General features: G+C 40.2%; 1 long non-coding RNA gene across 2 annotated transcripts; it reads right to left on the bottom strand.

Annotated features, from left to right (window-relative positions):
• Positions 1–34,304: 34,304 nt before the first annotated feature.
• On the bottom strand, positions 34,305–64,367 carry LOC123376656. 2 transcript variants are annotated; one of them, XR_006581870.1, is made up of 4 exons: positions 64,323–64,367; positions 45,313–45,426; positions 44,039–44,134; positions 34,305–34,570 (listed from the first exon to the last, which is right to left on the bottom strand). It is a non-coding gene; the product is annotated as an uncharacterized LOC123376656 (long non-coding RNA). The 2 variants fall into 2 exon arrangements; XR_006581869.1 differs by lacking the exon at positions 44,039–44,134.
• Between the last annotated feature and the right edge of the window lie 7,722 nt (positions 64,368–72,089).

Here is a 72,089-nt window from a genome sequence, read left to right as displayed (position 1 = left end):
TGTAATTGGAAAGACACCCACAAAATTCAAGAGTTAATGATAGAAATGGATAACTTTTGTTTCTTTTCAAGCATAGGTGGCATGTAATCTCAGCAACATGCTATAGTCAATCAGGACATGGTCTGCCCTAGTTGATTAGGCAATCTTGAGCCGAATTCATTTATTTCTAATCTTGAAACTTACTTAAAAAAACCAAACTTGCACTAATATAGAATATTTCATTTGAAGATCTTAATTCACTTCCCACAGATGAGGATTATCAGACCTATTAAATAGATGGAGAAACTGAAGACCAGTTAAGTGACTTGTTTAAGGACATGTTGAAAGTCAGTGGTAGAGCTAGAAAATAGAATCCAGATCTGCTGATTCAGAATTTCTGTTCTAAGCATTAGAACAAACGGTCTAGAAAAACAACCAGTGAAATCTATCTAGCTTTTTGATAGATATTTATTGCAACATTTTCATTAATAGTTCTGATGAGTAGCCCACTAACTGCTCAGCTGTAATACACTGATTTTTCCCCCTCTCCATCCTTTAACAGCCCAAAAGAAGCCTGATTGGTCCTTTTACTATTTATTTAGATTAATAAAAATTGTTAATCACTTAAAAGCACCACTAATAAACTGAAATCACAGCCTAAAGTATATCTGAAGTCTGCAGATGTGCATGACAGATTGCTCAGTTTTTAGTGGATTGTGATTACTTTTTTTTTAAAGGCTTATTGGTTATCATTGAATGGATTGAATATTTCACAGTGGCAGTAGAAATGTGAAATTGCTTTCCAATATAAATCTGATTTTTGAGCCTCTTCTTTTCTAAAATGCTCAAAGGAAACTTCCACTTAGAATTTCACCTGTATTTTCTATGGCCAACATACATGAGTTACATGAATTAGGCCTGTTTGAATCACTTTTATCTTGATATATGGGAACTGGGGAAAAATAGGTGACCATGTTTTAAAAAATCCTTCACGCCTCTTACACTATTTATCTTAAGCCTGTTCTCCTAGAATCTTCTAATGGACGTTATTGGAAAGGTCTTGGTGAGCTCTCATGTATGTGCCTAGAGTTGAGATGAGGAAAGGAGTATTTAAGAAACTATTCACAGGTAAATTAGGAATGTCAGGCTCTGTCAAACTGTAAGAGAATACCACACAACTGGTCAGAGCTAAGCTTTCTAAGAAACAAAACCAAAAATTTGAAAGCTCACTGTATGAGGTAACTAGAATGAGAGGAGATATGGAAGGACAAGCCCACTCCAACCTCTGCTTTAACTACATAGCTTACCAGATTCATAGAAGAGGGCTTCTCTGCTCTCTGAGATGTTTCACTTGTTTGTCTTATTTAGCTTTATTCTGGAAGATAATGTTACTAATTGGAAAGGTTTAACAGCTTCAGTTAATCTCTACGGGAAAATGCTGCTCCCTCCCCTCTCTCTTTTTATTTGTAGATTCCTTTATTTATTCTCTCAACTGTATTAAATGTTTCATAGTTAACCTGCTCCATTGGAATGTCACCTAGATGAGAAGGTGGTGTCCTCATATCGACAGGTGGCGGAGATGAGAGGATAGCAGGAACTCTTTCCATATTAGCAAGTTCTGCTGTTTTTTATAGGTTGAGATGAGTCTTTGCTTTTTCAAGCTCTCCTATTTTATTCATGTTCCCCAGGGTTTGGTTTGCAGTTTATCTTGCTTGTTTCAATTTAAGATTAGTAATGATATTTTGTTTAGAAACTTTTGAATAGGAATTTGCCTAGAATTGCCCCTGATACAGACAAATTATGTTTTTGTTTTTTAATTTCTGAAATACTGCCTGATGTCAAGAAGGTTAGATATCTGGTTTTAGTTTTATGGTTTACCTTATTACATATTGTTAAGTCTGTGTTCTAGATAACTGATTAAGTCAAAAATCTTAGAGCATTTTGTTGTAGGAGTTCAAATTGCATTGTCTACAGAGAAAGATAAAGGGGCTCTCCTTGAATGTTAAAGGGCTAAAATGTTTGGTTTTTTTCAAAACAAGGCTAATTTTAGGATAAGTGGGGAAAAATTACTCAACTTTTACTCACTATTTAACAAATAATCAAAGAGGATTATTAAAGCTAACTTTTATCTCTCTTCCTTGGGGAGTAAACAGAAATTTGAAGACAATTCATAACAACTTCTTTTTGTCAGGGACCACAGAAACAGCATGTCTTATTCCCAGTCATACAGGGTTGCACCAGATCCGGCTTTTTGTTGCAGTCATTCATACTTCACAGAAAAATGTGTATTTGATGCTTTTTCACCCAAGAAAAATATATAGGGAAGGCAGTCCTTTCCAATTCTTCATAAAGATTTCACATGCCACCAATTATACAAACATGAGTAGATGTGCAATTAAAATTTCTACGGCAAACAAATGATCCAGGTTTAGATCATGCATTGTAGTACTTAAATGAAAGAAACAAAATGGTTTGTGTGGTGTCTTTTCAAGGGTGGCAATACATTGCAAAATTACAAATATTTGAAGCCCATTTAAAACCAGTGCTAGATGGTGCACTTATTTTTGGATATTCCACTCATCTATCAATGTTTCATCCAAAGTTTAGCCATCCAAAGCCATAGACTGCAGAAGGTAAGGTGAAAGGATTTACCGAGTTGTTCTAGTACCACGTCTCTTCCAAATGTAAGATATATGTGCAGAATTAGAAAAAGTCCCTGATCCAACTTACAAAATAGACATTGACAGAACAAAGACTGGGGCACTTATGTTGCTACTGAAGCAGAGTTGATGTGTTTCAATGCCTTGAATGTGAATTTCATAACTTTTGAAAGGTTTGGCTCTGTATCAAATGCAAACTTCACTCTATTTACTGAGCTTCTAATGTTCGATTTTTATAATCCTAATGTTCTTGGTTTTTACTCTTATGTTACAGACAGTTAGCCTGGATTTAAGAATATATAATTTAGATTTTATAGTTAAGGAACTGTAATATTGGGAGACTGGGATACAATTCCCATCATTGCCATAGACTTCCTATGTGAGCTTGGGCAAGTAATTTAATCTATCTGTGCCCTGGTTTCCCATCTGTAAAATTAGAATAAGATTTGCTTTCTCTCCCTTTGTATCGTCAGTTTAGATTGTAAGTTCTACAGGGCAGTGACTCTCTTAGGCCTGGTCTACACTAGGACTTTAATTCGAATTTAGCAGCGTTAATTCGAATTAACCGCGCACCCGTCCACACCAGGAAGCCATTTAATTCGACATAGAGGGCTCTTTAGTTCGAATTCTGTACTCCTCCCCGACGAGGGGAGTAGCACTAAATTAGGTGTGGATGCAAATCGAACTTAGTAGCTCCGGGAGCTATCCCACACTGCACCACTCTGCTGATGCTCTGGACAGCAGTCCGAGCTTGGATGTTCTGACCAGCCACACAGGAAAAGCCCCGGGAAAATTTGAATTCCTTTTCCTGTCCGGACAGTTTGAATCTCATTTCGTGGTTGGACATAGGGGCGAGCTCAGCAGCACTGGCAGCAATGCAGAGCTCTCCAGCAGAGGAGTTTATGTAATCTCTGAATAGAAAGAGGGACCCAGCATAGACTGACCGGGAAGTCTTGGATCTGATTGGTATGTGGGGCGAGGAGTCTGTGCTTTCGGAGCTGCGCTCCAACAAACGGAATGCAAAGACCTACGAGAAGGTCTCCAAAGCCATGAGAGACAGAGGATACAGGCGGGATGCAACGCAGCGCCGCGTGAAAATCAAGGACCCCAGACAAGGCTACCAAAAAATCAAAGCGGCAAACGGACGCTATGGAGCCTGCCACCACTGCCCCACCAGTGACCGTGGACTCTGACGATGGGACAGTGTCGACGGCCAGTTCCTCGGCGATGCTCGCGGACGGGGAAGATGAGGAAGGGTTTGTGGAGGACAAGGCAGGCGACAGCACTTACAACGCTGGTTTCCCCGACAGCCAGGATCTCTTCATCACCCTCACGGAGATCCCCTACCAACCCTCCCGGGCCGTTAACCCGGACCCTGAATCAGGGGAAGGAGCAGTCGGTAAGTGCTTTAAACATGTAAACTTTTATTCTTAATATTACAGGAATCTGAAGTATGTGAAAAGGAGGTCTCTATATATATGGGGATAGAACAGAAATCCTCCTGGGAGATCTCCACGAAGCTCTCCTGGAGGGAATCGAAAAGCCTCCGCAGGAGGTTCCTGGGGAGTGCTGCCTTATTGGGTGCTCCATGGTAGCACACTTTTCCGCGCCAGGCTTTCATGAGGTACTCAGGGAGCATTGCCTCCCCGAGCACGGCTGCATAGGCCCCTGGTTTGTGCTGACTTTCACGCAGCATGCGCTCTCTATCTCCTTCAGTGACCATCCTCAGGGTGATCTCGCTCGGAGACTCCTGCATCTAATTAGGGGAATTACTGTAATATTACGCCTGGTCCAAAGTATTTTTAAAAAATCTCCAGACAGACAGCGTAGCAGAGACTCAGCACGCTGCTGCGTGACAAGCGTAACGGAAACCCAAAGAATCAAATGGACACTCATGGAGGGAGGGGGGACTGAGGACGCAAGGTATCCCACAGTTCCTGCAGTCTCTGAAAAGCATTTGCATTCTTGGCTGAGCTCCAAATGCTTCTAGGGTCAAACACAGTGTCCGCGGTGGGTCAGGGCATAGCTCGGCAATTTACGCACCCCTCCCCACCCCCAGAAGTGAAAGGGAAAACAATCCTCCCTTGACTCTTTTACATGTCACCCTATCTTTACTGAATGCTGCAGATAGATGCGATGCTGCAGCACTTAACACCAACATCCTTGCTCCCCCCCCCGCCATGGGTGGCTGACGGTACAATATGACTGATACCCATCGTCATCATCAGCCTATTGGCACATGGGGCAGTGCAAAAGGACTGGTAACCATGCCGACTAGCATCAGTGAGGTCGATCAAGGGCGCCTGCTCCTAACTTTTCCTGGTAGATGGTGCAGTATGGCTGGTAACCATCCTCATCATAGCAACAGGGGGCTGAGCTCCATCAGCCCCCACCCTTCATGTGTAAAGAAAAGATTCAATTGCCCCTGGACTAGCAGAGGGATGCTGGGCTCCTGTCCTCCACACTCCTTAATGTCCTGTCTGGACTAACATAGCAGCTGGAGGCTGCCTTCCACTCATTTCTCACTAAGAAGTCACTGTGTCTTATTCCTGCATTCTTTATTACTTCATCACACAAGTGGGGGGACAATGCTATGGTAGCCCAGGAAGGCTGGGGGAAGAATGGAATGAACAGGTGGTGTTGTTGCAGGAGCACCCCCTGTGAATAGCATACAGCTCATAATTTATGCAGGATCTGACACAGAGCAGCTGTGCTCTCTGGTTCTCTGATACAGTGGTTCTCTAGTACACTTGCCCATATTCTAGGCAGGACTGATTCTATTTTTAGATACCAAAAAGGAGGGATTGACTCAGGGAGTCATTCCCAATTTTGGCTTTTGCGCCCCTGGCTGATCTCAGCCAGGGGCACTTATGACAGCAGCAAATGGTGCAGTGCAAAAGGACTGGTAACCATGATAATCTTATTACCAATTTATGGTATGGTAGATGGTACAGTATGGCTGGTAACCATCTCTGCTGTCATGCAAAAGCATGCTGCTGTGTAGCGCTGCTGGACCGCCTCTGTCAGCGGCATCTAGTACACATACGGTGACAGGCACAAAAGGCAAAACAGGCTCCATGGTTGCCATGCTGTGGCGTCTGCCAGGGCAATCCAGGGAAAACGGGCTCGAAATGATTGTCTGCCGTTGCTTTCCCTGAGGAAGGGATGACTGTCGACATTTACCCAGAACCACCCGCGAAAATGGTTTTTGCCCCTTCAGGCACTGGGATCTCAACCCAGAATTCACAGAGACAGACTAGACTGTGTTCATTGTTCGCAAAAATGTATCTTTGCAAGGAATTCACTCCCTTTTTCCCATCACACAGCTTCGACTGTCTCCAGACCTGCCACAGCATCCCCCTCACAGAGGCTGGCAAAGATTAGGCGGCGAAAGAAAAAGACACGGGACGAGATGTTCGCTGAACTTATGGGGTGCTCCCGAGCTGAGGCGGACCAGCAGAGCCAGTGGAGGGAGACCCTCTCTCTGTACCAGCGCTCACACAGCGAACGGGAGGAGAGGTGGCGTGAGGAAGACAAGCAGGCGACTCAAACGCTGCTTGGACTAATGAGGGAGCAAACGGACACGCTCTGGCGCCTTGTGCATGTTCTGCAGGACTGCAGGCAGGAGCAGAGAGCCCCCCTGAACTGTATCTGCAACCACCCTCCCCCGCCACAAAGTCCTGTCCCCCCTCACCCAAAATAACCAGAAGGAGGGGCGCCAGGGGCCGTGAAAACTGTCACTGCACCCCAGCAGAGTGCTCAAGTACCCAAAAGCTCTCATACCCTAAATTTTGAGAAGTCCTTTCCTTCCCGCCTCACCCAAGCCCCCGTCCCAGTTTCATCCCCTGTCTAGTTGATAATAAAAAATACTTTTCTGTTAATTACTGTTTCCATCATGTTCTTTTAGAGGAGACTGTGTTTGAAGGGGGGGAAGGGGGTTGGTAATTGGACAGGACAATCACCTTTACCAGGGTGCAGACACGGGGGCAGGATCAGCAGCAGGTCACACACACAGTGCAGTCAGTAGGCACCCTGGTCGGTATGGGAGGTGGTTTGCAGGTTCTGTGTGGGTGGGGGGGTACGTGACTTTGTAGCGGGGGAGGGGGGTTACAGATCTCATGCAACGGTCCCTGTCCTGGACCACAGAGCCACGCAGCAGAGGAATCTGTATCCGTCCTCCCCCACCAAAAGGCCACATAGCCCCCGCACACAGAGTCCCAAAAAGGAGGGATGGCAGGCTCCGTTGAAACAACCAGTCCGGCACTGCAGACCGCTCTGGGAGCAGGAGCCTGTCATTCCTCGAGTTTAGAGGCGGTCTTTACATCACCGCACACCCTACCCAGCACAGTCCGCATCCCAGTTTCAACCCTTTAACGCAAAGTCATCAATAAAGAAACCTCTGTAAAGTTACAGTGGAACATGTATTTTATTTTTAAACGTGTGTTGGAAGTGGGGGAAGCGGGGTGGACGGGGTATGTAACTGCAGATGCTAGTCAACAGTATCTTGGTAAAGAAACAGGGGCAGGTTCAGCTTCTCTGTAAAGAAACTGAACAGTCACAGGTCACGCTGCCCGCTGCTCGCTGGTACTTGAAGAGTTCCTTGTCGCTGTGCAAGGCGCCTGCATAGGGCTTCACGAGCCAGGGCATTAGCGGGTAGGCTGGGTCCCCGACGATCACTATAGGCATCTGCACATCCCCAAGAGTTATTTTGTGGTCCGGGAAGAAACTAACTTCCTGCAGGCGTCTAAACAAACCAGAGTTCCTGAAAACACGCGCGTCATGAACTTTGCCTGGCCACCCGACGTTGATGTTGGTAAAACGTCCCCCATGGTCCACCAGTGCTCGCAGCACCACTGAAAAGTGCCCTATTTCTCAGCAGCTGACTGTGGAAGAGGTGGACGATAAGGTGTGAGGAGTTGACAATGGCCATAACTGCAGCGGGCTCCGTGCTCGCAGTGCTGTGGCGCCCGCGCTGTCACTGAGCAGAAAAGTGCACGAACAGATTGCCCGCAGGCACTTTCAGGGAGGGAGAGAGGGCGTGATTGACGGTTCAATGATGACAGTTACCCAAAACCACCCTCGACACATTTTTCCCCCAGCATGCATTGGGGGGAAATCCCAGAATTCCAATGGGCAGCGGGGAGTGCGGGAACTGTGGGATAGCTTCCCACAGTGCACCGCTTCAAAAGTCGACGCTGGCCCCATTACTGTGGACTCACACAGTCGAATTAGTGTATTTAGTGTGGATACACAACTTCGACTTCATAAGGTCGATTCCACAAATTCGAATTAAGTTGATTCGAAATAGTCTTGTAGTGTAGACATACCCTTACAGTATACATACAGTGTCTAGCAGAATGCAACCACGATCTGTGAGTGTCTTTGTGCTACCATGATACTACTGTCCCTAGTAGTTTGTCTTGGAATTTATATAATCAATGCATGTGTTACTTTTCTGCAGTGTCCTATGTCACTCAGATCGCCAGAAGCATACACTTACAATCTTACAAGCTTGATGCTGCATAAGTTCTTTCAAGACCCAGTCGGGGAGCTGATGAGTTCACTCTCTGCATTATAGTCAGGCTATCACTCTACTGAATAATATTTAGCACAAAGGCAATTTACTGGATGATCAGAGTAGCACATTCTACGCATGATGTAGCTTGCTCAATTCTCACCAGGACTCTAAATAGGATATTTTTATGTGACTTGGGTGAAGGAAGACAGTTCTATTGTTGATTGTTAGAAACACTAAACTATATTCATTATATCTTTTGTGGCATTATGAAGCAAAGTGGATTTTTAATTTATTTTTACAGTCAGTACATACAAAAAACTATGTTAAAAGAAAGTTATTTAAGTTGCAAAATCAAGCACACATTAGGAAAGTTAGGAAATGGCAGATTTACAGTTACCCATTAAACCTTAACTCCATCCCATTGTTTGCCCTTCTTTTGCCCCAAAAGAGGCAAAAGTCCAGTGGAAAAAACAATGTGATCATATAATTCTGACTATCATAAATATACATAAGGCAACTGTACTGAAATGCCTTACCTGTAAGGGGTTAATCAGTTCAATTAATCTAGTTGGCACCTGACCAGAAGGACAAAAGGGGAAAGAAGATACTTTCAAATCTGGGGCGGGGGAAAGGTTTTCTTTGTGCTCTTTGTTTGTTCCCTCTCTGGATGGAGAGAGACACCAGGCTGGAAAAATATCTCCTAAAAACATACCTGAAATGAGCATCTAAGATTTCAAAAACTGTAATAGCAAGGAAATGCTTTAGATTATCTTTTGTTTTAGCTTGTGAATTTTCCCTATGCTAAGAGTGAGTTTTATTCCTGTTTTTGTAACTTTGAAACTGAGCCTCGAGGGGAATTCTCTGTGTTTTAAATCACCCTGTAAAGTTATATTCGATCCTGATTTTAGAGAGGTGCTTCTTTTACTTTTTTCTTTATAATAAAGTTCTTCTTTTAAGATCCTGATTGATTTTAGTGTCCTAAAGATAAAAGGTCTGGTCTGTACTTATATTAAAGGCAATTGGTTGGTATATTATTCTCAAGCCTCCCCAGGAAAGGGGGTGAAGCAGCTGGGGGGAATTTTGGGGAAATGGGCACTCTAAGTGATCCTTTTCCTGAATTTTTATCTAAATCATCCAAGGGCAAGGAAAGAATTTGTGCCTTGGGGAAGTTTTTAACCTAAGCTGGTAGAAATAAGCTTAGGGGGTCTCCACATCTGTACCCCAGAGTTCAGAGTGGGGAGGGAATCCTGGCAATGATCATATAGTTTGACTTTTATAATTAATGCACAGTTCTAACCACTTTTTGGAACAAAGCTATAGCAAAAACCTAAGATTTGAAATCTTGCAAGGACGTAATCCTTCAGGTGTGTGTGTGTGGGGGGGGAGAGAATATCTCTGAACATGCTCAGAGGACATATTCTAGAAAGATTAAAATAAATGAAGCCCATTCCCCAAGCCCTATATTTATATAGCACAATCCTTTTATTATTTATACCAGCCTGGCCAGTGGCTTGGCAGACACAAGGCTACTGTTAGAGTTGGTAGAAAAAAATGTGAAACAGTTTTCCGTTGGAACTTAGTTTAATCTAAATGAAACATTTTGTGGGAATAATGTTTATCTTGATGATTTTTAATGGGAAAAAATCATACCCACTGGTTTTTTTTACTTGAATCATTTCAATGTCAAAATGTTTCAATGAACACTTCTATTGTAAAATACTAAATACAACATAGTCTATGTATAATATTTTAAGTTTATCAAAACAATGTTTTTACCTTAAAACAAAACAACTGGACATTAATGAAGCAAAATGTTTTCTTGGTCCTGAATCATATTTCTTTAAAATACTTTTTCATTTGAAATTTTAGTCTGATTCAGAATTGAAATAAATTTTGAAATGTCAGAATTCTCCCAGAATATAAATTTTGTTTTCTGACCAGCTCTAGCTGGTCACATACTACTTTCTAATGATTTTTTTTCTGGTTACACATGTAGTGTAGTATATTATTTCTATTCCAAAATGTGTACACTAATAAGATGTATGCAGTGTAGTTATAGCCATGTTGGTCCCAGGATATTAGAGAGACAAGGTGAGTGAGGTAATATCTTTTATTGAATCAACTTCTGAAGAAGTAACTAATTATCCTCTGAAGAAGACCTCTGCATGGCTCAAAAGCTTGTCTTTCTCACCAACAGAAGTTGATTCAATAAAAGATATTACCTCACCCATCTCATCTCTCTATGCTATAAGATTTAAGAGCTGTTTGGACCATCACAAAAATAAAGTTGCTGTTTCAGCATTAACTTTCCATTTCCTAACTTACAATGGCTTTAATGCTGTGCTTACGCTGATTTTTTTCAAAGTGCGGATAAATCTAAATATTCAGTAATGCGTTAAATTCATCCTTTTGCAGAGGTCCAACACAAAGCATGAGCACCATTCCAATCTTACTTAAGCCCACATAATAGGGCATAATCAGGGTTTAAGTATTGAACAGATATTGTACTGTATTGTATTGATATCTGGACAGGTGTGAACTTAACCCCTATATTAGTATGTTACTCATAGTTATTAAGTGGTTTAATCCTACACTTTAGAATAGGCAAGAATAATCAAGACTCTGAAATGTGAAGTTAGCTCTTGTTGTGTCTGGTCTCTTCCTGCTGAGGTTGTGCTCTTGAGTTGGCTCGGCTCAGATTCCTCACACACATACATAACAGGAAGTCTTAGAAGGGTCATGGCTTTGCAAGCTAGTACAGCCTCAGGCTTCACTTTATTGCAGACTAATCTACAGGGAGACCATTTCTCAGCCCTGTCAAAACATAGGCTTGCATCAGACAGTTATTGAGTCTGAATTTTTATTATTTTTACTGTTTGTTTTTCTTATGTGCTGGTTTACATGATCCTACGCAGTGGTCCTATGAAAAGAGGGTGAAGGGCATGGTACATAGACAGTATTAGGCTCTCAACAGTGATTGCAAAGGAATGAATTCCTGGGAGAGCCATACTGACTGACAGAGGTGAATTAAAAGTCAGAAGTATGTTTTAAACCAAATAAGATTTCTTTTGTGGCACTGGTATAGAGGTCTGTTCTTCTCTGCTGTGAAGGAATTGATATCATTAGTCATATTTTGTATGATTTTGAGTACTTTCTGCTGTCTGTGCTACATACTGTAGTGTTTTGGAGAGAAAATTGCCCCAACCAATAATAGTCTGCTCCTTTCTTATATGAAAATAATTTGCTGGAATTGGATACCATATTAAATGTATAGTTTGTTGGGGTTGAGAAAACTGATTAAGAAAGGAGAATCCTTTGTATTTGAGTAGAATAAAGCTACATTACTTTCTGCATATGGGTTATCTCCTTGTCCTTGAAATTATCTCAAGACAGAGGAGCCAAATCTTGTGCCCAAAAGAGAGCCAGTGGAATTCCTTTATAAATAAAGCTTATCTTTCCCACTTCACTGATGCTCTTTTGAACTACCTTCCACAAGTGTCTCTAGTCATTCATATCACAAGAGATTTCTCAGACTCTCTTGTAATGGAGGAGAGTAGTTGCACTGAGTATTTCTTTTACACTGCAATGATCTATCATGCGAATAAAACCAGTCATTCGGGTTTGCTGTAGCTTGCTATGCCAGGTGAGTCCCGATGCTTTCACTCTAGAGAAGTCCCTCTCACACAAGCATTACAGAGGCATAGAGATTAGTTAAATTCACAACCAGGTTTTACACTTTAGGCCATATTATGCTGACCCTTCTGAGTCTGCAGAGGTGGAAGTGAATATAAAGAACCTTTCTTATAAAAAGCCAGGTTCTCTGATTAATATTATTTACTTGACAAAGCATTATTTATTGTAATTTATCATGAACTGTGCAATAGGATAGGTCTGGTTTGTTGATTAAAGTTTTAGGTTTAGCTTTCACTACAGATTCACTAATATTGATGACTCTTCACTTTGTTCATTATTCATTATAATTAATAGTAGTTTAGTTGCTTGAGTTAACTCTATTTATAATGAAGCACTGCGTTTAATCCAGAAATTCTCCATTCTGCTTTATGAAGGAAACTCTGACATAAAAGGATTGACTTATCTGTCTCATTTGAGATATTTCCTGTGTTTTCACATAAATTCATAGTTCTTAAATTCATTCATAAAAGCTCAATTGTCATTTAACAGCAGTGAATTTGAGTTGATAATGAGCTTCTGATAAGGTAACTAATTAGCATGTTGCATTAATCAGAGTCTGGGTGGCAAGATGATGACATTGAGAAGAAAGAATAGAAAGGAGCGGATTTGAGAGTAGCAATAAGGACTAGAAGGGGGACTTAAGCATTACGGTGGTGAGCATTGAAGCACCTAATTTTCAGACACCCTGTGGCCTAGTGAAATTCATAACTCTGAGTTGTGCGCCCAGACTCCCCATACAATAGCTAAGGAGAATTAGGAACCTAAAGAAGGGATTCAAAGAAGCCAACACAGTGAGCTGGCAGTTGTCTAACCTGGCAAATAGGAAATGCTGAAGAGAGGAGTGCGGCCTAAGCCTGGCCTATTGAAAGAAGTTAGGCACCTAATTCCAATTGGGAGGAGGGCAAAACCCTCCACTTGGGATTCACAGCCATGAGTACTTTTCTGAAGCCAGGTGCCTAAGCCAGATCAGTCTTTTCTCATGAAAAACTGGTGATGTTCTGGTAGTGCTGTTCCTTTTACACCCATAGCTCAGTGGTTAGGGCACTGGATTCAAGTCCTTGCCCCAAATCAGGCAGCGTGGGGATTTTAAGTCATATCCAGGTGAGTGCCCAAACAACTTGCCTATTGGGGGCAAGGGGGGGGGTAGCAGCACCTGTCTTGTCTTTGTGTGGGTTAGGTGTGCTCTAAGCATGCCTACCAGATCATGACCCAAAGGCAGGGGAATGCCTAGTTTGTGAATCCTGCTGGGGCTTAGGCATGAGCTAGATGCCCCCAAGTTGCTTAGCCATGTTAGGACTTCAGTGGTTTTGTGCATGACCTGTGGCAGAAATATAGGTGTCTAGGGAATTTGACATCTACAGGGTTAGGCAGCAGCTGAAAGGTGGTTTTGTGAATGCCAGAGATACCTAAATGTTGCACTTAGGCACTTAAAGGAACCGCTAGGTGCTTTAGTTTCCCTTATGAAGCTACGGCTAGAATACTAAATGCAGTCAGTTCACCTGAACCTGATACTTAGTAACATTTATATTAGTTTGAGGAAAGCTATTTATGCAGTATTATTAAGAAGACATTTCTTTGATGCACAACAAATGATTGATTTTTTGAGGTCAGAATTCTATTAAAACATAACTGGAAAAAAATAAAGAAAATATAGACAGTCTACCACTAATTAAATACAGTATACATTAGTCTTGCATGGGATGATAACTAAAAAAATTCATGAGTTATTTGCAAACTATCAGTACATAAACCACAAAGTTTGAATAGTTTAAATAAGCACCTGAAAGTTTGGATTCGTAGCTGAACTACTTCATACACTTTATGGGATAGTACTTGTCCCACTGGTTTTAGCAGCTCAACTTGATGATGTCTACTCCTGCAACTTTCCCATTTTTTTTAACGGCTTCACATTTCTTTCTGTTTTTTAGGTCTGCAAAACTAGCCTCACAGAAACTATATCAAACATTTTGGTACATTTGATAGTGTGTGTCAACTTTGATAGTTAACAATAACTGATATACAGTGGACTCTAAATCTATTACATAATTAATTTTACAAGGGATCAAACTGGGAGGGGGGGCAGAGAAAGGAGTTGATACTCTTCCAAGCTGCACCCAAAACATGAGTTCTGCCCAGAGTAAACAAAATAAGATGATATTCACAATATGTCGATTGTGCAAATGTTCAAATTAGGATTGTGCATGCTCTTTGAGCTCTGCTAGGTTCCCTCAGCCTGACTTCTCCTCAGTGGGACTTGAATGTGGGCTTTATTGGACTCAGTATTGAGGAAGGAAAAAAAGGAAGTAGTACTATTCAAAACACTACTCACTTGTAGCATGTAAGTGTAAATGGGATGAGTAGAGTCAATTTATGAATTTGCCAGAGTGCCTGTTAGATTTTTAAGATGAAATCTGACTAGATTTGCCAAATTGATAAATGTTTCAATGGAATTTAATAAAGATAATCCCTTTTATTGAATACTAGATGACTAATTTTTAGTGCTACGTTCTTCTCAAGTCAATTTTTACCTTGGACAGTACTTATCAAAGCATCTTTAGAGATACAGGGAAAAGTACAGCATCACCATTCATTCCTGTCCATGGCTTGTTCCTCCAGTACGCCCAGCCTTGTTGTGTCTCTGTGAATTATGTCCCACCATCTAGTTGGTGGTCCGTCTCTAGATCTGACTGACTTTGGTTGTGTTTGCATTATTTTCTTTGGCATCCTATCATATCTTTGTGTCCTAGAATCTCTTGACCATTGTATCCTTTTTGATTCAGCCAATCCCATTCCCTGATTTCACATCCTACACTTCTTCTAAATTCTTCATTCCACTTCACACCTGCCATCTTTTGAAGAATTCTCGTCTCTGTTGCCTCTAGCTGTTGATGTCTGTTACACGCAATGCAGCTGCTTCCAGAGCATGGAGTAATGCTGTTAGTATACTGGTTTGATAAAATTATGGATTAATTAAAAAAAAACATGTTTGGTACCAAAGTGAAAAATTATCAATTTCTGATCAGCACTTGTAACTAAAGCACATCTCCTATTAACCTCATCCTTGATGGAGCCATCAGCATTGATCAAGCTTCCTAGATATACACAAGATTGAACTTGTTCTGTGACTTTGCTGCTAGGCAGTCAATTGGTATCTACTCTTGCTCCTACACCACCTTATATATTTATTCTAATGTTTTGATAGTACTTGTTCCACTGGTTTTAGCAGCTCAACTTGATGATGTCTACTCCTGCAACTTTCCCATTTATTTAACGGCTTCACATTCCTTTCTATTTTTTCTGATGGAGGTTCAATGCGAATATCCCTTCTGCCTTTCAAGCTGCCCTGTTCAGGTAGCATGTCTTAAATATTTGCATTTGGGTGAACTACAGTGTTCAGCACTTTGTCAACATGATCCTTCCATGCTTCCAGCACCTCTTCGGCATTTGTTTTCAGTTCACTAGTAGCCTTTCTTACTGCTTGCATTGTTGGCCTGATCATGTTTCCCTAAAATTTAACCCTTTTGTACATCATTTCCATATCTTGTTTTTTTCTTGATGTCTTCTCTAGTTCTTGAGTGTCTTCTTTCCAGAACTTTTGCTTGTCCAATCCTTGTGATTTCTTCACTATTTTCTGCAACACCTTTACTTCTATTTTCCCAACAATCCTGGCCTTTTTACACTTTTCTGGTAATATTCTTGTTTTGTTGCTTGTCCAGCTTTTCCTTGTTTGATTACATCTTCCAATAACATCCTCCACTTTATTTTTTATCACTTTCTTTAATATTTTCCATCCAGTCTGTAGTAAGATTTCTTCATAATCACAAATTAATGGCCTGAAATGACCTCCAAGCATCATCTTGTATCCCTTCTTCATAAAGCTATCCTTTAACTTATCAAGATCAAATCTGGCTCCAGTTGTGCCCATCTTTTTTTTTTTCTTGGACTTCAATCTTTCCCATTAGTAATTCATGATCATTACCATACTTAGCATTTCTATGGATGCTAACATCCAAAAGTGACCTCCTATGCCTTTTATTGATGATTTGGTTAATCTGCTTTTTGGTTTGACCATATGATGACTTTCATGTCACCTTGTAGATATCTTTGTGAGGAAACCAAGTACCACCAATAATCAGACTGTACATCATATAGCAAGTTCTTAACCTTTCTTCATTATTGTTTGCCATTCCAATGCCATGTGGTCCACCACTATTCATTTGCTTACCACATCCGTGACAAACCTTTTCATTCATATCTCCCATTATCAAAATCATATCATGATCAGGAATCTCATCTACAGTGCTGTCCAGTTGTTGATAAAATTTGTTCTTCTCTTCCTCCTCTGTTGATGTGTCTGAGCAGATCACCGTTATACATAATTTATTGTAGGCAGTAGTAAATCTTGCTATGCCAATCCACTCAGATACCAGTTTCCAGCTATTCACTGAAGTAACTTTTTCACTGCTATAGCAACCCTATACCTATGCTTTGCTTGTCCACTTAAATGTCCAGAAAAAAGGAAAATAAAATTTCCAGCTGTGAACTTTTCTGTAACCAACCAATGTGTGTCCTGAATGGCAGCAAAGAAAACTTATAACTTCCATAACTCCTCCACTACTTGCTCAGTCTGGCCTGGAATGAACAGAGTTTTGACATTTCCGCTCACAATATGTGTAATATGTTTAGACAAAATCCATGACCACTTCCATTTGCTAGACTTGGCAGTCGTTTGCTGAAATCCGTATAAGTCAGTCTGACTTGCTGTACTGTTTCTATAACAAGTAAAAACAACAAGGAGTTGGGATTTTTTACCCACAAAAGTTTATGCCCAAATAAATCTGTTAGTCTTTAAGGTGCCACCGGACTTCTTGTTGTGTTTGTGGATACAGACTAACACGGCTACCCCACAATACTATAACAAGTAAGTTTAAGATGTAATGGCTTGTTAAGGTGGATTGGCCTATCTGACTCATAGGAATGCTAAATCATAGCTTGTTTGCCTGGTGGTTTGCATCAGTGGTTGCACCCTAGCCCTCTTGTCTTCCATGGCTAATGAGCTTGAGCTGCTTGTGTTTGATATCAGAGTTTTCCTTCTCCTAGACAGACTTACCTAAAGGAGCCCAAATGAGCCTTGTCTGCCTCCATTTGAAATCAGTTTCCCTTCTCCTAGAAATAGTTGGTTCACAGCTATTATGGAATAAGTGTAGGTACAACATTTCTGGGTTTCCACAAGACTGGTTACCCACATCTGCCACCCAGGGGACTCGCCTCTGTACTGTTGCATCCTAGCATGAGGTATCAAATCAGGACACTTAAAAAACACACTCTCTTTTTGCTGAATGAATTTGTTTTAACCAATCAGTTTTATTAAGTGTCCACTTTTATTATCAAATCAGAACATGTAATACAACTTGTTGATTGGTTAAGACTAATTCATTGTACCCCTGGTTCTTGGTGAATCAACAGTTTTTAAAAGGGTATATAGATTAATTTTGGATACCTGATGATCTAGGCATGTACTGAACACCATATATAGTTTTAGAAACAATTGACTTCAATTAGTTTTGGGGCCAAGCAGTTATACCCTTGAACAATAAAATAAATGAGCAAGATCTTTTATTCCATCCACTTAATATTAATCAGTTATCAGTTATTTAGTATTTCTTATACATTTATCCCATTTCAAGTAATTCTCCAAGAAGTAATGTTGCTCTTTGTCTGAAGGTACCTGCTGTTTCTAGTATTTGATTTGAAAAGGACTAGTTTAAAGTACCAGACTCAATTGCTTAAACATTATTTCTTTAGTGTTCCTGTAGGCCAGTTTACTTGGACTTACAAAGAAAAAACATACATACAACATTACTTAGTACAATCTCAACATGTAGTTCTTTGTGGTCTCACTAGAAAGAGCTCAGATTCAACAAGGTAACTTTCAATTATTTATACTAAACAAAAACAAAAAGCAATACAATGTCTGAAGTGAAGTCTTGCCACTTCCTCTTAGCCTTGATAATCTTGTTGGAGGGGATAGGCTGTCTTCATGGCTGATCCAAACTCTGAAGACCACACAGTGACCTCCATGTTTGTGTCCTATTTCACGGATCCTTGGAGGGTGGCTGTCCTATTATTTCTATTAGATGCTTGCCAACCAGCTCTTCGAATCCCGCTCCCCAGTTTCCCTGCTACTTCCATCAATATCCAGTAGATGACATCAGTGTATAACAAACTTCTTTGATCATTCTCTTGTCGGAAGCTTCTTATGTTTTATTCATTTCAATTGTATCGCTATATTAACTCAGAATATTAATTGAACTTCCTTTTAAGCAATTTCTTTTAATATTTCAAAGCTATGCACACGTCAGATGCTTATCTTTCAATATTCCTTTTCTTTTTATGCCATTCAATAAAAAAACCAAAATACTTTATAGTTCTTCCAACTATAGTGTACATGGACCACACATTTGTTGTTTGTATTCAGTACCTTTCATTTAACATCCTTCTGGGCTTACAATAGAAGAAGAAACATACCAAAGGAACAAGATGGATTATCCATATATAGGGTAATTGACTGCTTGGGTGGGTAAACTCATGTTAGTTTTGCTTAACCTAGCATGCTAAAAATAGCAGGCTGGTTGCGATGGCACAGGTGGCAGCTCAGGCTAGCCATCTGAGTACATAGTTAGATCTTGGATGGGGTTCTACTCAGGCAGTTAGCCTGAGCTGCTGTGGCCACATTGCTATTTTTTAGCACACTAGCTTGAGCAGAGCTAGCACATGTACATCTGCTCAAGATGGGAATTACACTTCCCAGTTATAGTGTAGACAAAGTCATAGAGAGACTCTCTGATTCAGAAGGCAGACAAATTTGAATTTTTAGTTTGGGGTGAAAACATGTGGCTTGAACTCCTGTGAGGTATTGGGAAGTATGACTATTTAACCTGGAATTTCTTAGAGATCAAACAGAAAGCTAATTCAGATGAAAGCCACAATTTCCCTACCCAACTCTGGGACTTAATTAAAGGACACAAGGGGTTCATCCTACATAGAAAAACAGGATTTTACCTTTGTTTGTCGATCTTTGGGGGCTTTTTAGGTAACTAGAGATAGGACTTCTATCTGTATGCTTCAGTTTTGTAACAGTAGTTTAAGATACTGTTTTAACATCCCAGTTTCTATTACTGGGGGAACAGTGATTCCTATTTCAGTTTATCGGGATCCTTAGTCAAGGTGTCTCACACATTATAATTGGAATGTTGATCTCCCATTTTCTCTAGTTTCTAAGAAGAAAGAGAGTTTGGAATAGCCACAGAGGTGATCAGTCGTGACTTTGGATGTCACTGAGAAGGGATCAGACTGATAGCTTTTCTATCTAAGGGTGAGAAAAAACTATATTTATTAACCATCTATTCAAGGCATATTTGACATCTCTACATCTCACAAACACTAAAACGAGACATCATTCCCAGGTCTAGTCTACATTTAAAATGTGCGTTTTGTATAGCTATATCAGTATAGTTATACCAGCAAACCCTCCTAGCATAGATACAGTCTATACTGGCAGCGAAGTCCTTTTTGCCAGTATAGCTTATACCAGTTCCCTGAGCAAAATAAGGTATACTGGCACAAGTACACTTTTGCTGGTATAACTACATTTCTTCTAGGGCTTTGACAGGCATAGTTATATAGGACGAAAAATAAATGCCACCCCTAATCAACAAAGCTATGGCAGCAAAACTTTTAAGTATAGACCAGGTCACCATAAATTGTGCACATCTGCGACCCTCCTCCTTTCTTCCACGAGGAATGAAATAATTAACAATGTTGACACTTAAATTATCACCAAATTACACCCATTTTAAGACCACTAAAAGAGTCAGGAGAAAGTGTGATGTGGCCACTTTGCACAGGTGGAAATGACTACATGGAGTTCAAGGTGGTGGAAAATTGGGTATCAAATTTCTAATTTGAGTCTAGCACCCTCCATGAATTGATGTCAACATGATTTTGTTGATACCTCATCCATCATTCTCTAGGATTGTGGGACAGCCTCCTAGTAGAAAAAACCTTTCTCTGACCATAGCCCAGTTGGTCCCCCAGCAACTCATAAGCAGTTCCTGTGGAACTGAGATCAGTGGTGCATTGGAGCATGCATTCCCAAGCACTCGTCTTGAATCCTGGCCCCATACCATGCATGACCCATGCAGGACCTTAAGGTGGAAATGGATAGACTGTGCCACATAATTTCTCGAATTAGTTTTGCATTATAACTTTACATGATTTCTAGTTTTTCTACAGTATAAATTGCCACATTTTATTAAGGAAAAGCATATAACTGTTATAAGACCAGTTGCCCATTAGTCCACAGAGTGGAGTTCTTTTGTTTTTAAGGTACCGGTAAGTTTTTCAGTTATATGATACTTACACTAAGGCTTAACAGATCATTTTAAATTCTTTATTACAATGACTGGTAATTCATAATGATTGTCAATTCTTTTAAGCACATTGTTTCCTTGTTTTTAATGCAAAATTAGCATACGTTTTAGAATATGTACCAACCAAATTGGTTTTGCAAATGTTATAATGGCCCACATCAAGACCATATTTATTTGCTGGATTTACCTAAGTGGCATGTAATAGCTTTTCTTTAATAATCTTGATTTGTATTGCTATTTAATAATTTTTAGCCACCCTATTTACAAAATGAGGCACCAAAGTAAGTTTGTGATCATATATTAATAATGCAGCAACCCTCCAAAGATAACAAGTTAACCAAATCACGTATTAAAATGTATTAATACTGAAAATATGATTATGTTGTCCCTTGGTAAAGTTAGTTAATGTCATGCATTTCTTATTTTGAAAAAAATAGTGAAGGCTTGTACTAATTTTGAGTTGCTGTAAAGAACTCTGATTAGATGCATGAATCTAACTCAGCAAATACCCTTTCCTTTACCAGAGAAAGGAACTTCATACTATATTTCTCACTTCATTTTATCCCTTTTTTTTTTGCATATTCATATCCAGAGTGGGGAGGGGATGGAAGAACGGAGGGATAAATGGGAGACAGGAAGAAATGGGAGGAGGGGAGATTAAGAAGAACACACCTTTAGTTTTTGAAACCAAAATGTTTTAGGGTTTTGGTTTGTCATCAAAGACAAAGAGGTGTTGCCAGAAACTTTGGGAAAACTTTTTTTTTCAATATACCCCAGGGAAAACAATAGGTATTTTTCTACTGTCTTTAACTGTTCTCCATCTGCTCTCTCTGCTCCTCCAACCTGAGATTCTGGTAGCCCAGCAAGGAGACATGGGAGAGCCAACCAGCCAGACTTGAGCTGCCTTTCCACCTAAGTCATCACAAGAAGGAGAGATGTGAAGAATCTGTTCAGTAAAGAATGGCTTAAGCAGGATCAGCACTAGCCGTGTGGGGTGCTGAGGGAAGCCCAGATTCAAGCAAAAGGAGCAGCCAAAGAGGTTCCAAAGGGTCGAGGAAGAATAGACGAGGTCCTTAGGTGAACCCTATCCCCATCTCACTTGACTAGTTATGACCACTGCTCACTGTGTGAAATCATAATAGTTATTTCTTGGGGCTGTGGTTGTATGTCTAACAGATGTTTGAAACATAAGCTGAAAAACACAACATTTTCACTAATACCCCTGTAAAATTCCAGGAAGTAAACATGGGCATTCAGGAACACGTGCATGGTACCTCATTGATGCACTGTAACTTTTTTTTTTTTTTTTTTACAGAGTATTATGTTTTAAACTTCAGACTAAGCCTTGGATTATGTTGGTTGATTTTGAGTGGACACAATAGTCTTCAAGTTACTCTTCCCACACTGGAGGAGTATAACTCTTATAATTGGAGTTGTAGTACAAGTACATACATTTACATATTACAAAGTCACTTTCTGTGAATAATTTATAATATTTGAAGTTTTAATAAGCATTCTTGCCAGTTACCTTAAAGAAAATGAACACACAACTAGCATAATCACAGATAAAGTGCATTTAATTCAAGTGAATATTCAATGAAAATATTCACCCAGCTCCTCTTGTCATCAGAGATGTGTTCAGACAAGGAACACCTTTTAGTTTAAATCTCTTTGATTTTTTCCTCACAACTTTTGCTGAGTTGCAGTCACACTGTATTACTTATGCCTTTACGCAGGAAAAGGGAAACATTTTCTTTCTGTTCTTTTGAAAATTAAGAGAATGCTGCAGAAGTTCAGAGAGAAACAAAAGATCCCCTCCAGAACTTGTTCATACAAACCACAAGAAAAATGTTAAACTTATCTTTAACTTATCATTAAAGGACAAATGGGGAAAAGTTTCAAAAGCAACTAGGAATGTAAGTCACATAGATGCATTTGAAACTTTTACCCAACATCTCCAGGGAGAGGTAAAATATTGGGCTTGCACCACTTCTCCTCAGGAATGTTCTCTGAACTTCTTATACAGAAAACAGATTGGCAAAAGTAATAATTCCCTACTGTGCATCACTCAGTCAGTCCTCCTTCCCCAGACAATTAAGAGAGAGAGGAAAAACAAGTAAACAAAAGTTCCTGAGCAGACAGACCATCCTGTTGCAAGTAAATCATTACCATTTCTGATGAGAGTATGCATGACCGGTTACTATTCTCCTTGGGCCCAAATCAGCTCATGTTTAGTTCAATAGGAGATGGATATATGGTTCCTTATCAACTTCTGGTCATGTCTCTTGTATTTGCTGGTTGGCACTGCTTTCTTCTTCCAGCTTAATTATTTGATAAAAAAATTTGAGAATTACATGAAACATATGACATGTTGTACTTCTGTGCATCTCTGTTCAGTTTATTTGGGGCCAGTCCAGGCTTATTGCCTCCTGCAAGATGATTAGTGTCCTCAGCTTCCAATGATTCTCTATGGAAGTTGAAGGTATTCAAGATCTTGTAGGAGAAAATCAGCATATTGCAAGATCCAGCCTCTTAAGCTTTTGTATGATCTTGAAGTTCTCTGCTGGAACATTCAGAGTCTATATTAGGCATCCATTAGGTTCTATTTCAGGAAACAGTGATTCTAAAGTCATCCATGATTTTCCAGTTTCCCGCATAATTTTCTTCACCCACCCTTACTCTTGTTAAAGAAAGAAAAATGTCATATAATTTATTTTATCCCTTTCACAGAATTGCCATTAAACATGACTCTGACACCCACACTTCACAATTATGTCAATATTTTCTCTTTAATTAGGTTGCTATTTTATTCCCTTTTCCCTAAGTTACTATAATTTGCAATATTTTTTCTTCTAACAAAAATTAATATGACACTTCAAAAATGGTCTAGTCAAAGATATCCAGATCTCAAGTAGGCCCCATTAACTACTTCTGAGTATGACAATATTTTTCAAAGCCATATTTGCCTTGCCAATCATATGGCTTTACTTTAAGTTTCTCTTAAGAAACCCATATGAATATTCTGAAGTTTTCCTCTTGAAAGGAAAGGAATTGATATCTATTAAGAATATAGATGATTAATCTTGGAGACATCCAATGACAAGGGTCTAGTGGGCTGCAGATGAGAACACACAGATAGGATGTGCGTTCAAGACCCATGATTCTTTTCCTGGTATATTTTGTTCATGCAGTTCTATCTTGTCCACATTTAAAAACAAAACAAAAAAAAAGCCGCACAATAAATTGATGATGTATGTTCTAGATAAGAAGATCAGACCAAATCTTTCCACATTCTCTTGTTATGAGCAGTTTTTCATCTAATCCTAATGAGAGAGCGTAACCCAAGGAACATAAGCCTAGCTCATGAACTTTCATGAGGTTTCAAGTAGAGTTCTAAATCTGATGCTCGCTGTGTGGTTTTCGGAGTCATTTATTCTATCTGCTTCAATTTCTCCATCTATGAAATGGGGATGATATTTACCTTCCTAGAAGTTTTAAGGTTCAATTAACATTTGTAAAGCACTTTGACCATGAGAAATACTGTACAAGTGCTAAATATTATCATGCTTTTTCATAATTTCAGCAGCTGCAGTCATATTATTCATCTAATGGAACAGTGAATGTCTTCACTACTTTTTTTTTTTTAAACTCTACAAAATTATTTGGCACAGATGTTTCAGAAATTTTGACACACTGGGGACTTTCATGTTGCCCAGTGATGCTCAGATTTGCACCTCCAGCTGTAGGGTAGGTCAATCTATTACTATTCCAAACTAGGAAGATCAACTAGAATTACTGTTTTTTGCCAGACCTACTAAAGGATTTTCTGAAACTGCACAGTTTCAGAAATATTTACAGAAAACATGTGGTTCTTAAAAACACTACAAAAATATTATAAACTCCATGTTTCCTCTTTTATGAACAATTGGTCGGATCCTGAAAATGCACACCATTGAACACATACCCAGAGAAGCTCAAACAATTGATGTTAAATCTTATGGTTCAAAAAACCTAGAATTGATATTACCAAAGGAAATAAAACCTGTGAAACAAATTTTCCATCAAAAATATAGGTAGAGAAGTTAAGCCCTTTTATATGTATCTACATGAAAAACCAACATAGCATAACTGTGGTACTTACAAATAATTATATAATATATATTTTATCAGTCACAATGTAGCAGCTGAAATTTGGAAATTCCATTGAAAGCCAAATGTTAATCTTTCTTCTAGCATAATTAAAAAACATGCTTCAAACCTGAACCCCTGTAGCAGAACACTTTTCCCATTATGAAAGAATAATTTTGTGTGAGGAGCTATAGATGCATGTCAGCCCTAATAACTGTTTCATGACATAGATGCATGTTTCTCAAAGCTAAGCACTAGCTTAGTGTTGCTGTACTCTAAAAATGTGGCATCTTCTTATTCAAACGATCTGCTGTCTCTGTATTCATAGTTTATGCCCTACTTCCTTATTTAAGTAAGAAAAATAACTTTGCACTGTCTTTCTATTCCTATAACTTCACATTTCTAACCCAGTTAAGAGAGAGAGAGAGAGCTGGATTCGGCTCTCTTGTATACAGTCAACAAAATTGTTCAGTGGTTTATAACTTTTTACACCAAAAGTGCTGAGCTCGCTTAGAAAATGTGACCACTTTTTTTGATGGCTAAATGGAAGCTGACTGAGCATTTCTGAAAATCACCCTAGTAAGTTACCATAGGGAAAAACAATTTGCTTAAAACTTGCACCTCCACAAAGAAACATTTTTTCCTCTGGGTCAGGTGGGTCAGCGGTAGTAACATCTTCAGGCCTCTGTTACATAGCTAATCAGTTCCCGTTGAAGAATAAGTCCTGGTTTTCTTCTATTTTAGAACTGTGCAAAACTCAATGGGTTTGATTTTCAGTGTATGTAAAACCAACTTTCTCCAGATTTCACTTGTTTTTAGGTTGAAACCATAAACTAGCATCAAGTTTTAGTTGGTTTTCATTGAAAATCATACATTAGTCCAGATTTCTTGAAATTTGGCCCATTCTCACTTAATACTTAAATTTGTTCGGACTGCAACAGATCTCAGCAGTATATCCTTCATTCACTCGTTCTAATTCTACCTGTTTGCCATATGGTTATTCTTAACAATTCAAGGTTTATAAACAGCTCCTGGAGTCACATTGTGACTCAAACATTAGATTGTCTAATGTAAAAGCACAAATGTTATTCTCTCCCTATGGTAAAATTATTTGGCAGGTGCTGTAAATGCCATTTCATCTCCTCACTTTTATTATTTTCAACCTTTGTTCTGTCCCTAATATAAACCTCTCTTGGCTTTTATAAAATGTCACTTTGCCTTTTCAGCCAGTACTATAGGTCACGTCAGGCAGAGCCAAGTTGTAGTTATAGTAAAAGTTTGAACATATGACTGATTATAGGAAAAGTAACATAATAAACTGTCTCATCCTGTGTTGTGCTTACTTGTCTCAAAAGCACTGCAAAAAGTATTCCTGGGCTCATAATGCAAGACTAAGGAAAAATATTATATAGGAAAACATTATAAATCTTGTTAAGAAAAATGTATTTGATTAACTTATTACATGACAGTACTTCCTAGAGACCCCACCTTGCATCATGACCCTAAGCTGTAAGGGGTCTGCTAAGAGCACATACAAGGCAAAATGTGTGTCATGAAGAGCTTACCATCTAAATGGAGAGACACAAGAGCGTGAGGGGAAAGAGACCCAGACAGTAGAAGGAACTGACCCAACATCAAACAGTAGGTCAGTGGCAAAGCCAACAGTAGCTCCCAGTTCTTTTGATTTCCAGTCTAATGCCCTTACCACTAGACCATGTTCCTCATTAATAAAGTGCTCTAATATAGCAGTGTCCCTTCAGAGATTTCAAACCACTTTCCAAAGGAGATCAGCATTATCCCCATGTTTACATATGGGAAAACTGAGGCACAGACAGAGGAAGTGACTTGCCCAAGATCACCCCACAAGTCATTGACAAATCTGGGACTAGAATCCATAACCTATGAGTCTTAGGCTAGTGCTCTAGTCACTAGGCCGAAGAAATAAAGTACTGAAAAGCTAGCCTCACTCCACTATCAGTGAATAAAGAGAGGAACAACAATAATGCTGGTACTCCATTTTCTGACTACTTAGTTCATGCTAAGATTTAGGGTTTCAAGGAGATGTTTGTGTCTTGGAGATCATAATGAATTTTTCATGTGAAGGACATTAATATCTTGTGTGAAGTGTATTTCCTTGTCTCTTGGAGGTAGAAGGAAGTTCTTTGTGATGATGTTGGCTCTGCCACAGGCAGTGGGAAATGCTGTGTGGGCATCAGGCTATGGTATCTTAGCATAGTGCTCCCTCTGAGAGGTTTGCCTTAGGTGGGTATCGCATTTCCATAACCTTAACTGGCTTTATACAAAGATTTTCTTTTCAAAGACTGATATTATTTCATTTAAATTAGAGATTGGTTGGAATAATTAAAAATGATTAAACACATAATGAAAACTGACTAGTTCCACCTCTGACATTTTATTTGCGTTCTGCATTCGTAGCTCTAAGATATTGAAAATGTCCTCAAACAGAAACTGTATTCCCTTCTTCTCAATTCAAACTCTGTCCCTTTAAATAGTTATGGAAGGCATTCCCTACTCCCTCGTCTCTCTAGAAGGGTATGGCTTTCTCAGTAGACAAAACTTTCCTTTTCTTTGTTTACTCAAGATTAGGGTAACTTCATTTTTACTTTGCACAAATCAGGAAACCTGTCACCGAAGGGATGTAGCAAGTGCACTTAGCTTGGTATTGCTGGGATCAGGGAACTTTCCTGGCTGCTTATTCCTCTCTATCTTCAAACAAAGGCGCGTCACTCCCTCTCCTCCCCCTTGACTTTGTGAATTTAACTCAAGGGGAAGGTTGGATCAAGGATTTGGAGGGTACGTCTACACTGTGATAAAACAATAAAAGACCTGTGGCACAGCTATGGCTGGCCCAGGTCAGATGGCTCAGGTTGTGGGGCAATAAAATTGCAGTATAGCCATTCAGGCTTGGGCTGGCACCTGGGTTCTGACCGTGTATGGGATCTCAGAGCCTGAGTCAAACTGTGAGACTTGTGTGTGGGGGCGGGGGGGCGAAGGGTTATGGCACTGCAGACAAGGTCCAGTGGGAGGCCTTTTGGCCTCATCTACATTAGAAAATCAAATCCCAATATTCCATCAATTGCCAGCCACAGTACAGTTGTGGTAGCAACTGGGTGCATATCCATTAGAGTATATAGGGCTATGGTGCTCCTATCTGAGCAAATGGGGAAAATGCTAGAATCCCATCCAAACAAGGAATTTAACTGAACCACCTCTGGCAGGTGCTGTTACTAATGAATCTAGTATAAAATGTAGCTGCACCTCTTGGGGAGGGAGAGAAAGCAGTACTGCCAAACCCAACGATTCCAAAATCAGTAGGTGGTTCCCTCCAAAATAATGAGACTCACTTAAAAATAATGAGATTTTACGTTCTGAATTCTTTTTACTCATCCTCTGGGTTTTAAGCACGGGGGTCCATTCAGGTCACATTTTCAAGCTTTTGTCTGAAACCCTGGGGCTAGAATTTTTTTTTTTAAATATAAGATGAGATTCTCACATTCACATGACTCCAGGAACAGGGCTTTTAAAAAACAAAAACCCACAGCAAATATTGCAAGATGTGATTAAAATCCTGAGCTGATATAGTACTTATAAGTTAGAATATGTAGTTTACATTTATACTAACATACTTCTTGATATAAGGACTGGAAGGAACTCGGGGGCTCTATTTTCCTACTGCCTGTCTCTTTAAGATTTGGAGCAGTACTGAAGAGGTCAAAAGAACACAGTTTTGGTGAACATGGGTATGGTCACAGATGCTCTGGGAAGATGCTCCAGAAGTGGGACTTGTGCAAACTCTGCGGGATGGGGAGAGAGAGAGAGAGAGAAAACAAATATGGTTTTAATAAAATGCTCCAGTTAAAGAGAGCCTCTTGATCTGGGAGAGTAACAGAAATACAACAAGCCTGGAGAGAGGTGGTGGTTGAGCTCGACTGTTCTCAATTTCTTTCTCTGATTCTTGAGGTGGCCAGTGTATAGAAATTTAATAAAAATAACACAACTCATGGCTTTTTTATAGAATGAACAGAGGCATAGGCATTTAGGACAGGGTCATTTTTGATTAAGAGACATAAAGTGAGATTGAGAGACAGTTATTTTCTTTACAGAATAAAAAGCTGAGCTTCTTCCCTCCTGGAGCCTTGCATGTTCTCACTCTTCCCCTCTGACAGCTTGCATTGCTGTCCTCTAGCTTCCTTTTCACTGTCTCACTTTCCAAATTGCACCCATTTCAGGAGACTGTAACCTTTGCAGATCCATGAGCTGACACCAAGTTATTCTTCCAACCAGTGAACATTATTTTCTTTTTTCTTTTTAACAGTTAGTGCTTTGGTATTTTCCCCATTATTCTCCCACTGGAATAATAAGGATAACGAAATCTCATGCTTGGGGGAATAAAATGATTGCTGTTGGCATTAGGAAAAAATCCCCCACCCCTTTGTAGAGCACTGTACAGTCAGATAGGTGTGTTAATAGGGAAGAGAGGGTTCGAAATATCAGCTTCAGGCCACAAACACAATCCAGCAAACAATTCAGGCCACAAATATAATCAATAATCTGATTCAGGGAGGGAAATGTTATCTACCTGATCTGTCAAAAATATCCGATAGGCCCTTCAAGTTTGCTCCTGCTTTTCCAAATGTTGTTACTTAAAATAAATCTGGAATTGCTTCAACAGACTTTACAATGAGCTACAGGAATAGCTATCCCAGCACACTTTAAATGATTTCAAATAGTCTTTAGCAGCCTGCAGAAAGCACAGCCACAGGGCTCCAGTCATTCTCTTAGGCACATCTTCTGTTTTGCGTTCTGTCAAAAAGGGTAGTGAGTTCAGTGCATAGTGAGGTTTTTTGTTTGTTTGGTTCCCCCAATGGACAGATTTCTTGGCTAAGACAAGCCAAGATGGCAGGCACAGTTGGAAGAGTTAAGTATTAAAATGTTATCAAAAGGGCAGCAGAAGTGACTTGATTTGCTGAGTCCAGAGGATTAATGTGTCTTCAAACAAAAACTTGGGTGGTTTGCTTGGCTGATGCAGGACTCAGGACAAAGTTCCTCCCCTCCTCCCTCCAAAAAAAAAAAAGTCAACGGTGTCACAGTAAAAGAAGCAATTTGAAGGGCAATCATACAAAAACTCATGTAAATAAGGACTAGATAAATGGAGAAAGCATTACAGGGATTTGGTTAATTTACACCACCTGTCTGAAATTTCTTCACTGGAGCATGTGATATATTCTGATTATAGACTCTGGTGCCAGATCCTCAAATGGTGTAAAGTAACATAGCTCCACTGGCCCTCTTTATTTACCAAGGAGCTTCTAATGGGACTTTTTTTTGATAATTTATCTTACAATAAAGATTGTAGCTGTCCTGGGCAGGGTGGATATTTTCAAATCCTCTTTAAACACACATTGCAAAACAAAGGATTGGTTAATGGCATTATTTCACCTTGGAAATTTTACATGCAAGGAAACTTATCTCATGGACTTGGAAGCTGAATGAAGGAAATAAAGTCTATATGGGTATAACTACATCACTCAGGGGTGTGAAAAATCCCACCCCCCTGAGGGACATAATTATACCTACCTAACCACCAATGTTTTGCATAGCCAGTGATTGTTGGGGTGAGGAGGAGATCCTTCTCTGAAAGTAGGCACCCTGTTCCCTTCTCTTTCTGACCTGGAAACTGAACTTCTCAGTTGCTGCTGTTTACTTGAAGAGGGAAAGAAATAGGGAGAAGCTGAGGCTGCTACTCTTTCCTTCCTGCCATCAGGGAATGGGGACTGAGGGAACTAAACAGCCCCTGGGCTACGATGACCAAATGTCCTGTTTTTAAAGGGACAGTCTTGTATTTAAGCCCCCTGCAGGTGTCCTGAATTTTCTTAAAAACGGGCAAATTGTCCCATATTTTCTGTCTCCCCGCCATCAGTATGGGCAGGTCCTGCTGCTGGTTGGATCCCTGCTTGCCCGCCCCGTCCCGTTTCTGGCTGGCACTGGCTGCGCACTGCAAACTGAGGTGACTGGTGACTGGTGGTCAGGCGCCAGGCGGCGGCCAATTACTTGTCGCCTCTGCTGCCCACCCATTGGCCTTTTACATGCTCCCCCCCGTCCTATCCCTGCTTTTCCCCTTTACCCCCTCAAGCCCTGCTGCTCCTCCATATCCCCCTTGGCAGGGCACATCCCACTCCCAGTGCTGTGCGGAGAACCAGCCCCTGGTCGGCGTGCTCAGCTCACCAACAGCCTCGCCAGCTTCCTTCCCCCACTGCCTCTGGCTGGGCTGGTGACCTGGGAAAGCCCAAGACCCTGTGGCTCAGGGCACTGGCCAAGAGGAGCCAGTTCCTGCATATTCACAGTGCTGGCACGGGAAAGCCTCTCCATACCTCAGCTAAGCTCCTGATGGGAGGGGAAGCAATTTCCAGCCTGTTCACACCCCAACCCTGCAGGCTCCACAGAAGCCCACCCAGGGCAGGGGCTTAGCAATCTCTTCACCCAATCCCCCCCCAACTACCCTGGGTCCTGCCCTCAGCAGCATGGGTCTGCTCAGTCCCCCAGGCACCCTCCCTTGCTGAGTCATATCTCTGTCTGGATTCCTAGAAGTCCCTGCAGTCAGATTCCCTGGGCTTGGTGCACAATGCATCCTTAGGGCTTAATTCCTTCCTGCCCACGCTGTATTCAGAGGTGGCTGGGTTATGTTGGTGGCTAGCAGCAGCCTGGAGGTGTTAGCTTCCTTTCCACACTGTGTGGGCAGGAAGGGACAAGTTGTTTCCAGCTACACGCGGGCGGGGGAAGGGGGAGATGAGTTCTGCAAAGACATGGGCCAGGTCATCCCTCCTCCGCCCCCCCTAAGCTGGAAGCAGATCCCATCCCTACCCTTCCGCAAAGTGCCAAAAGGCTGCTGCTGGCCTCATTCTGAACCCTGGCAGAAATCAAGGGGGGGGGTACATGTAACCCTGCGTGCCCCCCCTTGGGGGGCCTCGGGAAGACTCAACGGCAGGTACCAGGAGAGGTGGGACCGTCCCTGGGGCTCAGCCCGGAGTGGAGGGCTGATAGCACTGGGCAGGGAGGGTCAGGTAGGTCAGTCACCACCACCCCATGTGAGAGAGGTGTATACAGGAGTATGTGTGTGTGTCACCTCTCCCCTTGTATGTGTGTGTGTGTGGAGGTCTTGGGAGGGGGTGTCACCCCTCCCCCTGTGACTCCTAAAGCCTTAAATATAAGAAAGTAAATAAAAAGAACCCAGCTACGCAGTATTTCTTTTTAACAGGGGCTCAGTCAACCTGATATTAATTTGAATGTTTGTCCCACATAGTTCTGATTGATTGCCATTGAACTCTCTTGAATACGAATAATTTTACCAGGTGTCCCATATCCAGCACAGGGAAATATGGTCACCCTACCCTGGGCACTATTGCTGGTAGGCTCTATTGCCTCTTTCTCCCTCCTTCTGCCACTGAATTGAACTGGAATTTTACCTCTCACATGTAAAGAAGCAGTATTGGCCTAAAATATATGATCTAGGGCCTCTTCCCTGTTTGACAATGAATTTAGAGGGGAAATAGGGTTGTGTTGTCTGGCTGGTTTATAATAGGGTTGTGTTGTCTGGCTGGCCTTGGCTGTCTTTTTGTACTGCTTGGTAGTGGAAAAGATTTAATCTTCTGGGGGGGCGTGTTTTGTTTTTCACTTGGGACCAATGTTCCCTGTAAGCTGTGTGCACACTTGGCCATGCAGTGATCTTGTAACTACCATATTCCTCACATGGCCGGGAGTGTGGCCTGCTCTGCTTGCCAGACCTCAATCTGTCAAAACTGTGGCACCTCCTACTGTTCCTGAGGACAAGGAAGTGGGATGGACCCAAGACTCACCAGCAGAGAGGCGGAAAGAGTGGGGTGAGGAAGGCAAGGACTCCTGGAAGGAGATAAGAGGGGGCTCCCTCAAGTAAGGGCTGAGGTAGGGGGCTGGCCATAACCTGGTTTCTGCATCTTGGAGATGACAACCCAAAGGGCAAAAGCCCTTGATTCCAATCTTTTGAAGAGTTTCTAGGAGAATACTAATTTGAATAACAATGCTAATATGTTAAACACCTCTCGCCTCTGCAGATATTGATTTTAATGGGAATTCCAGGAATAAATCCCTCTACCACCTTTCGAAAATCTGGGGACAAGTGAGGACTGAGTAAGATGATGATGTCTTTTCTTTTGATTCATTTTCAGAATTCCCATTATAGTTTATGGGAGTTACACAGTTGGTAAATGAGATTCTGGCAAGATAGCAGTTGGATACTTAAGAATTTTAGAAAAGTATCTCTTTTTTATTAGATTGTTCAAAATTGACATTGCATGAAACTATATTCTTTATTCAGCAATTAATTTTTAGTTATTGATCCAATTACTGGGATAAGTGTAGATTTGTGTGCTTTTGTGTTAGGTTGAAAAGAGAAAAATCTACTAAATTATTTTAGTGAGTTATGATTGCTTAAGAGATGATAAACACTAGAGGATGATCATTCTCTGCCAATATATAAATTAGATTGACCTTAATAAAAAATCACTATTCCCTGTTCTACAAATAATGGAAGGGTGGGGAAAAAACAGTATATCATATATATTGTGATAGTTCCAAGTCTTATTAGAAATGAAATGCTGGCATAATATGAAATAAATGGCTATAAAAAAGTTAAATGCACCCCAAGATGATAAAATGTGTCAAACCATATAGGCTGTTCATCGACAGCTTTTCTACTTTAATCAGATGTCTCAAACTTTCAGCTGGTGAAACTAGTTGAGGTGAATATGCCTCTAATACTTACAACCCAGAGAGAATAATCTCCTTACTTCAAACTATTATGGTACTATATAAAATCAGAAGACAATAACAATCTATTCAATCATAATAAAAGGAAAATATCTGGTGATTAGCTATTTCAGAAATCTTTGTGGGTCTGATTCTCACTTACATATATTACTTTACACTGTTCTGGCACTAAAAAGGGACCAGATGTAAATTTAACTTGCACCCGCTGTAAGACCACTTTTCCCTGCCAAAGCAGTGCTTAGGCAATTCAAAATGGCTTAATTGTAAATAAGAATCAGGCCTGGTATCCTCTGTAAACAAGAAATTAGTTAACATTTTCCTATTATGCAATTATACAATAATAAAGTACCAGTATGGACAAAATAAAGAAACCAGAGACAAATTACAAACACCCTGTTAGGTTATCTCTTGGTTTGTAAGTAGGCTTATATAGTGCATACTAAGTTTAGACAGTAGTTCTGAATGTTCAGATGTGCTAGATTCTCACTATAGTGCCTGGCTCCTCTTGTCTAGATAATTTTCTGAACATCACTATAAATACAATTGACAGGAGCATGATCAGAAAGAAAACCATGCAACCCCCTCCCTCTCCACCCCATACACATACTTTTTAGGTTTCAGGCTTCAGATTCAGCAAAGTTAAATGAGGCAAATGTGGGTTGAGGGCAGTGTTTCTATGTGCAGCCTGTAGTATTAGATACATGAATATAATATATATTCTAATTTTGTGTCAGTATTAACATATAAATATACATTATTGATATATTCACTAATAATATACTATGCTCTGAGGATTATTTAGGCAAAAAGAATCAAGGACTAAAAGGAAAAATTAATTCTTTAGAACTATCATTGACTTACTGGAAAATTCTCTTTATTGCAACAAATCCTATTAAATTCTTGTGTGCCTCCGACATCATACACACCTGAAATCGATGGGACTACCCATGTGAAAGAGTTTGCAGAATCAGGCCCTACTGATTCCATTAAAATAGTTTCAATAAAGTAAATGATAGGCAGTCAATGGGACTACACACATATGTGTTTGCAGGACTGGGCCCATTGCTTGTTATTCCAACTGAAATGAATAGAACCCAGGCCTCCATTATATTTCTTCTGGGTGCCTCCATTATAGTTGATACGTTACTGATCATAAAATGCTAGACAGCTCAAGAATATATACAAATTGAAGCTGATACAGTCAACTGTTTTTCATCCACTTCAGGTTTCAAATAACATTCTGTGTATCTCCTGTGGTGTGTTTCCCATCACAAATATGTAACCATTTACTGTTAAATATCACTGCAGAGAAGCTGGGATTTGAATGCTGTATCACCCTGAAAATGTAAAAAGCATGTGGGTCTTTTTAAACCTTGAAGATAATAGATTTCCCCCTACCTCTTCCCCCGCACCCCGAAATCTCTCATTTATTCAGTTGATGTTCTGAGGGCATTTTCCATTTCCAGTAACTTTTCAATACACTGGGAACAAAAGTTTCAAAAATGGTATTGGAAGATCATTATCTTCTGATTCCCCTAAAAGCCTGTTTAAATTATGTTTTCTGATATCTGCTTTCCTGAAATTCTAAGTCCATTCTGATCCAAATGGTTTAATTTGTCATCTGGGTAATTACTTCCTAGGTTTACTTCTGCGCCTCTCACTTGTAAAATGACTACTTATATGTGTAGTTCATCTAAACAGTTTGGAAAATTGGGGGAGGGGGTCATTTTATTTAGCGTTTTGTATTACTTTTCTTCTACTGTGATTAATTAGTCCACATTTGAAATGTTGAAATGTATTTGTAAATGTTCTGTTTATCTGCATACCACAGCTAGACAAATAGTTGAAAATGTTGCTTCACTGCCCAAGGAGCAGTGTTTGTTAAAAGGGATCCAAACCAGAGAAAAGACCATTAATTGAAAGGTCATCTTTTTTAGAAGGTTATGCTCATGAAGATATGGACTGAGCCACACTCTGTAGTATTATGTATATATAAAAATGGTGGCAGATCCTCAGCTACTGTGAATTGGCTTCAGTGAGCTCAGGTCCTACCCCCATATGTGTGTGTGTGTGTGTGTGTGTGCATCTCTCTCTAAGGGCTTGACTAAACAGAGACGTTAGTGCAGAGTAGATAGTGCTCCATAAATTTGCTCCCCAAGTTGCTGTGCATTAATTCCCATTGTGGATGCTTTCTGCTCACTATAGAAGTGTCCTTGGGCAGTTTAGGTTAATACACTAAGTCCATACCCAAACATCCAGGGGAAAGCAGGTACACACTCAGGCATCTAGCCCACGCCACTGCCTGTACTACCCCAGCTACATTGCTATTTTTAGCACACTAGCTCAAGTAGAGCTAGTGCAGGTACATCTTTGTGAACTGGGAATCACACCCCCAGTTGCAAGTGTAGATGTTGCCTTAGTGTATAGTAAAAGTGTCCACATGGGGAGTTAGGGAATAGCAACTGCTGCACTGTAAACTTCCACTACAGCTCACTGAGCACTAATTTCTCTGTGAAAACAAGCTTAACTATTGTATGTAGTATGGCTCAGTTCTACACCTTCATAAAATTTAGCCAATTGAGGATCATTTATGGATTATAGTTAGAGAAAAATATAATTGTCTTTTGTGTGATCTCCTAGACCCAGTGGTTTCATTAAAAATTCCATATAGGTTCTGTTTACATCTTAAAATGTATTGCAGTCTAAATCCTCCACACACATCCATTTTCAGAGTGTTCCTTGAGCCGAAACAAACAAAGAATTAGCCACAAAAATGTATTTCATGCCCATACATTTTCTTGGAAGGAAAAAGCCTTGATAGGGCAGATTCAGAAGAATATTTTGAGACATAATTTTTTTGGTGGATAAACCACACAGTGTTTTGCTTTTAGGTAAACAAATCAACATTTCATGTCTGATCCAAAGTCAAAGGGAGTCTTTCTGTTGACTTTGGGCTTTGAATCAAGCCTTGAGTACATTTAAATTGAAACCGATATTTTGTTCCAGAAATCTTTACAAGTTTGTAGTGACTGAATGAAAGTTTTCATAGTGACACCTCTAACAGTTGAAGTTTTTTTTTCTCTCTATGGTACTAATACTGTATTAGCCTAGAGAGTTTATACTCCCCCACATTGTGCCATCAACACGTTAGTCTTGTTTTAGAGATCCTGCTTCTAGTGAAGTGAGGCTAGTTCATTCTCCTTAGCTAGTCACTTATTCTTGGTGCTGCCATCAAATAGTTTGCAAATTGGTGTCAATGTATTCTTTGTATCCACTAGGAATTAGTCTAAGGCCATCAATTCATTTAATATTATTCTACAGACAGTACTCATTGTCATAGGGCCTTAAACACCTATAAGACCAAAACAAATAACCTAGAGATGAAAAAATAAAAATAATTAAAAAAAAAACTTTGTTCAGCTATGCTAGAAGGAGGACAGGAGACAATGGCTACAATTTTATTCCTAAATGTCTGTGAGTACCCAGCAAATAAAACTGTACCATGCAGGTAATTCCATAATCATTTACATATACCCAGGCGGCTACTGTCAGCCCTCAGCCTTTATCCATCCTGGTCTCCAGCCAATCTGCTGCTGGGACCTCACCATCTCCCTTTGAATGAGCATTAAGGGAGTCAATCTCCCTCTTTACAGTCCTCCTGCCATATCAGCCATAGGAGCTCTGAACCGCCCCCTGTTTCTGCTCCAGTAAAGAATAGTTCCCTTAAATCCTTTACTAATCCTATCTGGTCACTGTATCCCTTCCCTGTGGAGTACCTGCACTGGACATCCACCACAAGGAGGTGCCAGCAATTAGCTTGGTTTCCACCTCACAATAACTAGCAGTATTCCGAGACATCTACTAATGTCTTATTTTGTATTGGCCAAAAACATATCATCTCCCAGGTGGATGCCTTCATTCCTGCATAATTCTGATGTCCTGTATGCTATCTCTGAATAAGACATTACTAACCCACCTATACATTTGGCCACCTACCTATTCACATATCTTCTAGTCTGGTCAAATCCAAGGAGGTGCAAGTGTTTGGACCGAGGATGTTTCCAGGTGGTCTTAAATTTGTTACTTTGCCTAGAGATGGTATTTGTGTTGAGCAGGTCATGCTCCACACATTTGTTGAGGAGAAGAATACCATTGGGGTTTACCTTTCTCAACCCTTCTTTGCCTATTGTGCCACTCCAGAGTTGGGAGTCCCATCCGACTCTGGCATTGAAATCTCCCAGGAGGATGAGTTTGTCTGGCTTAGGTGTGGCTCTGAGGACTGCATTGAGAGTGCTATAAAACTGCTCCTTGTTGTCTTCCTCATCATCAAGTGTTGGGGCATATGCACCAATGACCGTGGCATATTGGTTATTGCTGAGCTTGAGCCGAAGAGTCATGAGATGCTCGTTGATCCCCACAGGAAGCTCCAAAAGCTGACTGGTGATCTTATTTTTTATGGCAAAACCAATCCTGTGAATGCATCTCTCTTCAAGTGGCTTTTCTTTCCAAAAGAAGGTGTAGACACCTCCATCCTCTTTTAATTGGCCCTCATCAGCCCAATGTGTCTCACTAAGAGGTGCAATGTCAGTGTTGAGTCTTGCCAATTCTCTGGCAATTATGGCAGTTCTTCTTTCTGGGCGTTCACTGTGCTGAGAGGCCATAAGGGTGCAGACATTCCAGGTGGCAAAATTCAGTGTCTGACTATGTTATAGTCAGAGCCTGAGGTTACGCCAATGTCCTTATAACACGAGCCATAAGAGGTACAGATCACTGTTGGACAGACAATTGATTAATTAGATCAATCATGTACCTGCAACACGTGCCACCACATCCAAAGACTAAGCAATTGGTACAACATCAAAGCACTTCAAGACCAAGCCAGCAGCGAGATGTTCCAGCAACATCTCTCTAACTTTCCTGATAACATCATTGACATTCAAGAGTACTGTAATAAATTTAAAAATACCATTCACAGTGCATGTGCTGAAACTATAGGATATTCCACTCATCGGCACCAAGACAGAATTTCCGCGTTTTCGTCAAACCAAGCATTAATTCAAGAGAAAAGAACTGCATTCTGGAACTGGGAAAATGATTCCTCTATCCAACGAACACATGAGGCTTATCACCTGCTCAAAGCCAAAGTCCAAATGAGGCTATGTGATATCAAAAATAAATGGTGGCAAGCAGTGTTCCCTCTAATTTTTCCCATCCATGTGTGCAATGAATTTTGTTATGTGAACCAATATAGAGGTGATGTGTGACATATCACTTTCATAGTGGTGCACACAACAAAATTCATGTGGTGGGGGTGGGGCCGAGGGGTTCGGAGTGTGGGAAGGGGTTGGGGCAGAGGGTTGGGGTAAGCGTTGTGAGGGCTCTGGCTGGGAGTGTAGGCTCTGGGGTGGGGCTGGGGATGAGAAGCTCAGGGCTGGGACAGAGGGTTGGGTGCAGGGGGTGAGGGCTCCTGCTGAGGGTACAGGCTCTGGGGTGGGGCTTGGGATGAGGGGTTTGGGGTGCAGGAGGGTGCTCCGGGGCTAGGGTGGGGAGAAAAGACTCCTCCCAGCTCTCTCTCCCTGCAGAAGCACCTGGGATGGGTGGGGAGAGGCACCTCTCACGTCTGTGGCAGCTCTGGGGATGGGGCTGCAGGATAGGCGCCCCCCCCAGCTCCAGCAGGTCCGGGCTGCACCTGGGGCCGGGCTGGGCCTGGGGGCCAGGCTGCACCTGGGGCTTCCATAGCCATGGCAGGTTGTAGCCTGGGCTAGGTTGGAGTTGAGAGAGGGGTGCCCTTTTCCCGGCCAGTCCCCAGAGGGGTTCCATGAGCACCTGTGTGGTGCTAAGTAGGCTGCTGCATGGCCATGCAGCTTACAGGAAACTTAGGTGGCAAGAGAAGACCTCTGAGATCCAGGATTTCATAGACCATAATGACATGAGAAGCTTCTTTCAAGAAACAAAATATATATATGTGTCAAGCTCCAAAGGCCCAACCCCCTTACATTCCCAGGATGACTCCACTCTCCTCAATGCAATGAAGCCATTAAACAGTGCTAGAAGGAACACTTTGAGAGCCTACTAAACTGTGAATCCACAGTCTCTGAAGACACCATCGAGTCTATTCCACAAGGCTCAGCAATGGAACAGCTTGCTGATCCCCCATCTCCTGAGGAAGTCCGGCATGCCATCACCCAGACAGAAAAAAAATCACAAGGCACCAGGCCCAGATGGCATCCCAGCTGAGGTTTTTAAATGCTCTAGCACAAACTTTGCCAGCTCCTTGCCAAAATCTGGACCTGCAAAGAAATTCCACCTGACTTTAAGAATGACAACATTATTACAAAATTCAAGAAAGGGGACAAACCTTTGTGTGGGAACTAAAGCGGTATTACCCTCCTCTCCATCGCAGGGAAGATCCTTGACTGGAGCCTACTAATCCGACTTCTCCCCCTTGCCAAGGAACTCCTCACTAAATCACAGTGTGGCTTCAAGACTTCCTGAGGCACAACTGACATGATCTTTGTGACACGACAGATTCAGGAGAAGTGCAGAGAAGAACACCAGGAACTGTTCATTTCATTCATCGATCTAACCAATGCCTTTGACTCTATCAATTATGATGTCCTATGGAAGGTGCTGTGTAGGTTTGGTTGTCCACAAAAATTCATTTCCATCATCAGACTACTCCATGATGTGATGACTGCCACCATTTTGTGCAACAGCTCAGAGACGGAACCATTCACCTTTTGCACCGGTGTCAAGCAGGGTTATGTCATTGCTCCAGCACTCTTCTCCATTTACCTTGCCGTAATCCTGATTCTCCATAATCCATAACCGCCCTCCTGATGGAATCAGGATTGAGTATCATATGGATGGTCAACTCCTCAATATCCGATATCTCCAAACAAAATATAAGATCATGAGAATTGGCATCACTGATAGTGTGCAGATGACTGTGTCATTCTTGCACATGCAGAGGCCAATCTGCAAAGTATCCTAAATCTTTTTGCAGATGCCTATCACAGCCTGGGTGTCTGTCTCAACATCGGGAAAACCAAGGTACTCTACGAGCCCTCACCTGCACAAACTACTTTTCGTACTCCACAAATTACTATCAGTGGAGAACCCCTGTAAAATGTGGACCATTTTCCATACCTTGGCAGCCACCTCTCCCAAACCACCAGCATTGACACAGAAATTGAATACAGGATCCACTGTGCCAGCACATCCTTTGGAAGACTATTTAGTACAAAGGGTCAATGTTGGGATATTGTTAGCCTTTTCCAGAGGGTCTGGCTGGAGAGTCTTGCCCGCATGCTCGGGGTTCAACTGATCGCCATATTTGGGGTCGGGAAGCAATTTTCCTCCAGGGTAGATTGGCAGTGGCCCTGGAGGTTTTTCGCCTTCCTCCGAAGCATGGGGCAGGGGTCGCTTGCTGGTGGATTATCTGCTACTTGAAGTCTTTAAATCATGATTTGGAGCATTCAACAGCAGAGTCAAGGGAGAGAATTAGTTCAGGAGTGGGTGGATCGGCTTATGTGGCCTGCATCTTGCAGGAGGTCAGACTAGATGATCATAATGGTCCCTTCTGATCTTGAATTCTATGATTCTATGATTCTATTCAAATGAGTCTTCAATGATAGAGCTCTGCAAAGAGGCACCAAGATCTTGGTTTGCAAGGCAGTTGTCATTCCCACCCTTCTCTACGGGTGTGAGACCTGGGTAATCTATAGAACACATCTCAAGCAGCTGGAGTGGTTCCAACAGCGCGGCCTCAGGAGGATTCTCAGGATCTGCTGGGAAGATTGACACACTAACATCAGCAGTATAGAAGTGCAGGTCATGAAACACCAACTCCGCTGGGCTGGCTATTGTGTACATATGCCTGGCACTTGTCTCTCAAAACAAGTATTCTTCTCTCAGTTAAGTCAGGGAAGAAGGGCTCGCGGATGGTAGTGGAAATGCTTCAAAGACATACTGAAAGTACACCTTAAAAAGGAAGGCATCAACCCAGCAAAGTGGGAGGACTCAACGCAGAACAGAACACACTGGTGCTACACCATACATCAGGCCACAGCTTATTTTGAGGAGAACAGACGTGCTCATGAGACAGAGAAGCAACAAAGGAGGAAAGAAAGGGCACAACAGTCCAGCCAACAACTACGTCTCCTCCAAGATTGCACCTGTCACTTCTGTGGGAAAATCTGCAGGGCACGAATTGGGCTCCTTAGCCACTTAAAAACCCACCAATGAACCCCCTTGGCAGACATCATCCTCACATTGAGGGATAGCCAAAGAAGAGTCTGGTCAAACCATGGGGGCTCCACAGCTCCCTACTGCACCCTTCATTGCAACATGTCTGATCAAATAATTTTTCACTTCTGAGAAAAGTTCAAAGATCTGCCCCAAGTCCCTCTTAGCTCTGTGCATTAAGTCCACATTTTTACACATGCCCAAATCATCTTCACTGAGGTGAACCACAAGTAAATCTGGTGCCTGCCCATGGGCTACCACAGTGTACAGAAGGGGCTTGAGCTGGTTCTGTAGCATGTCCCTCTTATAATTCATATAGCAGCTAACAGATTTACTTGGAAATTCTCAGAACATTCATTCTGTATTCAGACTAAATACTGGTGGCAGGGGGATGTTGTTCTACATTCTTAATATGTAACAAGGTACCCTGCTTTAAGTACAAATCTCAAATCAACCTACAGTGCCTTTATTGCAACCCCATAATAGTAATTGAAATGTTTTGTGAGGGGGGTTAATGTTATGTTTACAGCAGGTCTTCATATGTCTGTTGCAGTATGTTCTGTATTGGCATGCTCTTCTAAAACAATCCTTATGATTGGTTCAGAGTGAACCATTTTAACTTTTCAAATGAATTAAAACAAGGAGCAATATTACTGCCCTGGGAAACCGAGACTCCTTCCCAGCAGGAAGAGAGTCTGATGACAACCCTTCAGGAAGGAAGAAGTCAATATCTGCCCCAAAGGAAGTTGTCAGATGAATTATGACAGATGGAATTCTGTAAATTTGTAGTTGCTGCTATTAAAGAAACTAATTCTGCTACTGAAAATTGGTTTGAGGTGGACTAAATTGCTACATCTTGAATGTAACATTCTCCTGTGCCAAAAGTGTGAATTAAAGACAATCATTGCCAGCTCTTCTTTATTAGTCAGTTAACTGTTCCAAGTCCCAGAAGGGACATAATATTAAAGAGCTGTGTCAAGTAAGCATGAATAAATACTGTTGTATACTAAAAGCATTCAACTGATGCAAACTGTTCTATTCCCTGAGATTCCTGTAGGGCGAAGAGGAAGCCATTTGGTCTTTGGTTTGCATTTCTCTCAAGCTTAGTGTTAGTTATGCCTTTGGGGTAGCCTTGACAGATGGGACATCAGAAAATTTACTTCCATTGCCATGTTAGGCAATGAACATGGTACAGGGCAAGGGGTTCTGTGAGGGTTCTACTGCAGAATTAATATTGTTCTTAGATTAGTAGAACTAATCAAATGAATCAGAGGGGTAGCCGTGTTAGTCTGGATCTGTAAAAAGCAACAAAGAGTCCTTTGGCACCTTATAGACTAACGGAAGTATTGGAGCATAAGCTTTCATGGGTCAATACCCACATTCGTCTGACGAAGTGGATATTCAACCACAAAAGCTTATGCTCCAATACTTCTGTTAGTCTATAAGGTGCCACAGGACTCTTTGTCGCTTTTTAATAAAATGAATGAATCTGAACTCATATAATGCAAATAGGTTAAACACATCAGGCCCAATGGAGCTCTGAGCAATACATTTCCTTAGACACTTTTACAGCAGAGAGTTAAATTACTAATTATACCTATGGTTTCAGATCCAGATGCCTAGGGAAGTACTTTGTTTCCTCTAGAGTGAATCAAAATCACAGTTTTGCAACATTTGTAGTAGAAGACTATCTTTGTCTATGTGACAGAAGGACACTACTGCTCAACAGAATTTCTCTTGTAGCTGAATCAAATCCTGAAAGCTTGGATTCAAAACCTGATCTTCCCAAAATTTCAGGGATGTTTGGAGCTGGAGTTTTTGTTAAGCCATACCTTCAATGTATCCTAAACTTTCCACTGTCAGATGAATATTGTGCATTGTTCTTATGGAGAATCATTGTTTATAGACTGGAAATACACTGCCACTGCAACATTATATCAGTTTGTGCAAAAGGGACTGCTAGAACTTTTGATTTTAAGCCTTCTGAGGGAGGAAATCCATGGCCTATTTTCAGAGCTGATTTATCACTGTTTTTCCTTTACCCAGTCTCTCCAAAAAAGCAGCATGTGAGCTTAAGAGATCATCAGAAGGGATGACCTAGTAATGGAAAAAACACTAAATAAAACCAAGAGAAGAGGAACAGAGAACCCCTAGGGGTGTTGGTGAATGTCATAAAGAAAACAGTTGGCAGCACATAAGGAATTGAAAAGTGGCGTTGGGACTTGCGTATAGCACTATATGTGCATATACCAAATTCTCCTACAATATCTTACCAACACAGGTTATTAATATAATAGGGCTTAAATTAGAAAAAGTACCTGTCCCCCAAAATTGCACAGTGAGTTGCAGTGCTGGGAACAATTGCAAGATATTGTCAGTAAGCGTGTATCGGGATAAGGGGGGAATAAATAGTCTAAAGGCCCGACCATGCAACACACTACATTCAGGTGCACTCCTGCACACACATACACAATCCCAGTTACTTTGCAGTGCTCCACTGGGATGCAGGGATCTGCCCACCGAGAACTCATTGGAGGATCAACATCTAAAGGACTAACCTGTGAGATGGTGAGTTCCTTTGGCTTTAATATAAATTGTGGATTCCTTTGGCTTTAATATAAATTGTGGATTCTTGGCAGTTGACAGCATTAGTCCTAAAGAGAGCAAGTCTAATTTTTTTTCCAACTAATATTTTATTTGGTTAATTTATTATAAACAGAGCACCAATGGGGCATCGATTCCTTGACAATGCAGCGGTGTGGCAGTGCGAAGATTCACCGGCACAGCCCCTCCTGCTGGTCGTCCAGGGAATTGGCATTTCCAGCCTCCAAAGTGCCCTCTGCAGGCCAGTGTCCCACTTGCGGATGGGCCCGGGTCCCTCCTGGTCCCCGGTGCCCCTTTCAGGCTGGGGTACTGCCCCCTGGTAGTACCCCCACAAATCTGGATCTCCCCGGGGAACCCTCAACCACCTATCCCCACCTCCCCTCAGTCTATGGCTACTGCCAGTCTCAATCTAGCCCCCATTCACTGAGGCAGACTGCAGTGTAAATGCCACTCATCACTGGCAAGGGGGGTTGGACCTGCTGCCTCTGCCTACGTTTGGGCTGCCCTCTGCAACCCCAGTACCTTTCTCTGGCCTTTAACAAGGCCTGCAGCCTGGGGGGTTTCTAGGCTGGTGCTCCCCAACTCCTCTAACCTTCCCCCAACCCTGCTCCAGTCTCGGTACCCTGCTTAGCTCCTAGCAGCCAGGCCCATCCCTCTCCACATCTAGAGAGAGAGTGTCTGTGTGCTCCTGGCCCACTGCCCTCTTATAAGGGCCAGCTGGGCCCTGATTGGGGTGTGGCCACATCTGTGGCTGGTTCCCCGATCAGCTGAGGTGCACTGCTTTTCCTAGCAGCAGCCCTCTCACAGCCTCAGCCCTCTCCCAGGGCTGATTTGAGCCTTTTAAGGCAGGAGCGGGTGACCACCCTGCTACAAGCAGCCTTGGGGCCCGCCCACTTCCCGGAAACCCAATAGGTACAAGCGGCCTTGGGCAATGGTGCACTCGGGTCCCTCCTGTTCTCAGCCTGTGGTACACAATAGTTTAGTCTTCCGAGTTCTGTAACACGTTGGTTCAATTTTGGTTGTTGGACGTGGTGTGGGGATGGCTGGATGGAGTTTAGTGGCTTGTAAAATACAGGTGGGATCAGACTAGATGATCTGGGGATTCCACATTTGGCCATAAACTGTGACAGTTTTCTGTAGCCTGTGTCTAAAATAATTAGCACTACATGTTGTATCAATAAAATAAATAACTGAAACTGAAAAATCCCCTCCACAGTATGAGACTCACCAGGGCTGTACTGAGGCAAAGAGCCAGTTGGGGCTCAGACAGTCCTGCACTGACCTGGCAATTCATCTTCCCATTTCAATTGAGTTTTTTTCATCACGGGGCTACGCTCCCTTCCTGCAATGAGAGTAAAATGAGATGTAGTTTACAACCTGTCTCTTCTTTATATCTTATGGCTTAGATATTAGAGGGGATCCAGAAATAATTGCAATGAATAATGAAAACACTCAAAACATGTTTTTGTTGAGATTGTGTCTTCCATTGTGTTTTATCAAGATTTTAACGCTCAAAGAAGTTCATTTCTAAGTGAAAGTAAATAGAGCTAGGTAAAAACTTGGAGGAAAAACTATTAATGAAAATGTTACCGGATACTTGTTTTCTGCTGAAATTTCAACTGAAAATTTTATTGAAAAATCAAATTTCATCCATTTCCAAAAAGAAAGTCATTGGAAGCAAAAAGTGGCTTTGAAATGTCAAAATCCAAGGTCTGGAATTCACAGTTCAAATTTCAAAATTGTCCATATGTCCAAAATAGCTAGTTTGTGAAGTCACACAGAAATGCACATTCAGAGGGATGCAAACGCACCTGGAAAAAGTAAATGGAAAATATTTTCCATTTGAAAATCTGCCTTAAAAAGTTACAGCAGTATCACTCAACTCATCTTCCTGTGTGTGTAGAGCCTGATCCAAAGCTCTCTTTGTCAATGAAAGTCTTTGCATTGCATTCAATGGGCTTTGAATCAGGGCCTTTGTTAATTTTGCTTTCATGTTTCAGTTGGAGACTACATCAGCACTAATCAAGGAGAAGGCAGGATTATTAGCATCAGCTGAGCTTTTCATTTTTAGAATGGATTTTTTTTTTAGTAGAGTCTGATTTCAAACACTTGTTAGGTTCAGGTATCCCACATGTCAGTACATAGCACCTGCTGATAATTATTGTACATCTGTAAATTAGAGTAACGTGTTGGAGCACAGCCATACCATACAATAAAAACAGTTCAAAGGATATTCCTTACCAAGGTTGTGACAGTAGTTTCAAAAATATTTTTTAAAAAAGTATCATTCATTGGAACATTTTTGCCAACAGTGAGCGTACTGCTGTACATTAAATTCTTGATTATTGATGTGGTGTGCCATGGTGGAGGAAGATAATAAAGTTTATTAACTGTATACTGAAGCAGTGAAGTTCACGATAAATAAAGTGGAACCTCTTATCTTAGAAGAATATGAAAATCTTATTTTCCTTTGTACTTAAAGAAATGACATCAATAAATAATGTGTAGCACACTATTGTTTATGCTGAAAATAGTTCAACAGTAAAAATGACCTATTCTCCTGCCTGAGATTAGATTTCAGCTTGGTTTTGTGTTCCTAATGTGACTTTATCACATTTCAATGACTTTTAAGCTGTTGCAAAGGTGAGGTATTCCATTATTGAAAGTACTTACACTGATTGTAAAGCAATTACATTATTTCAATCTAATATCATTGTATCTTAATCTAACGCTCTTGTAACCCTTTTACGCACCCAAACTACTTTGTATATGGTGCCTTCTTTCCTGCTGAATAGAGAGTGATTATTTGTGGTTCAGGAAAAGGTCTATTAGATTGATTGACATATAAAAGCAGGACAATAAATGAAAAACTGAAGGGTTTTTTTTGTTGTGGTCCTTGTTGAGGGTCACCACTGCTTCAGAGATGAATTTAACCATAACATTTGTAGTACCTGCATGTAGAGATTTTTTTCAAGCTTGTAAAACCATAGCTAACTTTTATTATGGCTCAAGATCAAAAACCCCTTATTTGCTGATTCTATCATTTCACTTCCTATCTTATGCCTCAGCAGGATCTATTAGGAAAGCAAAATCAATAAGGTCTAAGTATTCTTGGATTGAGATGGGTTAGAATTGGTCAGAAAGAATACAGCGAGAGAAAGCAGCCTTAAGAATAAAGAAAGAGTTGGGAGTAATTCTGACAAGCAGTTATAAAAGAATGGTGGGTGAGGTAGAGACTCATCATAGTTCCAAATTAACAACACTGGAGGGAATAAGGAAGGAGTCATCTTATTAAAATTGTTTATTTCATTGCTATTGCAAGCAGGTAGTAATCAGGACATGGGCCCAAGCGTCAAAGTTCAGATATAGATCCATATCTGGACCCATCAGTAGTAACAATTAACATAAAAAAGGATATGCTAACTGTGGGGTTGTGACTTTAAGCCATAGCCTTGCTATCATGGGGAGCAGAGATGCATTGGACAGGTAATAGCTCCTCATGACATTATACAATGTATCCAGAAGTGTTTGATGAACATCACCCACCATTAAACCATGTTACAGGATATAGAATTCTATGCAGCTAGGCTTGGAAGGCTTTGATTTGTATTGGTAAACGTGGATTTCTTCATGCACACAAAAATCAATGAAAAAATATTTCCACCAATGATAATCAACATTTACAGACAGGCAAAGTAATAAAAATGCTGCTTGAGAACTTATTACATTCAAAACCCAGTGATTTAGACTTTTGAGTTAGTCTAGCAAATGTATTGTGAAAATAGGCATGATTTGTTGATTTAAGGATATTTATTTTTGATATTTTGATGTGATGTTGACAACTTGAGTTTTAACAGTTTATGCAGCTTTCACTTTTGGAATCTCAACCTCTACTGTCCTTAAATAATTGTCTGACCATCCCATAATTTTGTGTATCTGTGAAAATTTAAATCAGTCTTAAAAAGCTTAAAAATAAACATTGATACTAGCTATCACAATTACCCCCTCTCAAAAAAAAATAAATTCTTCCAAACCCCATGCCAGCTCAAGTGTGATTGTTATAGTGGAGGGAGCAGAAACATTCCTTGGCATCCTCTGAAGTTATTTTTAATCAACAATTTTTCAGACCCCTCGGCAACAATGACTAAGGCTTCTAGGCACTAGTATTAATAATAATAATCAAAAACCCAGGATGCCACTGTGCTAGGCACTGTACAAAAGTGTTCAAGTTTTTTTATTAGTAGGACAAAAGGGATGCCAAATACAAAGAAAGCAAATGTTAACTTTTTATTCAGAACAGCTTTTTAGTGTGTCAGACTCCCTAGCGACTAAAAAAGCAAATCTGCCTCTCTGCAGGCAGAGATTGCCTGAATACATAGCTAGGAGATATGGGGGGAAGCATAGGCTCTGGCGACGGAGGATAGGAGGGCTTTTTGAGCACTAATAAATATCTGTGCTTTTCTGATGCCACTTATGGTGTGGGAGAGCTCTATATTTTCTTATATGGGCTTTAGCTTACATCAAAATATTGGAGCCAGGCCCTTTGTGGTACCTGAGCACCAATATGTGTCTTCAAAGTAACCATCTTTTACTAGCTGAGAATTCCCTTTCAAAGGGGAGCTCTCAGCTGGCCAGAGACTAGACACCCAGCAGCTGTACTACAGCTACCATTCACGAGGCATGATGGGTATGTCAGAAGAGGGAAGAGATGTGGCCAGACCTCACCATGCTCCAGCAATGCTCACACTGTGCTTCTGCCATAGGGTATCTATAAAAACTGTAGCCAGCTGACATAAGTCAGAGCAGAACTTTCTTTCCCTTAATACAGAGGTTCTCAAACTGGAGGGTGCAGAATGTATTCTATGGGGCATGAGATGCTTTGAGTGGGGCAAAACTTACTGTGCACATTTTACTCACAGTGGGGAATGACTAGCAAAGCTGGTTCCTCCAGACATATCAGGTCCTCGGATGCCACTGTGCATTTGTCTCTAGATGGCACTGTGCATGTTTATGGATTTCTATTAAGCTTGCATAGCATTATACAAAGTTGTTGTCATGTGTACGTTAATCCATTTATTCCAACGTGGTGTGCACATTTAATTGTAAGCATGGACCACAATCACAGTTTTGCTTTTGCTCTTATTATAATGGATTGTTGGCTCATCTGTGTAACAGAAAATAAGCCAACTCCAGTGAAAAAACAAAGAAGCTGAAATTGATTCAAGTGAAGCACCACTGCATATATTGGTATACGTACTTGTGTGGTGGGGGTAGGAGGCGTAAACTAGTACAGACACAAAGAAGGTGGGTGCAATAAAATAAGTTTGAGAACCTCAGTACTGCTTTAATAAATGCTGAGGTTCAGGGTGCTGCAGGTCTGCCATGAGAATCAAAGAGTTGTAACTGGCTCCCTGATGCCCCCCTGCTGTGACAGAGAATCTGGGCCACTAGTTTCAATCAGATTTTACCCTCTGTGGCAGGGGCAAGCAACCTACGGCACACGTACCAAAGGCGGCATGCAAGCTGATTTTCAGTGGCACTCACACTGCCCAGGTCCTGGCCACCGGTCCGGAGGGCTCTGCATTTTAATTTAATTTTAAATGAAGCTTCTTAAAAATTTTAAAAAACTTATTTACTTTACGTACAGCAATAGTTTAGTTATATATTATGAATTATAGAAAGAGACCTTTTAAAAATGTTAAAATGTATTACTGGCACGCAAAACCTTAAATTAGAATGAATAAATGAAGAATAGGCACACCACTTCTGAAAGGTTGCCGACCCCTGCTATACGGTATTGTAGGGTTGGTTGTGTTGTGTGAAACCCTGAACATATGGTGATGAGAAGCAGGATGTCACAGCGGCTGCTGTTGCTCTTTCTGTTGTTTGCAGAGTTGTAATTTTCAGATCTTGTTCTGCAGAGAACACACTTCATCCATAGTTTTCAGATATAAGTCACTGGAACCATAGACATTGCAGGCCCTGTATTCTCAAAACTGACAGTCTAAAGTTAGGTTACAAATTCTGCAATTAGGCACATAAAGGTGGAATTAGGCACCTAATTGTAGACACTGTCTTGAAAATCTTGACCTGGTGCTAGTTTGGTTACATAATGACATGGTCAAGTGTCCTGTCCTGTCAGTGCCTGTATGAAGAACGTACTATTAAGGCTAAAATTTTGTCACAGATATTTTTAGTAAAAGTCACGGACAGGTCACAAGCAATGCAGGTCCCCACACAGCCTGCAGTGGTGCAGCTGTGCAGCAGCTAGGAGCTCTGGGGCCCCCCACCCCTGCTGTAGACCACCGCCCACCCACAGTGGTCAGGAGCTGTGGGGTACCCCCACTCCCTGCGGTGGCTTGGAGCTCTGGGGCCATCAGAGGCAACGGGGGTATCCCTCAGTTCCTGACTGCCGCAGGCTGAAGTCACGAAGGTCGCTGGAAGTCATGGATTCTGTGACTTCCACAACCTCCATGACTAAATTGTAGCCTTATTTACTATCAATCAGCTACACTTGGTACAGTACTGGCATTGGTACAGTAAAAATATACGTACATTTAACAGCAAAAGACCCTGCTGTGTGACGAGTCAATGATACTTAATAGGAGAGGAAATGTAATGGGTTTTGGATCAGGCCCTAAATACAAATCTAATTTGGAGAAAATAAAATGACAGACCTTTATTATGACTTGTGTAGCTAAGTAACTGAAATGAGGAGGTGTCTTTGTATGTTCTGTGTACTGCACCTTTAAATGTTGAGTTTCTTCCTGCCTGCTGCAGAGGTAGCCAAGAGACACCTGCCACTTTGTGTTTCATTTCAGATACAGAATGTTGCCATTTGTCAGTGCATTTTTCTCTCTGTCACCATACATTTTTTCTTGGTTTTATTTAATTCTCATCTAGAATGCGAAATACTTGTTTTTCTCTTTGTGCGTGGGGAAAATAACATCTTGCTTCTCTGCAAAAACCTCTCTGTTTCCATCTGACTTCCAGCCTATCTTCAGACTTCATCATAGCCGTGTGAGCACTTGTGGCGTGAATATTCACAAATGTATGCTTATCAAACATATAGTTGAACCTTTTTCTCTTTAAAAACATTTTCTGGAACAAAATTTTACTTGCCTGAACAATTATGGATAGTGAATAAAGGGTATCTCAAATATCATCAAGATGAATTCACTGGTTTTAGTGAAAAGAATATTTGCAAATACTTAAAAGAAACCTCTCAGTCATTTCCAGCCCTATATATGCCTGCTTATTTTAAAATAGCTACATCATAATCATGTTGGAATATAAACTAAAATATTGAGGTTTTTTTAAACTGCTATTGCCAAGGAAGCATTTTTCTTTTTTCCAGAAGATGTGGCTCTAATATCTAAACCTTTAACCTTGCTTCACCTGAAAATAATTGAAACTCTTCAAAAGATGACAGTATTTGAATGGTATTTCATGTAAAAGTTTGTGTTAAGGTCAGAAAATGTGGCTGGAATTTTCCCAGCATAGAGCATAACTGAGGAAATGCCAACTTGTCACCTACCTTCCTTCAGGTACATTTTTGTCATGGGCCAGATTTAAAGTCTTCAGACTAAGTTCTATTCTGATTTACACCAATGTATGGAGTAACTCCTTCAACTGAATTGACTTGAGTGACTCTGGTGTAAATACAAGCAATTCTGGGTATGTCTGCATTGCAATTATGAGGTTTGATTGCAGCTTGTGTAGATATACCTGAGCTAGGTTTAATCTAGTTAGTTTGGGTTCTCAGCATAGTTTGGGGCTGGCTTGCACAGCCTATGTCTCTGCAGCTTCACTGATCTGTGACCAAAGCTAGCTGGATTAAAGCTAGCTCAGGTACGTCTACACGAGCTCCAGTCACACCCCATGACTGCAGTCTACACATTCCTTCAGAAACACTAATGGTATGTTTTTATACCCTAATTGTTTAGTATAGGCAAACCATTGCTCAATCTATATTCCTGAAACCAAATGTAGGCCTTAAACATTCTATCCAACATGTCTATGATTATTTATAATATGTTTACATTGTCTGAGTGCCAAGACATTTGATAGAAAATGTAGAGTGATTTATATCAGTTCAATATGCTAAAGATACAATTTAATTGCCCTTAAATACACAGATAATCTTTTCTCGTCTATGAAACTCTCTTGAGATGAATGACACAAGCAGAGAATTCACTTGTCCATCAGTCAATGCTGTGCTGTGCTCAAAAGTGGGGGAAGGGAGGGGAAGGACGGGAAGGGCAGTGACGGGGGCAGTCCTGATCCATATGCATCATTCAGGATCAATATTAATGTTGTGGAGACAGAACATCATAACTCTGAGGGAAGTAATCAAATTAATATTATAGCTCCAATGGTACTAGATTAGAGATGAGCCATGCAATGTTTTCAGGATACTACTGCCAGATCCACAGTGTCACCTCCAACACAATACTTACATATATGAACTAGTGCAAAGGAAAGTGAACATCAAGGACGCAATCACTTGAGGATGAATTCAGGAAGCCCATATTTTGCATACAGGGCAACCTGGAAGAAAGCATTGACCTGTTTGTGTGAGAAGCCAAAAGGTAGTCAAGAGTGGGAATATTTGGAAGTAGATTAGGAGTGTTATGAAGCAAGACAACCTCAGCTAGAGACAGATTGTCACTTAGTTCAGTGGGTCTACTTGTCTACCAGCTCAGTACTGTGACTTAAAGCATTCACAGTCTGGCCCACAGATCTTAGAAGATGGAAAGATATTCACCAGTATGCGAGAGAAGTAACAATAAACTTTTGCTCTTTACAAGTGGTTGGTGTTTCCTTGTTTTGCAGCAGTAGTGCATTGTTGTTACATTCCCTTCCTGAGAAAGGAGCGCATCATTTAAATCTTCAATGTGCATCATTCTAATTTCCTCAGCTAGCCTCATTTATTACAGACTTATAAGAACTTCTGTATAATGTAACCTAATATTCTTTTTGCTTTGAACAGTAGTAGTGAGATGAACAGCCCTTTTTGGGAGCATATGTGTGGTATGTTTTGATGATGCAACTTTAAATAGTGCAGCAGGAATTACACTAAACTTTAGACTGGGGAATTCAATCAATATTTTATCATAGGCTTCTTGTCTGCAGAGCAAAGTAGTAAACGTAGCCTGCCTTTTTTTTTCTTTTTTTTTCTTTTTTTTTTTTTAAATAATATGGTGGATTTTGTTCTTTTAAGGATTGAGCAGATGGGATTAGACTGGGATGCATGTGCCAATTCTTTTCTTCCTCAAAGTTTATTTCTTCAGTGTCAGCATGACTGATACAGCTGGATTCTATACTAAACTCTTTACTAGATAACCTACGTTTTCTCTTACAAATGAAAATTTGTTTCATGTTCATGAAAATATACTCATTCATCATATGCATATGTAGTTAGTGGGTGCTTTTAAAAGATAGATATGGTACAATGATATCAACGCTGCTATAATATTTCCTATATTTAGCACATATACCACTGTGTGCCTGTTAAGTATACTTTGTAAGGACATGTGTTGCACGTACATATGCAGGTAGTGGCACTGTTCGAGAGTATACAGTTGTGATTGCTTCAGTATGAACCTCTATTTCAATAGGCTTATCGTGGATAAGCAGAGGACATGAATAGAGAATTATCCATGCTTCTACTGGAATAAGTACATGTGACCAGCTCTTCAGAAAAATGTTACTTATTATACCTTAATGGAATTTCTAATGGATATAGGAAAAGGTCAGGAATCAGGAGAATGCTGGTATGAATCAGGGCCTTGCATAGTACCTATTATGGTGGTGTCATTTATATATTTGTAAAATTTAAGGCACTAGTCATCTCTGATTTACAAGAGAGTCGGGGACACGTGAAAGGAACCACCTTCTCCACCCACATGAGAGCGAAGACTTTTGGTGTGGTACAGCGGATGGGGCTCTTGAACAGAACTCAAAATACCTCAATCCTGTTCCCAGCTCTGCCACTGACCAGCTTTCCAGCCTCAGGAAATCACTTGATCTCTTAGTACTTCTGTTTTCCTTTCTGAAATTTATCTGTCTTGTCCCTTTGGGTTGTAAGTTTTCCAGGGCAGGAGTTGTCTTATATGTGTGCAGTGCCTAGCACAGTGTGGGCCTTTAGACACTATTGTGTATACAAATAAATAACAACCGCTGTGGTGGATGTTAGAGACACAAGATGTGTGAGATAATATCTTTTATTGGATCACCTTCTGTTGGTGAGAGAGAGAGACACATTTCTGAGCCACTCAGAGCTCTTCTTCAGGTCTGGGTGGAGCCTGGGGCAGCATGCATGGAACAGTCCCTGAAAGGAAAGATCAGGAATCAGGAAACTCTGGGTTCCTGTTAAGACTGTCTAGGTTACAGGTGCTGTAGTGGGTATTATATAGTAACCTAGATAGCTTTAATAGGGACTCAGATTCTCCTTATTCCTGACCTTTCCCTTCAGGCATTGTTCCCTCCATGATGCTCCAGGCTCCACAATGATGCATGGATTCTGAGAGAGGTGGGTTTTATCCTGTGCTTAATTTCTAATGAAAGAGGTGCCTGGGGCTCAAGCAATTTTGTTTTACTTTCATAACGGATGGTGCAAGCCTAGAGGTGCTGGGGCTATGAACTACCAAGCCTAGAAATGCCAGGGATCAGCCCTGGCAAGCACTAGCATAAATTAAGCACTGTTTTTGTCAGTTTATAAAGGATCATGCAGTCTGCAATTGCCGACCTCATGGAGTGACCATATCTGCTCAGCATCACATGCTTAGTCCCTCAGCATCACGTGCTTAGTCAATGACGTAACACATTGCCCCACTTAGAGCTGTGGCTAAATGCCACAATGTTGCTTTTTTATTATAATTGAACTTCTGACAGATTTTTTAAAAACGATTCCTACTCATCACAGTTTATTCTTATACCCTTTTGCAGTGTGATCAGTCTACATGCAATATAGCCTTAGGGTTCTTCTGCCACTACCATTTTCTCTTTGTCTTCATGTCACCTAAAGTGAACTCATGGCCCATTGTTTCTGTCCGGATAGGCTAGACAAATTAGATGATATATTTCAGAGTACACTGTAGGTTAAGTTACCACCATTTCCTGGTCAGTCTATCAAACAGGCTTAATGTGCTTCATGTATTTTTCTATTTGCATACCGATGAGACCAGTTGTGGTCATACACAAATACAGAAAGTTCCACTTTAGCAACATACACAATAAATGGACTAGCTCTACTGAAAGAATTATTAATTTGCACTGATGTTTTTAAATTGTAATGGATTTTTAACAAGAAGAATGCTGATTAATTATGTAATATTTCCCTTTGCCACTTGGTCACATATGATTGAAACTGATAAAAATAAAAGGCCAAGGACAGTATATGTACAATACGTGTCCCACGTATCTGCTTTTTTTTCTGCCTCATGTGTTGTGTGTAGACGTGTTTCTTATATTTCTTATATATGTCTTTCTTCTGAACTAACACAATCCTGTGTTAGGATTCTAATCCTTAAGGGTATTAAATAAAATATCTTTACTGACACAGCAGTGAAACTACTTGTAAAGTGTCTCTCTCCTTTCTCTTCTCCCTCCTCCTCCCCACATGTGTGCGCATACACTTTCTCTCTCTCTCTTTTTCTCCCCAGGTTGTTGGCCTTAGGTTCATTCCTATTCCCCCTAAAGTTGGTTTTGCTTTGACGGATATTGTTCCGTATTATCTCTTTTCTCAGCTGCAGTTTTGAAAAACCAAGAGTCAAACCTTTTAGTCCAGGTCATTGGTCCTATCTTGAAAATACTGATGCACAGCTTACACTGTTCCACAAGAGTTAGAACCTTCAGGCCTTACTAGCATGAGTCCTGTTTGGGCCATTTGCATAAGGATGACTAAAATAAACAAACAAACAAAAGATTGCATGATCTTTCCTTAAGCTTGCCTTTATTAATCTATAAGATCCTGAGTCAAACAGGTGCTGAGTCTCTGTTGTATCCTGTGAATTCACTAGAAGTCAATGAGTTCTGGGAATAGAGGAACTCAGGATAAGTTTGAAATTTACTTGATTCATTTCTCATTTTGGCATTCTGGGATTAATCTTACACTCTAGCAACTAGCTTCTCTCTTGTTGCTCCCTACAACCTTTGTGGTGTTTCAGCTATGATGGAGTTCAAATAGCAATTAACTAAAAAAAAGAGGATTTTTCCCCGTTGGCCTAAACAAATACTACAAAACAACTTCCACTAGTATTTCTTTACCTGTAGGCAAACTGACTTCAATCCCATTCACACTCCTTTTGTGTTTATTTTATGTGAATATTCTAGAAAATGAGGTTTTTTTTCCTGAGATGAATGTTCACCATAATACTGAATTTCAGATGAATATTTTCCAAAATCATAAAAAACTTATATTGAACTTTCTGGGAGTTCTTAGAGTTATAGTTATCCAATCAGAGGAAAAACATACCACATGACCTATTTATACAATCAAAATTAACCACCACAGCTTTAAATATTAAGTCTCTCAAAATTTGTTCTCACAATTATCAAAAACTATTCACCAAATGATTGTCATAAATAATTCTGAACTATAAATTGCACATTATTATATTATTTGCGGACAACTTGAAAACAGGTGATATTTGCTATTAATTATTTGAACAGCCTAATCTTTAGTAATTTAAATTACTGTTTGGGGCTACCTACAATAGGTGAAATCAGCAAACCTAAAGAACCACATGGTATAGTGTGCACTTGTTGCAAATATATTAGCATATTTTGATGTGTGTGTTATCTACAAGTCTGCAGCAGGCTAGCAGTGATGCAGTAAGTATTAATGATAAAAATTATATGAAACCCAAAGGGACAGGAAGAGGTTCTTGGTGGGATGACACAAACAAGTGCAACCTTTCAACACGGCAGTTATTTTTCTTTTTTCCTAAATGTCTTCATGGAAATGGTTCTTTAAATAGCAATATGTGTATGAAGAGAGGTTCCGAGCATATTCACATGCCAGACAGAGGAGCTATGGTTATTTTCTCAACATTGCATGTGAACAAAAGAAGTCTGATGCTTTGGAATGTCTGAATGTCAAAATGCAGCATGTCATTTAGGGGCTAGATAACTGGCAAAAGTGATACGGTGTTGCAAAAGTGTCAAAGGAATTTGACAGATCCCCTTTGTTTAAGCATGGTTTGTACTAAAAAACAATGCCACATTCTATAAAGCTAGGAGTTATGTTCTTCATTATTACAGCAGCTCTGGAGTAGTTTGTAATTACGAAGTTTATAAAAGGCTATTTTGAGATTATTTTTCAGTACATACACAAGTCTATTAAATTTATCCTTTTATCTAGAATTTATTTTTAAACACAGTGAAAGGAACATATATAGTGCTCAGTCCCATCATATTCTGGGACACTTCAGTATCTTTTTTTAAATGGCAAAAGTAAGAGTTCTTCCCCCAAGCTTCTTTCATCCTACAGAATTGATTTTGAATGCTTGGAGAGGCCCATATTGTCTGAAGAAGAAACCCGAGGCGATGAAATTACCTTTGGGGTAAGTTTGTTGATGCTGGCATTGAACAACAAGCTCAGGAATCATTTTTACACTTGAGTAACATTTAACTGCTGCTGTTATCAGACGTTCTGCAGGTCCCATCATGCAAATGCTCAGGTGTAAAGGATATATAGAACAGATATGCTTTGAATGACTAGTATACTGATTTTCTTCTGGCCCTCATAAAATTAGAAAAGCTATCCACCTCTGTTTATCCCAAAATAAGTAAAGGAAATAAGAAAATGGTTCACATCATGTGAGACACTTTATCTAAGGACCTGCATATCAGCCAAGGTCAGGTATTCCCCTCCTCCAAAATAGAAACTCAAATGACTAAATGAGGCCTGGTCTACACTAAGAAGGGGGTTCGAATTAGGGTACGCAAATTCAGCTACGTGAATAGCGTAGCTGAATTCGAAGTACCCTAATTCGAACAACTCACCCGTCCACACGCGGCGGGGTCGAACTCCGCGGCTCCCCCGTCGACTCCGCCAACTCCTTCTGCCTAGGTGGAGTACCGGAGTCAACCGCGGCGCTTCCGGAGTTCGAACTATCGCGTCTAGATCAGACGCGATAGTTCGAACTCCAAAAAGTCGAACTCTCCGCGTCGAACCGGCAGGTAAGTGTAGACGTACCCTGAGAGTATTATAATGCATTGTAGTTGTAGCTGTGTCTGTCACAGGATATCAGAAAGAGAAGGCATTGCTAATCAGCTAGGCAAAAATATCTCATAATCTGTATATAGATAAAACTTTTCTCCCTTCCAAACTAGCTGAAAAGAACTTGAAGTTACCAAGTAAGTGTGACAGCCTGTTTTCTTATGCAAAGTGACCCATTGCACTTTGTGAATGGATCAAGAGATGGACAGGGAAGCTTCAAGTTAAAAAAAAAAATACTGGCTGTAAAATTGAAGGTCAAATTAGACAAACTACCCCAAGCCATGTTTTCATCCCAGAGAATGGACTATATATTGTTTTCCCTATAAATCAAATATACCACAAATAATCTGTCTTTCACACCACATTAAAATCTGCATATTTGTTTGACTTGTGAGTCAGATCTACATCCTTCTATATGTGGAAAATGTCTATTGCAAGTCCTAATTAACGCAAAATGCTTATGTATAATCAAAGAATGTGTGGAGTGTGTCCTCCAGATTTAGACATTTATAAGGAATTCATTGGTTTTCATTGCAAATAATTGTTGCACACTATGGGTATTAGAAATTGTCTGGTAAAGGAAGAAAAAATGTTAAAAGATATAAACCAGAGTATAACTTTGGTATATTAAAATAAATTGCTTAAACTGATAATAGGGGCTAATAATGAAATACAATCCTTGAAATAAATCAAATTTAAAAAGCCCCTGATAAGAAAAGGATTGAAGAAATCTGTTACACATCAGCACCATTTACTGGATACCAATGGAAATAGCAAAGAGACTGAAAGAGCTAAAACCTAAGCACTCACTTGGCATGTGTCCGATTGGAATAAGAGGGTGGCCCTGAAATGAGGGTATATAAACTCAAGTCACTAGGTGCTCAGGAGAATTGACTGAACACAACAAGCAGCTCAAGATTGTGTGGCTGATGCCTGGACCAGCCATGTGGAAAGGACTCTTCCCTCCATCCCAGAGTTAAGAGGATAAGAAAACATTTCAAAGATTGTATTTCCCCTTCTGTTCTTTAATATACTTAACTGTAGGTTATCTTGCTGAGATTACACTCTCTAGTGAGATCTCAACCAACCATATTTTAGATTTAAATTTCTGTATAAATCCAAGCAAATTGTCCTGAGAGAGATTGAAAATACTAACTTTAAACAATTGCTTTTAATATTCTAAACTTGTCCCTTTTGGATCAATCTGTCAAAAGTAAGTAACCACACTCTTCAAAGCACCTGAAAAGACAAGTGCACCCTGGCAAATGTGATAAATGTGTTCAGTATTAAAGAACTGAGAACTAATTATCATAAGTAGATATTGGTAATTTTCATTGTTCCTTGGTATGACTGCTGAGCCTCAACTGTAGTCTCTGATAATTGTTTGCAAGACTGTATTATGTATGTTGTACACCCAATTGGTTGTGTCTACACTTGGGTGGTGAACTGTTGATTATATATATATATGTGGTTCTGGGTGAATAATAAATTGTTGGTTCATTAAGAGTAAGCAAGTGTCATGAATTAAGAAATACTGTTCAAATTAAAAAATGACCCAAAAAGAACCTAGGGTTGAAACTAGTAAACTAATCCTCCCTGGACCCAATAAAAAGAGATTATTCTACTGGATTCTACTATATATGACAAACCTAGTAGGTTAGATTTCACCTGTAAAATTTATAAATTGACCTCCTTTCAAGTTTACATAATCACTTTAATCACACATTTGCCAATTTGCAGAATCTGGGCCTATACTTATATACTATGCTATGGCTTACAGTGCCATAGTTATATGTGTGAGGTAGTTGATGAATTTTTTGAAGAGAAAATCACCTGTTTTTTTTACCATGCCAATGTTTTTAATAAAACAATCAGAGAAAGAGGAAAACAGAAAAGATCTGAAATTAGATTAAATTGTATCTTTGGAAGGGTCTGGGGGTGTCCTCGTGAATTTGATAAATTCAGGTTGGCCTGGTTCAATAGTACTCATGACTTGTATGTGTTTCTATGGATTTGGGTAGGGTATATGTGCCAGTGTTGGCAATCATTTGGTGGGTTTTAATTTTAATGTTCTAGTTATAATTTTCATCACAGCATTGAGCTGAACATATGAATCTTTGGATGGTATGAGCTTCCTCACCTAGACTGGTGTGTCATATTCAGCCGTCAAGTATACCAGTGCTAGAGTCACTGTTTGAAGTATGTTAGCATTGGAAACCCATGTTGTGGCCATGAGTTTTCGGACAAAGCTGGTCCTTGCTTTTACCTTTCCACTTGTCTTGTTACATTCAAATACTTCAGACAGGCTCAGTTCAGATCCATTAACCACAAAAGGTGATAAAGTGGCTTCTAGGCAGCTTTGTTTATGGCATAGGCTATTACCAAGAATTTGGAAGCACTGGGGTAGAGTTTCCTGTACTGAAAGTATTCCACCATTACCGTGAGGCTGCTGGAAAGAATGTTTCCAGTGGTGGTAGAACTGAGTGAAAATAGATACAAGAAAAGCACTTTCGGGCAAGGACTGTCCCTCACTCTGTGTTTGTACATTGCTGGCAGAGGGACCCCAAAGTACTACTGTAAAACTACTACTAATGAAGTGTGAAGGTTGCATTGAGTCTGTCATTTTCCACAAGATATTCATAATCCCTCCTTTTCAAAAGCAAAAGGAAATGTGCCATTTTTAACAGTTAGCCATCTGTAAATGGCAGTTTAGATGACATTATGGCTTGCACATAAGTCTGTTACAATTATGATTTATCCTCTCATGCTTTCTTTGCTACTGACAGGTTTATGTTGAGTGCATACATCATTTTTCACTGACCGAGGGCAGAGGCTTTTCTGGATATGCCTTTTAGCATCACTCTGGGAAGGATGTAGCCAGCCATTCCCCCTTAATCATGGGCTCATTAATTGATGCTTAATGACAAGGGTGATATAACTTTGTGAAATTTACATGGGCAACAAAAGAAACAGATAACTACAAAGCCACCAAATATTCAAAGAAAGAGCTGCTTTCTCCTTTACACAGTAAATGTACTTGAACTAAATTCAGATGTTGTAGTCTGGATTGAGTTCTCCCTTACCAGTTCTCACCAGTAATTCTATTTAAATGCGGCTAGTATAAAACAAGTGCAAGAAGAGAATCAGGCCGTCTCTCTTAGAGGTTCCTTAACACTTATGCTTTCCCTGTTCCTTTATTGTACATTGGTAATCTCTGTTTTGCTCAAACTGAAGTTTTTGAAATGTAATCAAAATAATAGTCATCGGAACCTTTCAGAAAGTTCCAACACTCTTGTCTGGTGGCATTCAACATGCACTGATCACAAGGGCATCTTGTTCAGATACCTCAAAAAGATAAACAATGAGCCAGAAATAGCCTCCTAGAGCCTTCTTTGAGTGTGGGTGGTAGGTGTTGGAGAGATAATGTAGACTGTAACTCATAATGTAAATATTACAAATAAAAATACACACCCTATTTCAAATATGCAGGATGATCAGGCCCTAATATAGTATAAAAAATTACAACAGGAACAAGCATCTAAAATAACTACTTAGAAAAAGTGGTGTGCAGTGGTAATACCAACCTGTACCATGTGAGCATTAATTGCATTCTGCACAGGGCAGGCCATGGAGGGGCAAGTGAGCAACAGCCTGCACATTATTCCATCTGTTCACAAAGTTGCTGCAAAAGCAACTGCAAACAGTCATAGGAAGCAATTAACCCAAGCTAGCAGAGGTAACACGATAAACCACGATGAGACTGGCAAGACTCCCACTTAGAAGCATGATTCTCTCACTTTGAGGCAAGGCAACAGACAGCATCTGCCCTTGCCCCAAAAGTGCATTCAGGCACCAATCCATTCCAGAAATTCCTGCGTAGAAGAGATGGCAGGGGTACACTATGAAGGTGATGCCAGTGGAAAGAAACAGTCAAATCTACAGCTGTTTGGCCTGTGAGGAGGAGACAGTTTGGTGATGTCAAGATGGCTGGAGGGGTAGGCAAGCCCACTCCTTTTCTACATCCTCCTTTACACCTGCCTTCTGTGATCAGCATCTCCGCTGCTCCAATTGCTATTGGCCTAATTTTGAAAGGCGATGAGTACCTTCTGCTCCCATGGACAGCACTCAGTAATTCTGAAAAACTAATTTGACCTAAGTTCCCTTCCTCTTGTTGTGAATATACATGATGAGAGAGAAGCATGTGGTGCAAAGGGGACTGTTTCCTTTATGGACTGTACTGTTCTCAGTTCAGTCTCCTCTGACTTCTCGTTTTGTCAGTTAACTGTCACCTTCTCCTTCACACCCAGGAAGTTTAGGCTGTATACAATTGGGAGGGAAGCTTCCCGCTGGCTGTATTAAGGAGCATAGCGGTGGGGATGAGTAAGAGCTGCACTGTCTGAAATACCTTGCAGAAGAGTTTAGTGTCTATTTATGTTTAGTTTAGTTTGGCACGTCGTACCTCCCCTTTTAATGGAATCTATACAAAAATGTGTGTGTTTTAGAAGAGAAAAAAATAAGCTGTTCTAGTGAGTTTAAGTATCAGAGAGGTAGCCGTGATAGTCTGGATCTGTAAAAGCAGCAAAGAGTCCTGTGGCACCTTATAGACTAACAGACGTTTTGGAGCATGAGCTTTCGTGGGTGAATACCCACTTCGTCGGATGCAATGACGAAGTGAGTTTGTTACTGTGCCTATATTATTGTTTCAGTTTATTTCCTCTGTCCTCATCCTGCAGTGATCTAAGTGCTGGTCTGACTCATGGCAGAAGAAAATAATAATCCTTTGCACTTCTCAATCAACTATCACTGTGGATGTTAGTGGGTTATACATGATTAAGCCTCACAATACTCTGTGAGGGAGATAGTATAGTATAGAATAGAGATTGGCCAACTGAAGTTTGAGATTTTGTAGCTTTATTCAGACCATGCTGACAATAACTAATTGCTTAAAATAAATTAAACATACAATTTTTGGATTTGTATTGCTCACATGCTTGAGTGCTAGTTATCATAACACCTTCTAATATACTTTGCACAGCTGCAAAGAGCACTGTAAGACATTTGGCTAGTATTCCATATATCTTGATTTTAGAAGTTGCAGCATCTATTCAATTTAATTACTTCCCCTTGCAGCATGTTACAGGTGTAACTACTTAAGAGAAGTGGTTAAAAATTGAATTCTGCTCCTCAGACAGTGTATTTTTAATGTATTTGTATCTTCTCTGTATAAATGCAAGAAAATCTTCTGTTTTAGTTGGATATAGTGGAAATAGTATGGTATGGGGTTGGTTCAGCATCCATTTTAGCATCCAGCAGAGCTCTTCAGCATATCTAGACATGAAAATTTTTAAATTCTTTATCTAAGGGATGTCTGAATGCACAGCTGTAAGTAGCTCAAAGGAACCCAATAGACCTGCAAATTGTCTAGCCAAGGTACCATGCATTTTAAACACAGGATTTTTTCACTCTTGCAGCCCATGTTTATTGCAAGCAGTTACTCAGGATTCATCTGCAGGGTACACTTTGCTAATGGGTATGAGTTTCTTTCTTGTTCACTTTTATTCTAATGGATTCCCTCCTCCAGTTCCTATGTGTCAGGCTTCTGATTTATTTAGATGATAATCTGATAGCAGCTCCCTGAGGAGAGAAACTGCCATGCCATATCATACTTTCAATCCACTTGCTCTCTGCCCTGTGGATTCTAATCAACAAAGCAAAGTCAGTTGCACTACCATACAGTTTACTAGACTTTCTAGCCACTTAATCATTTTACCCTTATAAACATGGAACCAACTTCATGCAAAAATATCAAAGTGTGTTAGAAATAACTTTGCTAGAATAAAAGATGCAGTGAAATGACTGCTGGGGGTAATATCTAGGAAAGTTTTTTAAAGTTGTTTTCTACTAAAAACTGGGAAAACATGCTTTATTTCAAAGAGAGTAGAGCATAGTTTTGATTTATTAATCTGTTTTATCACAGTAATTTCTATCATGGAGAGAAATGCCCATCCTACCTTACACATAATGGTTTCCCTTGCATCTGTCTTGCATTAGTCTGCAGACGATTTCATAAGAGCCTCAAACATTCCAGATTTTGCTATCTCTAACAGATCATTCTAAACTGTTTTTTGTTTGTTTGTTTGTTTTTGTTTGTTTTTTTAATCTCTTGGTGGGTATCACTCTGTGGAAATTAGAGATGAGTGAAATTTGAAGATCTTTATTCAAGTTTGGTTTTGTTAAATATCCCCAATTTTGGATGCTTACATGAGGCTGATCCAAACCTCTTGAGTCTGTAAAACTGGCCCAAAGTATTCTGAGAACAGTCTTGCTCTCTGTAATTCAATAAATCTTGTTCTGATGCTGACTCAAGTACAAAGATATATTAAAAACATAACAAATATATCCAGACACTTCAGAAACTCAAAAAGATTCCATTCTCTCTCTCTCTCTCTCTCTCTCTCTCTCTCTTTTAAAAACGTTCAGCAGTGTGGAAGAGTTTATTATGTCCAATCCAGCTTGTTTGTTACCAGTGGATATACTTACTGTGCAATCTTTAGTTAAATGACATATTTCATACAAATTTAATTCCAAAGCACTCTATGGAGTTACTGTAAATAACTGTGAGTGTACAAAGTTAAATAGCACACACTCGTGCTGCTATTATTTAAGAAGTAAGCATAGACAAGAGAAAAACACATTTTCATATGAGATTTGAAATATGGCTGAGAGCCACTCAATACCTTTCTAGATGGCAGGAGACTTTCAAGAAACAATCCCAAGCAAAACATGCAAACTATACAGGGATAGGACTAAATGGTCAGTTTTCACAATGGAAAGAGGAAAATAGTGAAATTCCCCGAAGTAGTGGGACCTGTGCTGCTCAACATAGTCATAAATGATCTGGAAAGGGGGGTAAACAGTGAGGTGAAAAAGTTTGCAGATGATATTAAATTATTCAATATAGTTAAGTCCAAAGCTGAGTGCAAAGAGTTACAAACCGATCTAGAAGAGCAATGTTAGGAACCTTTAGAAAAGGAATGGATAAAATAGAAAATATCATATTACCACTATATAAATCTATTTGACACCCCAGGTGCCCTGTCTTTAAAAAAAGGCATTAGAATTGGGAAAAAGTACAAAGGGCAATAAAAACCTTTTTCGTATGAGGAGAGATTTGAATGACTGGGCCTGTTCAGTTTGGAAAAGGGAGGAGTAAGGGGGATTATGGGAGAGGTCTATTGAATCATGAATGGTGTGGAGAAAGTGAATAAGGAAGTGCTATTTACCCCTTCACATAACACAGGAACTAGGTATCAGGTTTAAAACAAACATAGAAGTACTTTTTCATAGAACACACATAGGAAACCTGTGGAACATGTTGCCAGGGGATGTTGTGAAGGCCAAAAGTATAACTGGAGTCAAAAGCGAATGCGATACATTACTGGAGGATATGTTCACCAATGGCTGGCCTTAGGCAAGATGGTCAGGGATGCAACACCATGCTCTTGGTGTCCCTAAACCTCTGACTGCGGTAAGCTGGGACTGTCAACAGGGATGGATCAGTGAATAATTGCCCTGTTCTATTAATTCCCTCTGAAGCATCTGGCATTGATCACTCTTAGAAGGACCATTGGTTTGACTCAGTATGGCCATACTTATGTTCTTATATAGCTCCTGTAAGGAATTGTAATAGTCACGTCACAGAAAAGGAAACTGCATTATTGTTTGTATTACAGTAGCACTTAAAGATCTCAACCAAGAATGGGGTCTCATTGTACAAGATGTTCACACATACAGTAAATGATAATCTCTGCCCCCAAATAGCTCATGCTGTATATAGACAATAGGTGGAAACAGGAAGTAGTATGCCCACATTTTACAAATGGGGAATTCAGGCACAAGGAGATTATATGATTTGCCCAAACTGTCTGTGGCAGAGATGGAAGTAGAACCTGGATCTAGGCTGAGCAGGAAATATTTTCCCCATCCAGTGATAATTGTCAGGATTTCAAAATTTTCCTTCTACACATCAGGACAAAACAATCCTTTTAAAAGTTGTAATGAACAATGAGAGATTTACTCTACAATAGCCAATACCCTGGGGGTTAAGGCACTCTATTCACCCTACATAGCGCATGTCTCATAGTTCTAGCTGCCTGTCCAGGCTTTAATGATATGGAAAGAGTGGGAGATACTGTGGCACAAATTGCAGAGCTTCTCTCCCCTACTGCTGCCTCTTTCCCAATCTCTCCAGTTTAGCTGGGGTCTCCTACCATGGAGAGCTGGAAGCTGGAAATACTGACTGATCTCACATTGTGATCCTGGGTACCAGAGAGAGAAGGCAGTCTCCCCATGGATCCAGTCTGCTTGTTCCCTGGATAATCCCAGTTAAATTATAGTATGGTTGCTTGGGTGAGAGACGAGGGGAATACTAATTATATTAGCAGACATTTTAATAGTCTTGTTACCTGTTTTTGTTGTAATTTTGATTTTTTTTGTAATTATTTTCAAGGTACTTAGCTTTTGTAGATTTCCCCACACACCAATCAATATTACTGATGGTCACCGCCATGCCGTGGCATCGGAGATGCTGCAAAAATTATTATTTTGGCTTTGTCTAGATTTGTCACAGGTGACAAGGGCATAGATTTAGTACAATATGACATTGGAATCCTGAAGAAGTTCTTTATCCATCTGACTTGAGTACAGGATGTATTGTTACCCATTGACAGTAATGGGTAAATCTCAGACTAAAATTTAACAGCTCTTCCCCACTCTTATAGCCAGAGACTCTAGCTTGCTCAGGTAGCACAAAAGGAGTGACGATTGCCCCTAACTCACTTGGTGCATGCGGGGTTCCTCAGTGGACATAGCTAGTTTCTATGTTCCTTCCCCGGGAAGGAGAACATAGGGGAACAGGGAAGGGCATGTGGAGAGGAGGAATGGGCCAGAAGACAGTGCACTTGGCTATCCCCAGCTGGCGGATGGCCCCTCAGTTATCTTTGCCAGCTGGTGCTAGAACCCCCAGGCTGCTCTAACCCATACTGAGGCTTTGGACAGAGAATTGGGTAGCTGCAATCAGCCCAACACAGAATAGCAGAAAAATTGGCTCCTAATCTCCATGCTGGTTTGTAGCTATCCCTTGAAATCTCTACCCATTACAGACTCTTGAGGCATGACCTGTTTTTCAAACTGCATTCAGCCTTGATTTATGCAATTTCTGCCTGTCTTGTTTTTGACAGGAGTTCTTGGTTTTTAATGGGTAGGCGAATGACAATCTTAGTAACCAAATCTCAGTTTAACAAACTGATTTAAAATTCTCTCTTGCAGGCAAAGATTTTTAAAGTGTCTTTGCAGAACATTCTCTTCTCATAAAGTCTCCAGCTGAGTGGAATCTTTTCACTAGGATGTCATTTTATTTCATCTATAAGTTCCTATTTTGCCCAGCATGACCCTAATACCAGATCTGAGTCATTATGTCAACCCTAATATTACTTATTCACATTAGATATTTCAGTGTATCTATTTCCCCCTCGTAATATTTTTTAGGAAATCAGTATGGTTTCTCTGGATATTATCTGACACATAATTTGTTCAGATTTCTAACATTCAGTTTAAAATACCATCCCCAGGATTGTGGGGCTTGAATTATAAAACTGGTCTATAATGACTTCCCAATTTTTTTTCTATAAAATTCACATCAAGATGATGTATCCTTTTGTAAGGGCACAGATGGACAGAAGTCTGTCTGGCCTTGTCCAGTTTCATTATCTTTTGATCCTGGGTGAAATGTACTCTGGCAACAGCCAGTACAATATCTGTTATTTTCTCCCTATTCATCTTGAGATGAGCTTCTATTTTCCAGTCAGTTGGAAAAGCTCTCTGAGCAAGACCACCAGTCTTTCAGGAGGCTACTTATATAGCACAATGTCAGAAAGGCTCATCCTGATAAAACATGTAATGCTAAAGCTAGTAACCTGTGAAGTACTACATATGAGCTTAATGCTGATCTCAATTACATCAGCCTATAGTAACTCCACTAAGTCAATCGAGTGACTTGCACTGGTTAATTGAAATCAAAATCTGGCTCTGTTTTGGTAATTCAGCATTTACCATGTTGACTCTGTCATAGGCACATCTAGTATCTTTGTAGTGGACAGATGACTTTCTGGGGCATAATCCCCTGGTCTTTATTTTGGCAGGAATCCCTTTTGAATTAATGGGAGTTTGCTTGGCTCAAATAGGCATCAAGGATTGGATTAACTAATAGTTTAGGCTACCCTAGGAAGACACAAACCTATCACTTTGTTAGATAAGTTTGGAAATTTTAACTTTTTTTATTATTAGGGACTGCAGTTAAAATAACAGAATAATCAAGAAATGTCACACCTTAAATTCTACTGAAAAGGGAACCTCAAGAGAGTGAAAATAATTAAATGAGAAATGTTTGAACTTTCTACATTGTTCCCTCCTCCCCCAATTCCCAGCACATAAAAATATGACTGGACACAGATAATTTTCTTTTTGTATTGTTTGTTTTATTTCTAGTAGATAATCTTTCTGGAAATTAATGTTTCAATTAATGAAACCACAAATAAAAATAGTAAACACACTGACGAATGTTCAGTCATTGTTACTTTATAATGTTACTTTTTAATGAAAAAAACAAAACAGCAGAAAGATTTTAAAAAGTCGCTGGTATTTACAATGATCATCTTCTTAAAAGCTAAATTAAATAGATCTTGGTGACTTTTGATTAAAAGCCTATTTTGAGAATTTATATAATGTAAATGGTTATCACTCATCATAATGCATGGAGTGTGCACATGCAATATATATCATACCAATATATTTCAGTTTCTTAACTTCATTATATAGTTTAATAATTCAATGTATACTTAAAAGTATAAATCAGTAATGGATATAAAGTCAGTCACATCACTTGATTTGGTTGAATGAGTGATGTTCTCTCAATCTTAGGACATGGTTGCTCAAATGGAACATGTCTGATCATTCATCTCCTAATTGATCACCATTCCAATAATTATCATAGGAATCTTTGCCACATTGGATAGAAGAGGAAAAACCTTCCATATGGTATTGCAAGACATCACATTGGTAATGTATTCATTTAACTGAACTGGTCAACTTTGAACTAAATATTCCAGGATGAAAGAATCACATTTAATTTACAGAAAAGTAATTCCAGTTGAAACCAAACAGCTTGATGGAGTTTTGATTTGTCTTTACAATACTGATCAACAAGGATCGGGAAGAAGGGCTAAACTAAGGCCATCTACAGGTGATATAACACTTCATACTGATTATGGAGCTACATAACCAAAATGACTGTACATCAGTTTTAAAGCCTTACAGATAATAGACTATTCCAAAAATGTGTGCTAAGTCCCATTTTGTAAAAACACAACATCATAGCTTTGTAGAATGAAACATTGGGGGAAAACTATGATGTCAGTTACATTTATGGAAACACATTGCAATTAATGGGTTTTGATGAGTCCTAATGAGTTCAGAATTTGGTGCATGAAGTATAATTTCCCCTGTGAGTATTCCAAACAGGTCATGTGTATTCCATTAATTTGTGTATGCCTTTAGGTTATGGAATGTATACCACATGTGTGTGTTTTTGTTTGTTTGTTTTTTACTACTAGAGGCTCAATAATACAAAGTGCTGAACACTAATTCCCGGATCCATCAAAGTATTTAAGTTTGCACTTAATTTAAGCATGTTAATAGTCCCAGTGAGTTGAGAATCAAGCCTTAGGACTAAAACCTTCATGAAACCAGTAGTAGTAGGTAGTTCACTACCACCTCTGTGAATCAAACCCAGTAGATCACTCACAACTATCATAGAGGTTAAGTGATGGCACATTAAGACCCAAAATTTTCCAGTGCTCTTTAATTTGGAGTTTTTTAATTTTTATTTGTCCAAATGGAGTTATCTGGGACCTTATTTTTAGACATGCTGAACAGACAGTTTCCAGTGAAACTGTGGGCCTAACCTTCTTAAAGCCATATGCTGCTGATGTTCTTGAAATTTACTTCTGTCTGACTATCCTGTTAATATTATTGCTAGCTTCCAATTGTGTGATCATAAGGGTTTGAGTCTCTGGTGACTCCATGCTGTATTCCAAAAACTTGGGGATATAATTAAGGCTAAAAATCTATCGCAGATTCTGTGATTTTAAGAGACCTCTGTGACTTATTGCCTGGTCCTGAGCTGTGGGGCTCTGGCTTCAGCCCTGGCAGCAAAGCTGAAGTCCAAACCTAAACCCTGCCACCTGTAATTTAGCTTTACATGGGCCCCTGTAGCAGGGGGACCCAGGCAGTTGCCCTGCTTGCTACCGCCTAATGCCGGCCTTCTGTACATTTCCATGATTTATTGTTTATTACCTGTGTCCTATCCGTGACTTTAAATAAAAATACCAATGCCAATAGCCTTAGATACAATGAGAGAGAGCATTACGTTGTTGCTGATCAGTTGTCCAAATTCACAAATTATGTATATCCTTTATGGGCACTGAATTCCAAAGGAATTAAGTCTTTTGTGAGGGGGCAGGTGTGTGTAGGTCAAGTTCTGAGCAGCCTGTGATCACACTGGAGAAGTGGTAACTTACTAAATATAATGTAGTAGTGTAAAATACTTGGGGATGCTTTATGGTGCCCACTTGGGGCAGGTGGTCCCTAAATAAATGTGGTTTTGAGCACTGGGTCCTCTGTCATTTAAAATGCAGTTCTCCTATATAATTAGCCATGTATATTGGTGTCACTTGCCTAATAAGAAGTGTCAGTGTGCACGGCATAAAGGTGAGAAGATCATTAAGCTAAACAGTTCAGTCACCCTATGGACATGTAAGGTGACACTCTCAATTAGACAAGTTATGTCGATGTACCTCAATTTATATTTTACAAATGTTTTGTATGAGAGAGGCACTCATCAGAAGAGATGTACAGGGATCTCAACTGCATAGAAATAATTGATTCTAATTATTTCTTCCTTCCCTCCCCCCTTACTTTTCCCTTAGTCAAACTTCTTTGGTTTGGCAACTCAAATCTGGTTGATCTCTGGGGTAACAGCAAAGAGTGTGTTGACAGAAAGGTTTACTATCTCTGTTTGGCATTAGCTTAACATACTTAGCCATGCAATCTGACATAATACAAAACCAAGCTCTCACCATTATTATAATAGCTGTCTCCACTCAGTTTCATGTGCTATGGCCATACTATATTCTGACTTGTAACCTTTACCCAAATGGGAGTGGAAATAGACTGGGAAAACTCTTGCTTTCAGTTACTTACATATGATCTTGCTGGACAATGAGGCTCGGATGGAAACGTTACTTGAAGGGCCAAATTATCATAAGAGTTCATCATGTTCTGAGAAGCTGGTAATTTATTTTGGTGCCTAAATGGGAGCTGAGATCTTTTGAAAATCTGGCCCTGATTGTGGATGTTGAACATTTTTTTAAAAGCCCAACTTTCTTCAAGTGCTACAAAAATAACACATGCTGAAACACTACTTGATTTTTATTTGCCCCTTTCATTCCCCCAGCCTTAATGCTTGAACTCTTGACCTCAGCAAGGTTGAACAAGATTTACTCTTGGTGAACCCATTGACTAGATAGAAGCAAACCAATTTCCTTGACCTTATTGTGACAATGTCCTTATTTCTTGTAACACAAGACACATGGTTTGCACTCTTAGATGGCTTTCCCTTCACCCCATCCCCTGGTTCTTGTCATGCAGAGAGAAAGCAGACG

Source organism: Mauremys mutica, chromosome 8 (genome assembly GCF_020497125.1).
Source record: "Mauremys mutica isolate MM-2020 ecotype Southern chromosome 8, ASM2049712v1, whole genome shotgun sequence".
Classification (NCBI taxonomy): Eukaryota; Metazoa; Chordata; order Testudines; family Geoemydidae; genus Mauremys; species Mauremys mutica.
Note: the sequence above shows the minus strand (reverse complement) of the source record. Positions and strands in the feature narration are given on the sequence as shown.